This window comes from Camellia sinensis, chromosome 11 (assembly GCF_055761805.1).
Source record: "Camellia sinensis isolate YWXY chromosome 11, ASM5576180v1, whole genome shotgun sequence".
Classification (NCBI taxonomy): Eukaryota; Viridiplantae; Streptophyta; class Magnoliopsida; order Ericales; family Theaceae; genus Camellia; species Camellia sinensis.
The window spans coordinates 152872841-152944929 of record NC_138971.1 but is presented as its reverse complement, the minus strand read 5'-3'; the positions used below and the strand labels follow the sequence as shown (position 1 = coordinate 152944929).

The 72089-nt window shown below is 36.4% G+C and overlaps 1 protein-coding gene across 1 annotated transcript; it reads left to right on the top strand.

Annotated features, from left to right (window-relative positions):
* Nucleotides 1-34728: 34728 nt before the first annotated feature.
* On the top strand, nt 34729-44580 carry AGD8 (ARF-GAP domain 8). The gene is made up of 7 exons (XM_028218711.2): nt 34729-34987; nt 35145-35263; nt 39359-39791; nt 40031-40291; nt 42242-42361; nt 42876-42977; nt 44164-44580. Exons 1-7 carry the CDS (start codon nt 34916-34918, stop codon nt 44269-44271), a joined length of 1215 nt encoding a protein of 404 aa, XP_028074512.2. The 5' UTR covers nt 34729-34915; the 3' UTR covers nt 44272-44580.
* The last annotated feature ends 27509 nt before the right edge of the window (nt 44581-72089 follow it).

Genomic DNA, 72089 nt, shown 5'->3' with positions numbered 1-72089 from the left:
ACACACGAAGAATTGGAGCGGACCGGGCTCCAGGTTGCCTTTTGATCCAAAAAAAACAATTAGACCGAGCAATTTACAAGTTTGCCAAAACCTTAGTAGAAACCGAGGTAGTCAGAGGACTTGGCCGCTCGACCGGGCTAATAACTGGTCTGCTTGAGCGACCGAGCTCCTTGGTTTGCCTTCGCGACCGAAGTGGTCTGGCACTCTTCATGACCGAGCTAAAGTCAAGCTCGTTTTGCTCGACCGCTCTTCCACTTACACTTGCCATCATTTTCCTGCAGAGTCCAAGGGGACCACTGACCAATTACCGAGGCTCTCAAAGACCGAGCAGCCATTAAACACCAGTCTATGCCAAACCACCTCAGCCGAGCTAAACCAACCGGCTATACATGGGGCGCTTCCGCTTCCTTGTTGATATTCCGGATGCCCTGGCCATGTTCCGAGAAGAGTATGGTGTCCTGGCCAACGTCCACCTAGAGCTCGGCGAAATTGAGACAATCCCTTGGGGCAGATTAGACCAGCACTTCCCGGTCAACCCACTGATGACCGAATTCTTGCGCCGCACCGGGCTAGCACCCACTCAAGTCTCAACTAATATTTATCTGTAACAACCCTCATACTGTTTACTGATTAAGGACTGATTGATTACCGATAATCACCGATTACTGTTAAACGAAACGGATAATGACTGATAACTGACTGATAATTGAACTGATTAAAAGTACTGAACTGACTGACTGAAACTGGAAACTGAATTGACTGAGTATATGTTAGTTAATTGCATTCTATCTGTTTGATTGTCTGATTATCTGTTCATGTTTATATGTTTAAACTGCTAATTGAAGGCCTTATCGGCGGCCGAATTAGAAACCGATTGATGTTCCGTGACCCTCATAATTAATGTGATTTTATGGTATATTTATCTGAAAACTGATTAGGTATGATTAAATTAGATTAAAATAAGCCAATTAAAGAGTTTGCCATATTTACCATTTTGCCACTATCTCATATACACACACTTGAGCCTTATACTTGAATCAAAACATATTTTGATCAGCCATTTTTTCTTGCCTCAACCGACCTTAGAGAGAGAGAGACTTGAGGAGTTGGTTTTCATCTTGCATTGCTTGGAACTTGATAGAATTGCTTGGTAATTGAAGTGTATTTGCATATTTGAGCTCCCTCACTCCTAATTCTACAAGACTAAGGTAGGACATCCATCTTCTTGTTGCTGTTCTTGAGTTCATTCTTGCATGATTCATGTTAATTTGTAGAGCTAAGTCATGATTTGGTTCATTAATGATGGATTGAAGATCATTTCTTGCATGCATGTTGGTATTGTTGCATTTTGAGGTTGATTACATGGACATTAGTGCATGCATGCTCATATTGTTGTTATAGACCATGTTTCCAACTGGTTTGAAAAGAAATGAGCTCATTTGATCAAGCTTTGGAGCTTTAATTTGGTTTAAAACTCATACATGACATGTTTGAATGTTGTTCTTGAAAATGGGCTTGAATGTGGTTTTAATTGACTCACCTTTGGGGCTTGAATTCATAAATTGAGCTTTGAAACTTGTTATACATTGAATTTAATGATGTTTTCCAGAATTTGGGCCCAAGAGGTCGAGTTTGGAGTGGTTGAATGCTTGGTTTGAGCTTGGGAGGCAGATCTGGAAATTCCAGATTTGGCTTCCTCGCTCGAGCGAAGGATTCCCCGCTCGAGCGAGCACCTTTGTCCAGGGATCCGCTCGAGCGACCATCGAGCGACGATCGCGCGTAAAATTTCAGCATCCAGTACTTTTACTGTTTTGCAGACCGCTCGAGCGAAGGATTCCTCGCTCGAGCGAAGCCTTTGATTTTGGACTTACGCTCGAGCGTAGAAAGTCTCGCTCGAGCGAGGCTCCTATTTTCAGCAAACTTTGCGAAATGTTTTCTAAGTGTATTTTTGCATCCTCATCCCATCCTAGGCACTCTTAGGCCTAGTTTAAGACATTTAGATGAGGATATCGTTGTAGAACACACCAAGGCAAATTAGGGATTAAGTTATGAGATTTCCCAACTGTGTAGCTTAGTGTGTTCAACCTGTGAACTGTGTAAGGTTGGCAACTGGGGAGACACGCTCTAGCATACTGTAGCCCAGAACTCTGTGAGTAACAATTGTGTAAAGATATGTTCAACTGATATTTTTTTGAATACTGAACTGAACTGTTTACTGAACTGGTATTACTGAATGAATGTATGTCCTTTATTTCTGAACTGTACTGTGGCATCCTTAGTACTTACTGTTTACTGTTACTGTTACTGCGACAGAATTCTCTGTCGGTTCCCTCATGGAGCCACTACTGTTTACTGACTGATGGCCATCATTACTGTTCGGTCTTTTAAGACCTACTGTTACTGTTATGCTAATGGATGTACCACATATGACTGTTTACTGTACTGAACAACTGAAATACTGATTGAATTGAACTGTTTTCATTATTGTAAGGACATTCATTCTAAACCCCTTTACGCTTTATGTTATTCACTGGGCTTTAGCTCACTGCTCATATATATATGTAGGTGTACAGGCACCAGATCGGAGCTAGGAGCGTCAGGGTAACTCCAGTTTTGTCAAGCCAGCCTTTGTGCCTCACTCTGAGGTTCCGAGTTGGGGGTGTCTTGTTTGTTTTTCCCCCTTCTGTACTGTGTTACTGTTCTGTACAGACCGAGTGTTACTGCACTGTTATCTAGGGTCGAGTCCCTAGTTTGAATTATTGTAAATATTGTGTATACTGTTCTGTACTGTTTATGTATAAATGTATGAAAAATCTTTTTGGCATACAGACTGTCGCAGCTCAATGGACACTACTTATTTACTGTATTGGCTTCCGCCAGGCCCTGTACTCTGTTTTACTGTATTACTGTTCTGCAGGCCTTCGGTAATCTCGGATTACTGGCCGGTTACGGTGCTAAACCCATAGGGCCGGGTTTGGGTCGTGACATTATCGAATAATCAACGGGGTCTACGAGGCTTGGGCACACGGGCGACAACTAGGAACCAACTTAGGTTTAGCCGAGATAGGAACCAACTTAGGTTTAGCCGAGATACTCCGTCAATACACCGGCTAGGAACCAACTTAGGTTTAGCCGAGATACTCCGTCAATACACCCTTGGGCACACGGGCGACAGCCTCGCCTATTACTTAAAAATTCGACCGGGCAAAGAAAAAATAGTAACCGGTACCCCAGACAAGGACTTACACGACGACGACTTTTTCTGGGTGTCTGGCAACTATGAAACGGCCGACGTACCAGGTTGGTTTATTAGCAAGAACTTCGGCAAGACATGTAAGCCGTGCTAACTGCTCGGTCAATTTATCTTTCATCACTATTCTGTACTTGACACTTTTCTTCTTTCCTTTGTAGCGATCCAAGCCTTGCAAGAACTACTACTACCCCAACGAAGCAGCCATCAGGACTGTGCTTCGTTATCGCAACCGGGATTGTAACGAGCTCCTCGGCTACACTCCAACATACCGGTATTTAGCTTCGCGCCGGAGTAAAGTCACTGACTTTCTCCACGCTCCATCTCCGCCGCCAGATCCCACTTTGCCAGACGTCCCCTTCATTCGTTTAACCGAAGCAGAAGAAATGGCCAAGAGGAGCCGCATTAAGAACTTGATCACTGCCACCTCGTCCGAGATCCCGAGCATTCCAGCCCGCTCTCCGACTACCGGTCAATCTAGCGGGACCATGGCTGCGTTGGCTTCTCTCACCGCTGGGCAAGCCAGCAGAGACTCTCGCCGGGCTGGCAAAAGGCCTCGTGCAAACCCTTCTGTCGAGCTAGTAACCGAGCTCAACACTGAGCAGCCTGCCGTCACCGTTGACCCAATGTCGGCATGGAGGCCCTAGCTCAAACACCAGGGCAAGGAGATCCCGACAACAACTTCCGTTAAGGGCGACAAAGAGCATCTTCTCGCCTTTGACCTCACCAAGGCCCTTATCCTACCAAGCGACGTGGTCGGTAACGACCATGTTCCAGACACCCGGTTGGTGAAGTCGTCGGTCAAATCCATAACTAGGGTAAGAATCTCAAACTTGTGCTCAAAATTTCACCAAGTGTTTGTTCAGTTTTCTTTCTGATCAATCTCTCTTCTTGCAGGCCATCCAGAAGCAGCACTTGGTCATGGAGCGCATTCACCGACTTCGGCAAAAGGCAACTGACTTTGCCAGCCAAGTTCAAAGCCTCCAAGCCGAGCTCGAGAGAGCCCAGTCTTCATTGCAAATGGCGAACTCCGACAACTCTTGGTTGCTCGGCCAGCTTGGCTCTACCGAGAAAGAGAGAGACACGTTCCGGACCGAGCTAGATGCGCTGAAACAATCACAGGAAGAGGATCTGAAAGGTGCAAACAACGTCGATTTCCTTGATGCCGAGGAGAGTTACACAAAGCAGGTCCGTGCCACCCAAGACATTTTCTTCAAGGTTGAGTGGAAGTATGCTTGTGAACATCTCGGCCAGGGACCGGGGACAGACGTGTTCGCCACTCCTCCAGCCGTCTCCCTACCGAGCTATCTCGTGCCCTACGCCAACGACGTCTTCGCCGCGTTGCAGGCTAAGGCCGAAGAAGAAGGCGACGAGGAAACCGAGGAAAATGCGGAGGGGGAAAATCACACAGTTCAGCCCGGCCAAACGGCGACTAGTGTCCAAGACCAAACACCAACGGTCAACCTGGAGGCAGCCGAGGACGAGTTCACTGACCTTTCCTCCCTAGCTTAGTTTTCTGTCTTCTTTCTTCCTTTTTGGTTTACACATGTAACCGGGCTATCCGCCCCTCCTCTTGTAATTACTTTTCACATCAATGAAAAAGCTCCGTTTTCTTCAAGTGTTTGCACGTTCTTTACGCTAGATAACGTCAGTTGTCAAAATACCTCGGCAAGACTAACCACTTTATCTAACTTATCTAACCGATCACGGTTTCCAGCATAAAGTTGAGTAAATCATCAACCGCGTTAAAACATCTCGGTTAAAATCATATTTTTGAACAAATCATCAATGAAATTAACCGAAGTAAAACATCTCGATTTTGAATTGCAAATTTGAGCAAAACATCAACTTATTCAACCGGAGTTAACATCTCGGTTGAGAGTCTCAGAGTTGAGCAAAGCATCAACTCATTCAACCGGAGTTAATATCTTGGTTGAGAATCTAAAAGTTGAGCAAAATATCAACTCAGTCAACCAAAGTTAACATCTCGGTTGAGAGTCTCAGAGTTGAGCAAAACATCAACTCATTCAACCAGAGTTAACATCTCGATTAAGAATCTAAAAGTTAAGCAAAACATCAACTCATTCAACCGGAGTTAACATCTCGGTTGAGAATCTAAAAGTTGAGCAAAATATCAACTCATTCAACCGGAGTAAAACATCTCGGTTTTAATTTCAAAGTTGAGTAAATCATCAGCTCATTCAACCAGAGTGAAACATCTCGGTTGAGAATCTCAAAGTTGAGCAAATCATCAACTCATTCAACCGGAGTAAAACATCTCGGTTTTAATTTCAAAGTTGAACAAAACATCAACATGTCTAACCGGAATAAAACATCTCGGTTTGAGTCTCAAAGTTGAGCAAAACACCAACTCATTCAACCGGAATAAGTATCTCGATTGAGAATCTCAAAATTAAAAAGCAACAATCAGAATGCTAAGGCAAAAATGAGATGCTTCTATATATTGACAAAAAGAATATTACATTCTGAAGTGTAAGGCAAAAAATTTCTTTGCACAAAAAAGAAAACAAAAGCTAAAAATAGTACAGCTTGAGGTTGGCCGTATTCCATGGCTGGGGTATTCCTCTGCCTTCCAGGTCCTCCAAGTGGTATGCCCCCTTGCCCGCCAGACCGATTATCTTGTAGGGTCCTTCCCAGTTTGCCCCTAGTTTGCCTTCACCTGGCACCAGGGTATTGCCCATGACCTTCCTCAAGACCCAGTCACCTACTTTGAACGGTCTGGGGTGCACCGTTTTGTTGTATTTTCTTGAGAGCTCTTATTGGAAGTGGCCGCATGGATGAGAGCCTTTTCCCGGCGTTCTTCCACGACCAATTCTAGGGCAATGGCTTCGGCGTTCAGCTCGGGCTCAAAACTTTCACTTCTGAGGGTGGGCATTCCAACTTCCAAAGGTATGACCGCCTCCATGCCATATGCCAATGCAAAAGGTATTTCCCTAGTAGATCGCCGCGGGGTTGTTCGGTATGCCCAAAGGACGTTGGGGAGTTCCTCGGCTGATTTTCTTTTGGCTTTCTCAAGCCTCTTCTTCAACCCATCAAGGATGGTCTTCTTTGATGCTTCGGCTTGACCATTAGACTGTGCGTAAGCCGGGGTAGAGTTGTAGAATTCAATTTTCAAGTCTTCACAAAATCCTCTGAATAGGTGACCGTCAAATTGGGTGCCGTTATCAAATATTAGAATTTTTGGGACGCCAAACCGCGTTACCACATTCTGCCAGACAAACCGCTTGACGTCTTTCTCCTTGATTGTTGCCAAAGGCTCTGCTTCAACCCATTTGGTGAAGTAGTCTGTGGCCGCGATGAAGACCTTTCAATTGCCTGGTCCAGTTGGGAGTGGCCCCACTATATCGTGCCCCCACATCGCAAAGGGCCAAGCGCTGGTGAGGGGAAGAAGTTCTCTGGCTGGTTGGTGAATTTGGTGGGCAAACTTCTGGCACTTCTCACACTTGCGAACATACTTCTGTGTGTCGGCTTGCATGCACGGCCACCAATAGCCTTGCGAAATAGCTCGATAGGCCAAAGATCTGCCCCTATGTGACTACCACAGATGCCTTCATGAATTTCGTACAAGAAGGCGTCCACGCTGCTCGGGTGCACACACTTTAGATAAGGACCGGTAAAAGACTTCTTGTATAAAACGCTTGACGGAGAGAGCCAAAACCGCTCTGACTTCACCCGGACTTTATGTACTTCCTTCTTCTCGGCTGGAAGGGTCCGGTCTCTGAGAAAGAGGATAATAGGATTCATCCATGAAAGACCTAGCTCGGTGCAGAGTACTTCTGTCTGTCTGGTTTCCTTAATGCTGGGCCGCGGAAGGAATTCAATCAGGAAAGGGTTGGGAGATATGCTATCAACCATGGAAGCAAGGCCGGCCAATTCATCTGCTCGGCCGTTTTCTTCTCGGCCAATCTGTTGGACCCTTATTGCCTGGAATCACTTGATGTGGTCTCTGACCAGAGCCTGGTACTTCATCATTCTGTCATTCTTTACTTCGTAAATCCCAGAAACTTGGTTAACCACAAGCTGGGAATCACTGTAAACCATTAGCTCGGATGCGTGCATCTGAAGCGCGCTCTTGAGCCCAGTCAAAAGCGCTTCGTACTCAGCCTCGTTGTTTGAGGCAAGGAATCCGAGGGTGATAGAATATTCGATAGTCAGCCCGTTTGACGAAATCAGAACTATACCTAGCTCGGCACCGTGACGGTTCGAGGCTCCATCAACAAAAGTTTCCACATTTCGCCAACAAAGAGCTTCTAACAGTTTGCGGGGTCCTGAGAGGCTTGAAGGTTAATGGGATCACGGTTGTTCGGCTGTTCGGCTTTAATGAGCGGTACCACTCCAGCCCCCCTCGACGATTCGGCGCCGAACTCAGCAAATTGATTCATAATGCCTAAGTCCGTAGGCGAATCGCCGGGTTACAGTATTATGCCGACTGCAGGCTCTGTGCTGAGCGGTTCCAATTCTTTCCTTCTTGGTGATGCAGTACCGGACGAAGCAGGTTGGTCGGTGATACCCAAATCCGTCGTCGTATCGCCGGGCTGTGGTATTGTACTAACTGAAGGTTCATCGGCAAGGAACGCAAGTTCCGCGTCGCTGTCATCGCCTAGCTGTGTTATTGCGGTCTGGCTTGCATTCACCTCCTCATTTGCCGCGGCAATATCCACCGGGCATACCGGATGAGTTCCGGTGAGAATTCAGTAACGAAGTCGGCCAATGTCTGAGCTTTTATGGCAGTTCGTGGCTGGAATTTGACGTCGAATTATCCCAATTCAACCGCCCACTTGAGGATTCGACCAGAGAAGTCCGCTCGTTCGAACAAAGCTTTGAGGGAGAACTCAGTCAAAACGATGATTGTATGGGCATGGAAGTAGTGCGCCAATTTCCTCTAGGCCATCATCAATGCTAATGCAAGTTTTTCCAGCGGCAAGTGTCTCGACTCAGCCAGTAGCAAGGTTTTGCTGACGTAGAAGATAGGGAGATGCTTGATTCCTTTTGACCGGACAAGCACTGCACTGACCGTATGCTGTGAAACGGCCAGATAAAGGTAGAGCTCTTCGCCGGGCTTCGGTGTTACCAATAGTGGCGCTGAAGACAGATACTCCTTGAGCGCGGCCAAAACCCGGTCACACTCTTCATCCCAAGAAAACTTTGATTTCAAAGCTTGAAAGAAAGAGCAGCAACGATCTGATAACCGGCTTATGAATCGGTTAAGGGCGGCGGCCATGCCGGCCAGATGCTGCACGTCCTTAGCCAAGCTAGGCTGCTTTAACTCTTGTATGGTTCGGATTTGTGCGGGGTCTGCCTCGATGCCTCGGTTTGTGACTAGGAAGCCCAAGAATTTTTCGGATCCCACGCCAAAGGCACATTTAGACGCATTCAAGCATAGCTTGTGTTGTTTGAGAATGGTAAACATCTCGGCCAAGTCAGACAAGTGGTCTGCTTGATGCCGGCTCTTAACCACCATATCATCAATATAAGCCTTCATTGTCCGACCTAGCAGAGGAGCGAACATCTTGGTCACCATCCTTTGGAAAGTTACCCCAGCGTTCTTCAAACCAAAAGGCATGACTCGATAGCAGAAGAGTCCCCTCGGTGTAGTAAATAAGGTGATCTTGCGGTCGGGGCCATGCATGGCAATCTGATGATAACTGCGATAGGCATCCAAGAAACTGAGCCTGTTATGTCCAGCCGTTAAGTTCATGAGCTGGTATATTCTAGGCAGTGGAAAGCTGTCTTTAGGGCAAGCTCGGTTGACGGTCTTATAGTCGACACAAACTCGCCACTTTCCATTATTCTTTGGTACAATAACTGTGATTGAAATCCACCGAGGGTAGTGCACTTCCTAAATAGCTCATGCCTTAAGCAAGTTCTTCACTTCCTCTGCAACTACCTCGGCGTGATGCAGCGCCGATCTCCTTGTTCACTGAATGACCGGCTTGGCTCCGGGGAAGACGTTTAGGTGATGGCAAATAAAACTCGGATCGAGGCCGGGCATGTCATAAGGCGACCATGCGAAGACTTCGATATTGGCCATCAAAAACTCAACCATCTCGGTCCTTTCTTGTGTGGTAAGGCTTGAGTCAAGCAAGGAGAACCTGTCCGAACTCTCTGTATCAATTCGCATTTCGACCAATTCTTCGACGGCTTTCTCCTCGGCCCTAATGCCCACATCGTCAAGGACTCCTCGGTCTTCCGGTCCCTCTATCATTTAGACGAAGCCTTTGGCAGCTCGACTCCCGTTGACTGTCACGAAGCATTGCTTCGACATGACTTGATCGCCCCAAATCTCCTCAATTGCCCCCGTAGCCGAGGGAAATCTCATCACTTGATGGAAGGTCAACGCTACGGCTTGCATAGCGTGAAGCCATCCCCTTCCAAGGATCAGGTTATAAGTAGATGACACCTGTAACACCCAGAACTCCACTTGCTTGACCACGGATCCCGCTTTGACCGGCAAGATAATTTTTCCCAAAGGCCACTCAGGTTGTGAGTTGAAACCAACCGGTGGCAAAGTTACCAGAGCCAAGTCTGTATCCTGGAGCTTGAGCTGTTTGAATGCGTCGTAATACATGATCTTGATCGAGCTTCCCTAATCAATCAAGATGCGCTTGACATCGAATTCTTCGACGTGGAGTGTGACCACTAAGGCATCGTTGTGCGGCGTTTGAATGTGCTCTAGGTCCCTTGTAGAGAAACTGATCACGTTTTTTTCTTCGGTCTTGCCCCTTTTGATCGCGGGCTGGACCGACAAAACTTCCCTCATATGCTCCGCTTTCTTGATCATACCTCGGAGTTCACATACACGCGCCGGTTCCACAATGCCGTGGATAACATTAACAATGCCCTGAGGGGGTGCCTCCAAGTCATCCGGTCCACGCGGATCAACCGGGGCTTGATTTGCCTTCACGCCCCCGTCAATGTAAAGGTCCAGGTGTTCGGCTGCGACTAGCTCCTCCAAGTGTTGCCTCAAAGGCAAACAGTCCTCTGTCCGGTGGCCGCGCTCCCGGTGAAATATGCAACAGTACCGCGAATTGAAACCTTTCTGTCCGTTGCCCAACTTAGCAGGAAACCGGATATAATCCTCGTCACGGATTTCCCTAAGTATGCGATAAATTGGAATCTTAAAAATCATGGTAATGCCTGTCCTGGCCTTCAACCTTCTGTTTGCATTAGCGACGTCATCCCGGGGGTAGTCATCTCGGTCATTTCGACGACCCCTATCCCGATTTTTGCGATTTGAGCCACGGTCTGATTCCTCTGCACGATCATTTGAACGGTTTGCTACCTGTCCGACCGCGTGTACCTTGCCAGCCGACCTTTTGTCTGTTACTACCGATGTTGCCTTCGCGATAGATGCTGCCGCATCATCTTTTACTCGGATGTGCTCATTGATACGCTACATTAGCTGGCCCATAGATGTCGGCTGGTGCATCGTAAGCGAGTCCCGCAGTCTATGTCCGACCGGGAGACCACGCTTGTACTGCGTGATTGCAAGGTTGACTGGGCAATCCAAGATCTCGTTGAAGGTTTCCTAGTATCTGGAGTTGTATGCCTTGAGCGTGTCGCTCGGCTCCATTTTGACACTGAGAAGGTGGTCAACTTCCTTCGGCGTCTTAGTGTTGGTTTTGAAGCGCGTCACAAAGGCTTCCGCCAACTGATGCCACCATTCTATGCTCCCTTCCGGCAGCCTCTCAAACCATTTCAAGCCTAGTTCGCCCAAGCTTGACAGGAAGATAAGGCACATAAGGGCATCATTTCGCCTATGTCTGGCCATGACCTGTCGGAAGTGGCTTACATGCATATAAGGATCGGTTTTCCCGTCGTAGAACGTGAACTTTGGTTGGTGGAACCCTGTCGGAAGTGGTGTTGTTTCTATCTCCAGGGAGAAAGGAGTGGCGCTCAGCCTCGCCAAGTCTGTGTCTAAAAAAAGAGGCACAGCTAGGCAGGGTAGAGGCATTCCGACCTCTTCACTGGCGTGAACCCCATAGGATAGCCGCTGGAACGCCGGCACCCTCTGAGCCTCCCGCCGGCGAGCTCGCTCCTTCAGGACTACCCGCAAATCCTCTGAACGAGTGGACTAGGAATACCTCGACGTCGTCGCCGAACGTGAGGGTCGATAGGTGCTGTCTTGCGTGTTGGACTTCGCTACGTGCGCGTCGGAATCTCCAACCTTGTAACTTCTGGTGATTGAGATGGACGGAGTACGCCGCTAGCTCTGACTGCCTGAACGGCGGGGTTGGGTGCGCTCACTGTGGTCTCCTACTCCAGCTACACCCTTCCCTTTGACAAGCCGCTTAAGATCCTCCATCTCTGCCGCCATTCGCCGGATGACGGCGTCTTGGTCCCTTAGCTTGTGTTCCAGTCGTCTGGCATGCGATTCTCTCCGCCGCCGATGACCATCTGGACTCCGTGAATGACCGAAGCTTCTCCCACGCTTATCCCGCGCGTCTCTTGAGTGTCCCCCTGGAAAAGTCTCCAGGTCCGCCATGGGAAGGATGGCGGGATGTCCTTCTCTCCGTCTGCCTGACTCCGGGGTAACTCCGTTGATGGCAGACAATGGAATCACGTCGTTGTTCGCCATGGACGGTGATCAGATGAGCCTGGAAGACAAGATTTTGTCTGTCAAGTTCCCACTGACGGCGTCAATTGTACGGGGAGCAAATATTCTGGTAAGCCCGTACTCCTTTCTTCCAAGCTCCTACCTATCCGATCGACTTGCGAGCACGACGGCGATGAGCTACCCGGCAGCGTGTGGCCGGAATACCCCTCCGACGATCAAGTTAGAAACACACAGGGATAGAGAGAGAGAGATGATTGGGTGTTTAGTGTAAATCTCACCAAATGTTCATCTGCCTCAGCGTGGGGGGCACAGACTCACTTATATACCTTCTGCGCCCCAAATCTACTCCCATTAGTCTCTCGACACGTGGTGCTGCTATCTCATCTGTTAGCACAAATCTAGCTGAACATCACCTAACTGCCAGCCCACACCACTGGGAGCTCAGCAGCCGGGCTGCAGCATCCCAGCTGTCAATGGCCGTATTGCGCAGCTAGCCAAAGTGCTCCGCTCGCCAAGCTCAATGACGACCGAGCTCGGTTACATTCCGGCTTAGCCGAGCTTGGGATAAGTCATGTTGGTTAGTTGTCGACCTTCCTGCCGAGCTAACGCATGAACCGTGGAACCCAGTGAGGCAGCGAACATCTCGGCCAAACCTCACTTGATCGCTAGTACGACATCAATTATGCAACTATGCCATTACCGAGCAACTAATCCACTATTTTTGGTCCTATCTTAGTCTTTTTCGAAATAGGAACTTCTACCTTTGCCAAACACCCCCACACCTTTAAGTATTTGTAGGAAGGTGGTCGACCTTTCCGCAATTCATAAGGAGTGCTGTTAGTTTTCTTGTGGGGTATTCTGTTTAGAACATAATTGGCAAACAATATTGTTTCCCTCTACAAGTTCTGCGGTAATCCGGAACTTAGTAACATGACATTCATCATTTTTTTAAGGGTTCTATCATTCTTTTTAGCAAATTCATTTTGCTGTGGAGAATAGGGTGCTGTAGTTTGGTGAATAATGTCATGTTGTGTACAAAATTCATTTTAATGTGCATCATATTCACTACCCCAATCACTTTTAACCATTTTAATGGTTTTACCAAGTTGATTTTCAACTTCAGTTTTGTAGAATTTAAACACTTTCAAGGCTTCATATTTACTTCTAAGTAAATATTCATAACAATATCTTATGTAATTATCGATAAATGTTGTGAAATACTTTTTGCCTCCTCTAGTTTGAACAAATTTAAGATCACATACATCAGTATGAATTAATTCTAGAGGTTCAGTTTTTCTTTCAACCGATTTAAATGGAGCCTTAGTTAGTTTCGCTTCTATACAAATCTCAAATTTGTGATTAGAAGCAATTTCAAACTTTGGTATATAATCCAAACCAATTAGTCTACGCAAAGCATCAAAATTTATATATCCTAATCTACCATGCCATAAATTTGACTCAAGAATATAAGCAAATGATGTGTTATTCTTATTAATAGAAAGTTTTGGTACAACTGTCGTTACATTTAACTTAAATAGACCATCGCTCATGTATCCCTTACCAACATACATATCACTCTTTGTTAATACAAATTTATCAGACTAAAAAACAAGCCTAAAACCATTTTTACTTAACAAAGAACCAAAGACTAGATTCTTTCAGATGTCTGGTACATGCAGTACGTTGTAGAGGGTCAATTCTTTCCCCGATGTCATCTTCAAGACTACTTTCCCTTGTCCAGCCACAACAGAAGTAGATGAATTTCCCATGAACAGTTGCTCACCATTTGCAGCCTCATTATAGGTAGTGAACATCTTCTTGTCTGTGCAAATGTGTCGAGCTGCCCCAGTATTAACCCATCATTCCTTGGGATTTCCAACCAAATTAGCCTCAGACACCACAGTAGAGAGAATGATATCATTTACCCCGTGTAATCAAGTTCTGTCACATTGGCTTGATTGGTAGTCTTCTTGCTTGTACTTCCACAATCCTTCTTAAGGCGGCTGCAATCAGAGGCTTGATGTCTTGTTTTGCCACAGTTATAACATTTACCTTTGAAGTTTTTATTGCCATTGTTATCGCCTTGTTTAGGACCATCTCTAGCAAACTTCCTCTTTTTATTATGTGGTTTGGACACATGTTCAACCACATTAGCTTTGGACTCAATGAGATTGTTACAATTCCTCTTTTCAGCCTTACGGTCATCTTTCTCAATTTTTAGTTTTACAATCAATTCATCCATGGTCATCTCCTTGCATTTATGTTTTAAACAATTTTTAAAATCTTTCCAAGCCGGTGGTAATTTTTCCACTAACACAACGACTTGGAAAGACTCGCTCAGAGACATACCCTTAGCATGAATATCAGGTAAAATTAATTGAAAATTTTGAACTTGAGAAATTACCGTTTGGGAGTCTACCATAACGAAGTCCAAAAATTTATCAACAACAAATTTCTTTGTGTTGGCATCCTCCAAAGAATCATCCATCTTGCAAAATTGCTTGTATTTTTTCTCTAAAGAATCCCACAATTCTTTTGATGTTTTTAGAGGGCTATAAACATTATACAACATGTTGTTAAGGTCATTGAGGATGTAGTTTCTGCACGGAAAATTAGAATGTTTCCAAGCGTCTACAGCAGCAACAACTTGCCGATCACTTTCATCATCTTTCAGTACTGGAGCCTCTTCACAGAGAAACTGGGTCAGATTTAGAGTTGTAAGATAGAACAACATTTTTTGCTACCATCTCTTAAACTTGGTGCCATTAAATTTTTCTGATTTTTCTTCATGATTTATTGGAACTTGAACATGGTTTTGGATAAGAACCGAAGTCGTTGTAACAATCAGATTGTGAGTACTATTTTCAGCAGCCATAATATCTAATTATAAAAATTAGAAAAATCAAAAAACAAATTAATTTTCTAGTTACTCAAACCAGAAATTAAATTATAACACAAAATAATTTTATATTTCTAGTTACTAAAACCAGGAAAATAAAATACTACACAATAATTTTTTGTAATACTACTACACAAATTAATATTCTGAAATTGTTAATGACACCAGTATATTACTACTAGTTGTCAAAGAAAATAAATAGTATATTACTATTATTTGTATTTTCCAACCAGAATATTACTTTGTGAAAGTACAGAAAAATAAATACAATGAAGACACCAAAATTACTCTGTCTTAAGATTGTTGGACAATCTTCATTGTATTATGAATAAATTCTATTTGTGTACTCAACAACAAACAGAACACAAAAGAAATAAAGGAAATGAGAGAGATTGTTTGATTACAAAAATCAAACCAAAATATAAAATAAATAAATAAAAACATACTTGTTACAAACACAAAATTAAAATCTGAAACAGAAAAATAATAAAACAGAAAAATAAATTAATCACTTACCTTATTAATTTGTCGAATAAATTTTTGATCAAGTCCAGTGTTTAATACTATATCCTTAAGACAGATTCGTTCTCTCCATGGTACTTTCAGATTGCGGATGTCTATCTCTCAAGATAAAATGATCAACAACGAATAATAGCAGCACTACAAATTATTCGCACAACAAACACACTTTGTGTATACACTCTTTCTTACAGAAAATTAATGCAGCAAAATGCAAAGATTAATGGCGGCAGAGAAGAACAAAAATTGAATTGAGAATCTAAATGAAGGACTTGTCAATTTATAGGTGCAATGGTGCCTTTTAGATTTGAATTCAACAAGTATAGTATCTGTTCGGTTTGAATTAAACAGATACAAATCTGTTTGAATTTAAATTAAACAGGTAGGGGTTTTGAACTAAATCTGTTTGGACAGATATAAAATCTGTACAGAAACGTGCAAGCCAAAACTGAATTTTCTAACCAAAATTTGAATTCAAACGGTCAAAATTTATTTTTCCAAAATGAAAAAATAAATTCAAATATTTTTGGCCCAAAAAGAATTAGTATTGGGCTGGACAAACCCAACCCAACCTCACACCATGCACCCGAACCGAAGCCCAGCCCAGCCCGCCCGACTGACCGGACGGACAGACGGTAGTGGAGCGTGCGTGCGTGTGTGTCTGTTTTGGGTCCAGTGGGTCTAGCCCACTTTGCCCATAACCTCACACTTTCACAAGCTTGGAGTGCCCCTTGGGGCCCTCTCCAAGTTGCAAACTCAAGCCTTATACACCCACAAAAGTTTGCCCACCAAACTAATGTGGGACAAACCTTTAGTTCAAACCTTTAAGGAAACTTCAGCAATATATCATTTCCATGGAGCTCTGTTTGGCTTTAATTTTTCATTCACCTAATAATGGTTTTGAGCAACCAAATATATTATGTGAATCACAACGCGGCATACAACGCATTACCATTTACACTCCCCAACTTTGGCACATGGGTCCCACCTAAAAATTAGACTAGAGTTGAGGAAAAATCTAAGTTTTCCAAAACCATTTCTAACAGCTTGTAGACTTTGCTGGACGGAATTGAGGAACCAGGAGGAGGTTGCATATAAACTTCGTCAGTAAGATCACCATTCAAAAAAGCGTTCTTAACATCCATCTGACAAAGACTCTAATAGCGAGCAGTAGCAACGGCAAGAAGGCTGGGAACTGAAGTAAGACGGGCAACATGAGCAAAAGTTTCCTCATAATCAATCCCGTATTATTGAGTAAACCCCCGGGCAACAAGACGAGTTTTGTAACGCTCAATGGAACCATCAGAATAAGTTTTGATCTTGTAAACCCACTTGCAACTAGCAACACTCTTTCTAGATGAAAGGTAAACTATATCCTAGTTATGAGTATTATCTAAAGCTTGCAGTTCATCAGTCATAGCTTGCTGCCAAAGAGGGTTAAAACAAGCCTCTCGATAGGAAGTAGGTTCATAAAAAAAAAAGCAATGAAACCAACAATGAAATTATGAAGAAGGACAGAAGGTTGTGTTACCTGAGTGGAGTGGCGAACTGGTACCTCTGGTGCAAAAGTGGAATCAAGAGATGCATAAGGCTCACTAGGTGACGGAGCCAGAACAGGATCAGGATTAGAGAGTGGAGCAGGAAGTGCAGCAGAATCCTCAAGATGGGTCAAAGTCATCACATCAGAAGTAGTGTCTGTATTAAGCTCATCAAATAGAAGAGAAGGATCTGTAAAAAATGATGTAGTGGGAAGGGTGGATAAATGCAACTTAGATATAGAGGAAAACAAACCGTGTTCCCAGAATACCACATGATGAGAGACACAGAGACGATGAGAAAGAAGATCCCAACAACGATAACCTTTATGTTCAATCCCATATCCCAAGAAACATCATAAATGAGCGCGAGGTTCTAATTTGGTATGCTCATGTGGTTGAAGAAGAATAAAACAAACACATCCAAACACACGAAGACCAGTATAGGTAGGAGGTGTACCATACAGACACTCATATGGGATTTGATTATTGATGGTAAGGAAGGGACACGGTTGATAGTATAGACGGCTATGAGAGCAGTTTTCCCCCCAAAAACGTTCAGGATAAGAAGAAGAAATTAAAAGAGCACGGACAGTGCCTAAGATATGACGATGTTTTCGCTTAGCATGACCATTTTGTTGGGAGGTATCGAGACAACAATAGTGGGAAAGTGTACCATTTTGACGAAGGAAGCTCAAAAAATGAGTTTCTTTGTATTCTTGGGCATTATCAGCACAAAAAATGTTGATGGTGGAAGAAAACTGAGTTTTGACCATTTGTGAAAAATAATAGTGTATTTGATGTAACTTAGAGCGAGATCATTAAAAAATATGACAAAGTATTTAGATCCCCCCATAGTGGTATTTGGTAAAGGCCCCCAAACATCAAAGTGTATGAGATCAAAAGGTGCATAAGACATAGATGTACTAATGAAAGATGTGCGAAGGGTAACTGCAGGAGATTGATATCAACTATATGTTGTTGGAGGTCCAGAATAACCACCTGAAGAAAGTTCATTATGTGACTGGCGATGAGCAGTAGTGGAGGCAAAAGAGGCCATGAAATGATCAAATAATGGGTTACAAAGAAAATCCAGTAAAATCGGAGCAGAACTGAGTAAAAAATAGGTTACCAATGGATCCAGAAGGATAGAAAACCCTAAGGCTAATGTCAGCATTGACAAAGATGATGTTAGCACTGTGTCAGCAGTGAAAGGCACGGATAACACGCGCTGAAGTTAGTGAATCACGTGGAAGAAGAGGTGCTGACATCAGCAGGTTGATGCCAGCAGAAACAGAAAGAAGCGGCGCACAACTGGAGCCGGGCGGAAGCCGATGATGAATTGGCTGAAACGAAACCGTGAATGGCTCCATACGGCTAAGTAAAGCCGAGTGAGGAGGAGCAGCACGTGAAGACGCGTGACGGGAGTGGCGATGACGATATTCATGCGCCGCCTTTTGTGTAGCGTGTGAGAGCGCATATAGCACTGAATGGAGATGAATCTGATACTGTTGGATTCGTCTTGTGAACATGAAGATCCTGGAGTAGTCAAATAATGGTGGTTTGATGATGACGGTGGCAGGGGACAGCGTGTTGATGCTGATGAAAAAGAGCTGACAAGGCTAGAAAAGAATTCTAGACTCTAATATCATGTTGTGAGATTAAGGAGAGAAGAGGAAATGAGAAACTCTTATATATAATAACAACTATGAATAATGAATGAGTACAAGACTCTTTATATAGAAGAATAAAAACCTAAGGAAGGTTATGGTAATATATATAGAATATAATATAGGAAAATGTTACAATGTGCACCTTCAAAAAGGTGCATATGGTATGCCTTTCATAACTTTTTCATAAAGTTTCATAACTTAAACCTAAAATGTCATAACTTTTTCAATACAAAAGTCATAACTTTTTTTTACTGAAAAATATCATAACAAAATCTCAAAGTGTCATAAGAAAAATCACAAAATGTCATAATATTAACATTCTTAACTTTATGGTGCACATCATAAATTCACTATTTGTAACTTTATTATAAAATGTCATAACACACATCATAAACAATCATAATATTTATTATAAAAAATCATCACTTTTTTACAATGTGCACCATTTAAAAGCGTGCACGTTGTAAATTTCTCCTATAATATATTCTAATAGTATGGACCCAAAAAGATGCAATCAGAATTCGTTACACGAAGCAAATTTTATTTGATTTGATTTTTGAAAATTATTTTTTAGGTTTTAATATTTTGTTTCCATATTTATTTATTTTTGTAATTACACCTAATTTAGATGTTCATAAATAAATAGTAAATTTTTATGAACAAAATTTTTTAAATTCACTAAAAGTAAAAAATATACCGATATGTATTATTTTTTCTTAAGTTCTTTCACAAATATTTTATTTTAAGTATATTAAAAAAAATTAAAAATAATTAAAATGTTTAAAAAATATTTAAAACAAAAATAATTTAAATACTTTTTAAAAACCAAACCAATGTGACTACTATTATGTAGGAACCACATCTCCTCGGACAAAAATTTGAGCACTCAACACCATTGGACTCAACAATTAATACATATATTTTTTGTGGATTAGATAGAGAGTTTGATTTTTTTTACACATTTTTTAAGCATGTGTATAATACATATATTTTGATAAGTTTAAAGTTGTGAACTATCATTTTGGATTGAACTAATAATATTTTTATGTATTATTTACACTTGCAAATGAACCGGAATATTCATGAACTAATTTGGTTCGGCTCATTAAAAGCTCGGCTCGGCGAATCTAAACTCGAATATTAGACTCGCTTAGTAAACGAGTGGAGCCGAACGCAGGAAAGCTCGACTCGTTTATCTTTATTTAAATTATATAATAAATATATTATTTATTTATTCAATAATATATATATATATATATATAATAGCATAAATACATTATTTATGTATTAAATAATATAAATAATATATTTTATTTAAATATCTTCATTTAAATAATATAAATTATAATTTTTTAAAAAAGTCTTGTCAAATTTAAGTCTAATTAATTATCGAGCTGAGTTCAAACCCAATAAATAAACTCAATACACAAACAACCGGATTAGAACTCTAAACAAATTCATTTTCCTCATATAGACAGACATAGGTCCCATTTGGTAGAGCTGTGGGATAACAATTATAGATTATGACTTAACAGATTATAGATTATAGCTTTAAACATAAACTGTTAACATGTTTGGTGCAATTGTGGGATTATGAATTTAATCAGCAGAGTAGTGTTTGGTTGAATAAGTTATAAAATAGCTTTTTGCTATGTAATGTCCTATTTGCCCTTCCCCCTGACCCCCTCTCTCTGATTGGCTAGTTTTTGCTTCTTCTTTTTTTTTTTTTTTTTTTTTTTTTTTTCTCCTCCAATCACCATCCACAACGCGTGTGTGGGGGTGGTGGGGTGGTGATTAGAGGGGGTCTCAATCACTTCTCTTTTTCTTTTTCTTTTCTTTTCTTTTCTTTTCTCTTCTTTCTTTTTTATTTTTTCTTCTCTTTTTTTCTTCTCTTATTTGTTATTTTATTCTCTTCTTTCCTTATTTCTTTTTTTCTTTCTTTCTTTTCTTCTCTTAATTTTTTTTCTTTTTCTTTTTCTTCATTTTATTTTATTTTCTTTAGTTTATGGTTTATTTTTTCAAATTAGAAGTGGTGTATGCATGGTGAAATTGATCATGATAAAATTTTGAAAAATGCTGAAATACCAATTAAAATTTCCAAATTATATTCATTTTAGTTTATAAATACATGAATATTAATTGATATTTTTTTAATTTATTAAAAATTGTTCCAAACACCAATTAATATTTTTTTAAATTTATTATTACAAAATTGTTACAAAATATACAAATTTATTAATAATTTTTAATTTAATTTATTATCAATTAATGGCTTAATTAGTATCAATTAATACTAAAATTATTAATTAATATCAATTAATATAAAATTTATTTCATTAATGGCTTAAAATGTTTTTTTATTATTATTTTTTTTTTTATTAGAAAAACACTGAAAATCCTAACTCCAGCAACCCCTTATTCTCTTCTCATCCCTCGCTGTCGTTCCATACAGACACGGAACAACGTCGGAGAGAGAGAGAGAGAGAGCTTTGATTCACTAGAAAAGGGAGCTTCACCGAGATCACTTCTCCATTAATCGCGATGGGGGATATGGGACGACGACGAAGGCGCAGTGGCAATATGGCGGCGCTAAGGTTTAAGATCGCGACGGCAAAAGGTCGATCGCGATGTCATGGAAGGGTTTCAAATCGATCGTAGACACAAACAACAGCGGAGAGAGAGAGAGAGAGAGAGAGAGAGAGAGAGCTAGTTCTGGTTCACTTCACCGGAAATCGCCTCTCAAGCTTTCTCTCTCTAAAGAAGTGAATAGTATTTGGTTATGGGTTTATATATTGGTTTTTTGGTAATAGTTGAAGTTGATGAGGGGCATTTAAGTAATTTTGCCCCTCCCTTCCCAGCTTGCTGCTTAAGCTAAATCTGTTAAGCACCCCCACAGCCACTTCAAGAAAAAGCTTATTTTTCACTTACAAAAAGTTATAATCTGCATTATTAAGCTCCACCAAACACAATAAAACCGTTTAAATTAAACTATAAACTGAAAAAAACCTCTACCAAACAGGCACATAGTGCACATAATGAATCACAGCCCTAACAGTGCACGACACTCTAATGATAATGTTGCCGAAGCTAATAATACCATTGGTCTACTCCCCATTTTTTTTTTATTAAAATGAATATTTTTAGGCTTTGTTTGGGAAGTTAATATTTTAGTCAGAAAAACAAAAAATTATAATAAAAAATAATTTATTCTTTTTGTTTTTTATACATCTTTTATAAAAAGTCAAAAAATCACTAAAAAAATTAATTTTCAAACAAACCCTTAATATATATATATATATATATATTTGTAAAAGGCACAAAAAAATATTTTTCAACTTCTCTTTTTTTCACTTTAAATTAGAGTGAACTGTTTTTAAAAAAAATATTTAGTGCTTCTTAGATTTTTATTTTGCTTTTTAAAGAAAATAGAACAAGTATCTAAAATTAAATTGCGTGGAACGTTACTAGTTTAAGATTAGCAAATAACCTCTCTTAGTTTTTACATGACTCGATTAATAATGGTGAAAGAACATATTAATACTCTTTTATTTTAAATTTAAAATAGAAAAGGAAGGTTTCTGATTTGACAAAATTATAATAATTGTAGTCTCATTAACCTTTCGTGTGCATGGAAAAAGTGCATTAAAAGTGTAATTATTTTGATATTTTTTCATTATTTTAACGATATCATACCTTTTAAGGATTACAAACTGTTTTATTTATTTATTTTAGTAATACAATATAATTTTATATTTTAAAATATGCATCTCCATTTTGTTTCATAAATGAGAGGAATGAAATCCATCAAAATAAGTTCAGATTTAAGTATAGAGTCCAACTCTTTTTCTTTTTCTTTTTTTGTTATAGAGGGTATTCTGAGCCAATTTACGCACACCAGACTAAGTCCCTACAGCCGAACAAACCTTCTGAAACAGGACTTATGCTCTGCGGTCCGTGATCCCAAGATATGCATTTGTTGACTAGAGGATTGAAACTTGAAACCTGAAAACGAGCAAACTTTCAGACCACGGTTGTCACACACTAGGTCAACCATCTGTGGTTATATAGAGTCCAACTCAATTAACCCATTCTCCCTTTTGGGACAAACAACTCATAATATTCCATTTTTGAATAAATAAATAAAACCACTCAATAGCTAAAGATTGGATGATAATAACTTTTTTAATAGTTTTATTTTTTTTCATTTTTAGTTTTTTTTTCATTGTTAACTTTTTAATTTTATAATATATACTTAATTAGTCAAAAAATAATTAATAAAATCGAAACCAAAAAGAGGTTACCTTAGGGTCAGATTGAACAACCATTTTGGTTTGATTGGAGATCAGCCTCAACCCATCTGGACAAGAATCTATGGCCTTTTATGGTTCTTCTTCCATTGTTTGTGTTTGAATTTTGGCATTTTATGTCCTTCCGCCTACCCTAAATTTCTTTTTAAATTGGTGAAATTGAGTTTTAGTGGAGTAATGGGAAAATAATTTTATTTTCATGATAATTAAAGTTTTCTCTATGTATGTTTCAAATCATTCCTATTATTAGTACAAGTTTTTTGTGGGTCAAACTTGCATAAAACAAATTTCAATTGTAATATAATTATTTTAAAATTATTCTACTTATTTATAATTTTTTCCAAAATATTAATCTAAAAAGTTTTTGGGGAACACGATTGATGTGTATTGGGTGAAACGTATAGAAGCACGTGACTCAAAAATAAAATAAAATAAAATAAAATATTTGGGAGAAAATTGACGTGCGAAGTCACAAATCAATGTGGGACAAATGACGGTGGGGTGAATAAATATTGTGATAAGGTGTGATGAGTGACAAATCAATGCAAGATGCAATGTATTTTCTGCCTTCACCATCGTGTGTACAAAGAGGGCATTCAAGAAGATGCAATGTATTTTCTGCCTTCACCCTTTTGAGTACAAAGAGGGCATTCAAGTGTGCCTACAATTGTCACTTTCCAAGTTATCATGACTCTATTTGGGATGAGAATTGAGTTAAAATAATTTATTAAAAAATAAAATATTATATTTAATCTATAATTATTTTATTTTTTTCTCTCAATTATTAAATTAACTAAAAAATAATAATTATCTTTCTAAATATAACTTTTTAACGAAGTAAATATAGTCAAAAAAATCAAATGATAAACTAAAATAATTAACTTCGTGGTACAAAAGTTAAGAATTTTATGTCTCATAATTTATTTATATATTTTTTTTTCAAAACAAACAAAAAAATGAGATTATCTAAAAATTTAGAATTACAGTAGTTTGAGTGAAGATAGTAGAGAGATTTGATATACAAAATTTTGGCCCCGTTTGGGATAAAGATTGGGATTAAAATAATCATATAAGATAAAATAGGCTATTTTGGTCAAATAAAATAAAATGTCACATTTAACCTATAATCATTTTATTTTTTCTTTTACAAAAGTAAAAAAAATTAAAAAATTTATCCCAAATAAAACTTTTTAACCTTAAATTAAAATAATCAAAAAAAAATTTAAAAAGTGAAAAGAACCAACCTACATCTCAAACAAATCCTTTGTATCGTATTAAGATTCTCTCTCTTGAGAAAAGACAAGAACATAAAAGAAAAAAGAAAGATAATTTCCTTTGTAAGGGAACCATATCTTTTTTATGTGGAAGTTTGTGGAACCCCCTTTTCAACTCGACAATGATATCGTAATGTCGTCAAATGCGTTATTAATGTATTAATTTAATAGTAACTTTTGTGGTGCAATGATTTATAATTTATTCTTTCTTAAAATGCGTCTTACACAAGAATCAAATAACCAAATTCAGTAGGGAGAAATTTAACCAAATGAATACCCCGATGACTCAAGTAAAAATAACATTAAAAAAGATAAAAATAAAATAAAAAAAGAAAGTAGTCCAATGGCTAAATTAACTTCTTCTTTTTTTCCTTATTAGAGAAAATTGACTTAATAGTGTAATGTAAGATATATTTTCACATACATCCCCATGGTTGCACTTCCTTTATTTGTAGAGGTGAGATAGTTTATGATAATCATTCTTTCTCTTTTCTAGGTCACGCTTGGGCACGTGGGGATTGTCCTCGATAGTCTCACTTGGACATGAAAGCCTTCACAAATATTTGAAGCCTTCATCAACATTCTGATTTTGTCATGCACGAATTGTGTGGTTGCCTTCTTTAGGTTAGTTAGTCCACCTTCTAACAGGAGTCTGCCACGTTAATATGACAATTGGGTAGTAGCATGTCTATCCTTCGACTTAATCGACAACCTAACCTATTCATTGCCTCATTAGTTGCTCAAAGGTTGCCCAGCCTGGTTGACTTTTCGATAGCATATTCCTTCCGTCTCAAAATAATAATTTTTTAAAAAAATTTTAACTTTTTTTATAATATAATTATTGTATTTTACAAATATGAATTTTCTAAATTTTTTCTTTTGATAGTACATTTTTTTTGAAAATATCAATTGTCATGATTGTACTTTTTATGTTATTAATAAATTTAAAAGAATGGCAAAATAATAAATTCATATTATTTTATTCTTTAATTTTTTAAAAGAAACTAATATTTTGAGACAATGAAAAATAAAATAAGAGATTAATATTTTGAGACGGAGGAAGTATTTGATTATTCTCATCATCATACTTATGTATGTATATATATATATATATATTTAAAATGTATTGATGGCAATATCTAAAATTATTAGCATAATAGCCTTACAAGCTATTATTAATTTCATATACAGCGTAAGAAACAAACATTAAGGCAAAATGTATGATTCACTTCTAGAAAGGATAAGCAAAAGAAGATGAAAGTTCAAGCAACCAAGATGAGCCAACGTTTTTTATTTTTATTTTTAAAATTTTAAAGAAAGGAAAAGAACTTAATGAAAATAAGCCATCAATTTGATTCGAATAGTCTATGGTATGATGTTGTGAATTTGGGTATAATTCTTTCTTTTGTGTTCCAATGTTTAGAAACTCGGATCGGATCGGCCGGTTGAACCAGTGACGGGACCTTATTTCGGTTCGAAAAGTCCTCTAAACCTAACTATAGCTCAAAACCGGTGTAAAATGAAAGAACCGGAAGAACCATTAGTAGAACCTTTAGTTCAACTGTCAAACCCAGCGACCTGGACTAAGTTTTAAGAATCGGCCGGTTTTCTTGATCTTTCTTTTCTCTTCTCTGCTACTCTGTTTCTGTCTGTTTTGCTTCCCTTTTTTGCTGTTATGCTATGGTTCTTAATCTACTTATGCTTATTTTTATAGTCATTATCATGTCCAAACAAAACAAGAAGCATTGAGGCAAATAAAAGTCAATAATAGAATAGTATAATAGTACTAAATATTTTTAAAAATTCATAAATATTTTTTTATAGTAAATTTCTAATTTCATAGCTATTAGTTAATGGTTTGGTAAACTAATTTTTTGATTATATATTCTGGCACTCATCTTGCAAAAATAAATATATGTATACTCATCTTGCAAATATTTTAAAAGTTCTATTATTTTGTTGAATTTAATTTTTTTTTCATTTTTATACTTATATTTTTAAATATATTTATGATGTAATTATGACGTCACGGTTCGACCAAACGGTTAAACCGGTAACCGTCCACCTGGTCCCTTTTCCAGTTCGCTCACCGGTCCGGTTTTCAAAACAGTGTTGTGTTCTCTTAGGGGTTGTTTGGCAACCTATTTATTTAGCATACTTGTTATCTCTTTTTTTTTTTTTTTTTTTGGATCACATCAACGCTCTATTTTTTTTATATGTATTTTGTAAAAAGTCAAAAAATTATTAAAAAGGCCTATTCCCTATAAGTAATGCATTATTAGATAAAAACAAATGTCAAGTTGTGTTCATTTAAAATTTAATAACTTTTCCTTTCCCAAAAACAAAAACATGGAGTACTGCCACTACAAAAGGATATCACAAACCAAGAACTATGATTTATACATTTTTAAAAAGTTTAAAAATATAATTTATAAATAAATTATTAAATATAGTTAAGTTGGGTGTGGCCAGGGAGCAAAGTAAGTACCCACATGAGTAAAATAACTCGTCGCACCACCAAACCTTCATTGGGAAAAAACTAGACCGATTCAAGGAAGGGCAGACCAAAATTGACCATAATGTGAGAAGGTAAAATATAAATTGTTTTGAGCAGAAATTCGAGATTTGAAATTTGGGGGTATTTTAGTTAAGAAATAGATCTCATTGACAAAATTCAAAAGTTTAAAGCTAATCCTATAGGGAGAATTTAAAGAATATTAATCTTTTGAGTTAAAAAAATTTAGAAAAAGAAAAGAATAAATCAATCATTTTTAAATAGAGACAACATTATTCCCTTGACAATTAGACCTATGGGCAGTCCAAAAAAAAAATATTTAGACCTATGGGCGAGTTCACAAACATTAGACCTATGGGCCAGTGCTTTTTCTATGTTGCTCTTATGGGCCTTTACTGTATGGGCTTCTTTAGATTCAAATTCAATGATTATTATAATTTATAAATCTCTGTTTGAGAAATTGAAGAGAAAGTAGTTGGGTTCCAATTCACTCATGACTATCCTATGAGTGAATGATAGTTGTAGCCCAAGAAGCACTTTAGTACTACTGAAATTAGATATTGGGCTCGAGTTAATGGAGTAGTGCCGCTGACTTAACTTTAGTAATTTACTAATATCTTATGATTATTTGAGATGACTTAAATAAGTATATTTTTTATCTTTTTATAAAAAGATGTGCAGATAAATAGAGAGGTGATGTGATGAAAAAAAATAAAAAGATAAATTATTTGAAGTATGCCAAACTTGGCCTTACAATGAGAACAAAAAAAAAAGAAAAAAGAACGACAATATTTTGAATAAAAAAGTGATCCAACGAGAAAGTACCCCTTGTTGTTGGGTCTTTCAACAATTTATCTTTGGGCCCAAATGGTTGTCCTAATCACTCATTGGCTAAAACATAGCCCGGCCTAACCCACAAGACAATCTAGAAAGTGTTCCAATTGGTAAATTTTATTTTATTTTTAAATAGATATATACAAAATATTTTACAAATTGATAAATTTTATATTCTTTTCTTATGGTAAATTACAAACACACCCTTTGAGATTTGCTTAAATTACAAATTACCCCTATAATTTTAGAAATTACATTATGTCTCTTAAGGTTTTTAATTTCATAACAAATAGGTCATTTTATTAAATAAAATATCAAGTTAATTAACAATTTTTAATAATTTTAAAATTTTATTTCAATTAATAATTCAGATAATTTTATTATTGTATAGGTGAATAATTAGAAATTTCACTTTTTCAATTAATTCTGTTAAATAAAAAATTCTGACAGGGAGGTATTTGTAATTTTTCAAATCACAGGGGGCAATTCGTATTTTAAGCAAAGCTCGGAGAGTGTATTTGTAATTTACCCTTTTTCTTACTAACAGTGTAATAACAAATTTTTTTTAAAAAAATATGGCTATTATAATAAATGTCACATCAATAAGTAAAAAAAATTGTAGTAAAAGTTATTAGTTTGTATAATATTACTCATTCTATTTGGTTTTGAATTTTTAAAATTATTATTTTTTTAGTGAGTTTTTTATTATTTTAATCATTTTGTATACCTTTTAGATACAGTATAAAATTTTTAATTTTTTTAAATTCACTAAATACTAAAAAATATAACAATTCATAAATGTTACAAATTTCTGAAATATGACTTGTGAATTCAACTATGATGTGGTATTAGGTCATAAGCGTTTGTCTTTTAAACTAATCAATAATAGACATGAACTAGTAATTCAAATTATTGTGAATGTTTTACATTTTGTTTGTTTGATCGATTAATATTTTTCAAAAAAATATTTTTTGCTACATTTTCTTATATTTAGTGCAACAAAAATTAAAATAAATAAAAAATAAACTTATTTAAGCAGAAACTATTTTTTCACTTTTAAGTGAAAAGTGTATTCTCGAATAAAATTTTGCTTATGCCATTGTACTCTCATTGCTACCATCATTTTCACCACCATATTACCATTTACATCACTACTATACTACCACCACCTCTTCCTTGTCACTGCCACCCAACCATAAGTAAATACAATTATTAATACATTAGTTTATTTAAAGGAGACAATCAAATATTTTTTTTTTATTTTTTTTTTATTACTATATATATATTTTTAGAAAATTATTGAAAAAAAAAAAACAGAAATAAATGATAACACCAAGGACGTCATGTGTTTTTCATTATGCTCTAGGCTAGTTTGGCAATAGGCTATTTCAGCTTTAAAAAAAAAACGTCATCATCAAATTAATTTTTTTCTTTACTTTTTTGTAATACATTTTTTTAAGAGTTATGTTAATAATTTCAAATAAATTATCAATTTTTTTTATCAAATCTCTCACATGGGTGTGAGACCCACACCCATGTGAGAGTGTGTGGATCTCATACTCATGTGAGAGGTTTGGTGGAAAATTTGATCATTTATTTGGGGTTCATAGCATTTTCTTTTTTTTAATGATTCTACTTACAGCACTAGTTTACCTCTTTACACCCTCCATCTCATTATACCACTAAAAAAAATGTGATTCTCATTAACCCCCATTATGCTACCAATACTAACCCTAAACTAAAAACTCTTCAAAACCCGTTCAGTTTTTTTTCTTTACACCGATAGCTTTAGATAATACAATGCCAAAAAAATTGAATTACTCTAGTGCTATGTTACCAGACAAACTAATTTTTTGTTTCAACCATTTGTTGCCATTCGATTGGATAATTTTACTTTACTTTACTTTAACAAGAAATTAGTTGAAACCCATTTGTGAAGTGATTTCGGTGATACATTAATATACAAATTAGAATACTCCAGTGTCATATTGCTGAACTAAAATAAATTTGTTCAGCCACTTGTCACTTTATGTGCGTTGTAGATTGTCTTTATTGTTGTCGCATTAAAGGCATCCATTCGTTTTAATGTAACTAGCCTATCACCCGTGCTATGCACGAGATAATTATAGATATTTATATTTTTTTAATTTTTTTTAATATATAAATTATGTTTTTAAAGATTTTTTATAAAAAAAATTTAACAACCTTATCACTAATCATAATGTACAGGAGAAATTAAAAAAGCTATTGCAATAACTATGCACGAGTGGTATCTATAATTATTTGTATGAGAGAATTTTAAATGATAATCAGAGATTGTGACCAAATCAATAAATGCAGTTATGTGGATTGGAAAAAGTTAATAAATGCTGTTCAGGGGATTTTGGCCAAATCAATAAATGCTGAGGCTTTTTTTTTTAAAATCAAAAATTTAGAAAATTAAGATTGAGAGATTGGAGCTCCCACAAGGTTTGGGGTTTAGAAACCCCATTTTCCTTAATATAGTTACAATTATCTGTATATGTGAATTGCGATTTTTAATTTTTTTTTTTTTTTTTTTAATGTCTTCTCTTTTTCCTTTTTTTATATGATATTAAAGTTTAATATTTTGATAATAATCATATGTGTTGGACTTTTCAAGGAATTAAATATTTTTTTTATTATATTATATTAAAGTTTAATATTTTGATAATAATCATATGTGTTGGACTTTTCAAGAAATTGTTTTTATACTTGTTCTTATGATACATTAAAGTGTTATTATGAGGGATAATAATCATATGTGTTAGGACTTTTCATTGAATTCATATGTGTTGGATTTTAAAGAATTTTTTTTATACTTGTTCTTAATGTATTAAAGTGTTATTATGAGAGTAAGACTCGGGAGTTGGGAGAAGTTAATAAATGTTAAGGTTTTTTTTAAAAAAAAATTAAAATATCAAAAAATTTAAATTGAGAAATTGGAACTCCCATAAGACTTGGGATTAAAAACTCAATTTTGCTTAATATATAATATAGATACTCTGTGACATGTCAACTAATAAGGATTTTCATCCTTAAATAATCTATTAGCAAATGAGTACCCTTCAAGATGTTCAGCAGCCGAATGATTATATTTGCAATGGTGCAATGAATAGAAGTATAATCCTTCCAAGCAAACAAATATGAAATATAAAAAATAAAATAAAAAAAATGAAACTGAAAATGCACAGTAATGAATAATTGAATAAATTAAAAACGTTTAACATTGGGTTATCGAAAATGTAGGCTCCGTTTGGTAAGTCTCTCAAATTATAGTTTCACCAATTGATTTGAGTGTGGTGTTTATTTTGAGCTTTCAAATCATAATTCTGCACTCATTTTTCAAAACTCAATTCAAAACATAATTATTACTTTTCAAAATTCATAACCAAATACATAATTTAAAACTCTTTTCAAAACTCAATTCAAATCAATATTTTTATTTTTTAAATATTTAAATATTTTAAAAATATTTTAATTTTGTTAAAATTTTAAATATTTTAATATTTAAATATGTTACGATTTTTAAAATTTTTAAAATATTTTAAAATATTTTAATTTTTAAATATTACGATTTTAATTTTTTAGATTTTAAAATATTTTATAAAAATAAATTCAAACTCTATTTTATAAAAATATTTTTAAATATTTTAATTTTTTTTTGTTATGTATTTGGTTACGATTTGAGTGTAGAGTTGTGAAAGTAGTATGGAGTTTTGAGTTATGTGTTTGATTATGAGTTTTAAATATAATTTCTTAATTGAGTTTTGTTTTATGTGTTTGGTTACGATTTGAGTGTAGAGTTGTTTTTAAATTTAAAATATTTAATTTTTTTGAATATTTAAATTATTTAAATTTCTATGATTTAAAATTTTTGAATATTTATTTTAATTTTTTACTTATTAATTTTTTTCGATTATTTATATTATTTAAATATTTATGATTTAAATTTTTTGAATATTTATTTTGAAAAAAAATTATTTCCTTTGTAGTATTTTCAATTAAAAAATTGATTAATGTTATTTTCTGTTAATAATAAATTTTTTAAATTAAATCTTAAAAAGAGTTTGGTTATGAGTGTTGATCAGAATTTTCAATAGCGTGAAAGTAGTATGTTTTGTTATGAGTTATAACAATTTGAATTAAGTTTTGAAAACTCTTTCCAAAACTCATAACCAAACAAATTTTCTTACTTTACATGTCAAATCAAACTTTCAAAACTCAATTCAAAACTCTATTCAAAAATCATAACCAAACAAATTTTCTACATTCAAATCATAATTTCAAAACACAACTCATATTCTCAAATCATAGTTAGAAAGTTTTAACAAACGGAGCCATATATTTTATTTAGCAGTAGATTGCCGAACATATATTCTTTGTTCGGCAATCTGATTATGAAATATTTTAATTTGTTCGGTTTTGACACGTTGAACAAAAGCCGAAGAATTCTCTCAAAAAACGAAACGAAAACCTAAATAACAAATAAAAAAATATACAATTTCACCTCTTCTTCTTCTTTTTTTTTATTTTATTTTTTTTTTATGGTTCTTCACTACCATTTTTTCATCTATTAATTTATTCTATGATTAAAATACTATAATTCACACTTTTTGAAAAGAGATATGTAGCTGAGAAGAAAAACTACGAAGAAAAGAAAAATAGTAGGGATTGAAGAGCAATGAATATAAGGAGATAATAAAATATATTTAATTTTAATATTTTGTCCTTAAACAAAAATTAAAAAAGAAAAACATGTCACATAAAGCCTCCGTTTGGGAAGATGGATTTGGGATTTTTTTTGAGCTAAAATAACCACACAAAAAAAAAAAAAGATTTTTAACTTAATAAGACAAAATATTACATACAACTCATAATCATTCATTACATTATTTCTCTCACAAAAAAATCAAAAACCCTTTCAAAACTAGACTTTTTAATCTCAAATTAAAATAATCAAAAAATTAAAAAGCCCATCCACCCTCCAAACCAACTCATAAGATATAAGGAGATAAACTAGTGTAAAATCAAAAAATTAATTATGACGTTCTCAAAACAACCCTCTCTGAGTAACTGTTCCGTTAACAGTTTGTAGACGTAAGTACGTTACTGCAATTGAAATGCATCACCTCACCATCTATCCTACAGCGACAGGGACATTTACGTCATTATAACCACAAAGACACTAACGCCTTAACAGCAGAGAAATTAAAGAGTCGTTGTCAGTTGACATTAGTCCAAATCATAAGGGTATTTTCGGAATTAGATGCATTAACAAAAAATTTTACAAGGAAAATCACTATTGGTCCTATAATTTTAACAAAAATAGTTGGGACCCCGGGATCCATGACTCCAAAGTGATGTGAAATTTTTGTTTTATTTTATTTTGTTTTGTTTTTTCTTTTCTTTATTCGACCAATCAAAGATGAGTAAAGAATGTGAAAGTTGTATTTTTTTAAGAGTACGTGGCATTCTAATTTTAAAGGGGTTTTGCTTTGATTTATTGTTCTAATTTTTTGTCAGTTCAAATCTCATTTTTTTAATTTTACACTTTGGTCTTATAATTTTAAAGAGGTTTTACTTTGATCTATTGTTCTAATTTTTTGTCAGTTCAAACCTCGTATGTTTAATTTTGTTTCAACATGATCACTTTGTCAACTGTCATTAATAATTTTTTATAGAAAAATGGCTTGTTTGGTTTGTTTTTGGGAGAGTTGTTTTTGAAAAAAAATTTGGGGAGTGAGTTTAGAAATTTTTTTGGTTTGTTTGGTTGTATATTTTGGGAGAGTTATTTTTTTGGGGAGTTTGGGATGATTTGATATTTTAGGAGAATTTAAGTAGATGTGTGTGAGAGAAAAGATGATTGAGAAGGAGAGAGGAGAGAGAAAAAGTGATTGATTGATGTGTAAGAGAGAGAAAATGATTTTGAATTTTTTTTAAGAAAAACTCAAACCAAACAATTTTTTAAATTTTTTTTTCTAAAACTCATCTCCCAAATGTAAACCAAACATACCCAATATATACAAAGAGTTTTACTATAAACCTCTAATAAACTATAAATTAACGTGATGTTTGATAATTATTTTTTAATAGCTTATTTATTTATTTTAAATCTTAAAAAAAAAGTTTGTTAATTGTTATTTATTTGTTTATCTTTTATTTTTGATATAAAGAAATTTTTGTAGATTTTTTCAAACTTTTACTTTTTGTAAGAAATTGTTATATTATCATTATAGTGTTTTACAGTCTTTCTTAACAGGAAAATATCTCGTAACTCAAATTTTGTGGCTCAAAAGTGGTTCAAATGGTCAAAATGACGTCGTTTTGGCCATTTTTATGTTGTTCGGTACTCAAAACGACGTCGTTTTGGCCATTTGAGCCACTTTTGAGCCACAAAACTTGAGCTACGTAGCATTGTCGTTCTTAACATAACCAAATGGATAGATAAAATATCTAAAAGTATTGAAAGTAAAATTATTTTTACATAAATTTGTAGAGATTTTGAATTTTTTTGGGTACGACTTAGTTTTTTTGACTTATTAAGAAAAGATGTACAGAAAAATAGAGAAGTGATACAATTCAAATAAGATAATAAACTAATAAAGTACTTATTTTTTGTATACTCAAAACAAACCTAGTCAAACCAAACATACATTTTACTTCAGTTTATTTAGGTGAAAAGTAATTTATTTGGAATTGTCAAGCATAACTTAAATTTCCAATTGCTCACAAAGAGAGACTAGAAAATTAGTGTGTATTTTATTAGAGATTTCTAACATTTTTATCATATAAAATTAGAAGCAAAATAAAATTAAAAAGAATAAACTATCAATAAATTTTAATAGTTAGATTAAATTTCCATCAAGTTCTGTTGAAAACAAGTCATAGTAAAATCATTGTTAAAAATAATTTTTTTAACAATTTTTTATATATGTCTCTAAAAATTGATAATTATTGACTTTTTTTTTTCACGATTTTGATAAATTGTCGTTAAAACTTATAATCAGTAACTTTTTTGTAATGATTTTTTTAAACTGTCGCTAAAACTTATAATTAGGGACATTTTTGTGATAAATTTGTCAAATTGTTGTTGAAAATTAACAATTAAAAACGTTTTTTAATAGTATTTGATAAAGAATGTCACTAATTCTTACATAATCTATTGGACAATAAGTCGTCTATCTATTAGGACCTATACATAAATCCTTTTTAAAAAAATTATAGCAACTGACAAAAGGACCAAATTGAAATACAATGGAAAAAATAAAGTTTAAATTAAAGAAATTAAAATTAGGAGGACCAAAACAAAACTTTTTTCAAACCGGAGGACTAACGGTGCAATTTATCCAATATAAGCTTTCGAAACAATTTTGCGGTTTTACGTATATTTCTCTACTCAGCCTCTGCGTGTGTATGCGTTGTTGTTCCCAGAGGAGGTCCGTGTTTGGTTCGAAAAACCTCCTCTTTCCTCCTCTCGGAACTCACTCTCTCTCCTCTTTCTCTCTCTACCATGGCCACCGCCGATGCCTTCTCCGACAAGAACACCGTCTTCAGAAAGCTCAGAGCTAAGTCCGACAACAAGGTATATGGTCATCCAATTTTCTCAAATTTATTCGAAATTTGTGTGATTTTTGGGTCGATTTTGATTGGTGATGTGTAGATCTGATTCAGATCTGGAATTTCATAACTAGATCTTGGTTTTGATTTGGTTTTTCGTTTTGATTTGGGGATTTTTTCAGATGTGTTTTGATTGCAATGCAAAGAATCCAACTTGGGCCTCTGTTACGTACGGGATCTTCTTGTGCATCGATTGTTCGGCTGTTCATCGCAGTCTCGGTGTTCACATCAGCTTTGTTAGGTGATTTCGAAATGCAATTTATGGTTTTCTCGTTAATTTTGCCCTACTTTTGTTTACTTTAATACAAAAATGATTGGAATGTTGCATTTATCTGTTTGGGTTTTGGGTCTAGAGACATGAAAGTTGAAGCTTTCTTGTTGGACTGGGATCACCTATTAGGATAAGAACCATGGATGGAACAGAGGGCTTCGTGATTTATTTTTCAATCTAGATAGAGACAACAAGGTAGATACAACTAATGGGGACTCTGGATTTGGTGGTCACAAGCATTTGGTGATTCCTTCTTTTGTAAGAGGTTTAGGCTGTTAGCTAGATAATACATGAAAGCGGAAAAAAGAAAGAAAAAAATAATTTTTTATGTGTTTGTTTAGTTAGAGAGTCGTAGAAACTAGAAAGTAAAGAAAACTAAAATTTCCTGTACAACTCAAATTAGCTTGTTAGTTAGGCTAACAATTTCTTGCAAAATATAGAAAGAAATTTATTTTTTTTAGACAAATCTTGAGACAGTTTATTTTGTTCTCATTTTTGCTCAAATTTCTCTCCACAACTCCCTGCACAACAGTGAATATATTTTTTTTTCATCATTTTCTTATAAAATTTTTCATCTATTTAAATGCATGCAAGAAAATAAATTTTCATTTATTTTGCCTTTCTTTCACTTCACTTTATACTATTTTCATTTTTTATCATCCGTTTCTTTCTAAACAAATAGAGCCTTAGGTTTTACTTGTGGGTTGGCTTCTTAATCTCTATTTGTACCCAATTCTTGAGATCAGGAAAACCTGGCCTTGGGCTTGTTAATTTCATGTGCCAGGTACCATAACTAGTTGAGGGATGTTTCTGGAAAAAGATTTTTAGTTTTCTTTTGACGTGCGTGACAAGAGAAACTTTAAGATATATTATAAATATAGAACATAAGCAAGAAAGCTGGGGGTGGTCATTGCCAAGGGGGAGATGGATGAGATGAGGTGGAGCCTTTCAAAGATGGGGAAATTTGAGGATCAAAGATGGGTAATTATGCCAAACTTATGGGGCTCAATGTTTTTTTTCTCCAAACCTTAAGGGAGGTTATTGTAAAATTACCCTAGAAATTAATATTGCATGTCATACATTTGTTACAAAATTTTTAGTTATATATATGTTAGCCCCCTAAGGTTAAAATCTTGCATCCGTTGCCTAGGAACCCTTTCACTTGGGATCACTCGAGGACTTGTTTTTTGGAGACTAGAACCTATGAAGTATAGACACTCCAAAATCAGTGCCGTGGCGGTATCCAACACGGGGATACGGGGACATGCTAGGGACACCTACGGGACACACCAAATGGCATGTCCCGTTAATTTAATGATTTTTTTGTAAGGGACACAGTAGGGACATGGCGTTGACACGCGTGTCCATATGGAGACACGACATGGAACACGGAAGGGCTTTTTTTTTTTTTTTTTTTTAATTTTTTGCCTCTCTTATTTAGTGCTTTTGTGAAAAATATTGTTGGATGTTGAATGTTTTCCCCTTCTCGTCTTAGTTCTTGTTATCGTTTATTATGACTTTTTTGTAAATTTTTTTGTGAATGGATGATCTATTAATTTGTTTAAATGTAATGGTTATGTTTATTCAATTAATGTTACTATGTTAGTGTTTGTTAATTTTAATTTAGGATGAATGTAATATGAATCTATGTAACACAAAAATATATAAAATAAATAAAATAAAATTCGCCGTGTCCCCCACCGTGTCCCCATTTTTTGGAAATTTCCGTGCCCGTGTTCGTTTCTGTATCCGTGTCCGTGTCTGTATCCGTGCCCGTGTCCGTACTTCATAGACTAGAACTGAGGGATTGTCAAAGTTACATGGCATACCACCCCAAGTGGTTCCACCTTGACCAGTATTAGAGAAAGATACACTTTGACAAAGACATGTGACACTCGAAGAACATATCATCCGTAACACTAGAGCCCCCTTCTTGATGTTACTCTTGAGGTGTCATATCTAACTCAACGGTTCCCATGATATAGATCTTAAGATTTGATCATAGGACAAAGAGGTAGTTGAGATACCTCCATCTTGTTGAACTTAGGAGGATGAGCTACTTGTCCAGAGGTGAATTGATTGATCTCCATGGTTTTTGGCCATCATATGTAAGGGACCTCCATTATCAGTTGTCCCCAACCATCTCCTTCATCTGCGGCAAACACCAACTCCATTGTTGTTTTCTCTCACTCAGGTGCCTGCTTAAGCTCCCTTCTCCGCCACCTTCGTTGCTCTTCTATCATCTTTAGTGGCTGCCATCTTTTCAAAAGGTCCTACCATGACACCTCACCCCCAACCACCCTTTCCACAACACCTCACCCCAAATGTGGTGGCTTATCTGTAATTCTTATTCAGGACCACATCAAAAAGCTTGTCCAATTTGAACAATCTTATGTATGATAGCAAACAAGTTCCCTGTATCTACCCTACTTCTATTTGTGTTTTTCATTGGCAATGCTTCAATTCAGCCCCCCTTTGCAAAACCAGTTCTTTGTTAGCAATAATAAATGATTTTACTTTAACTACATTTCTTTGGCACCATTTGGTGCTACTTATCGTAGCTAAAAGTTGATAATCAGAAATCAAAAGCTAAAAGCATATTTCTCCCAATTTTTTAAATAATAAACTTGTTTCAACTATTTTTGCATCATAAGCTGTATGCAAAAATTGCACCAGACACTTGGGTATTCCCAAAATTAAAAAAAAAAAAAAAAAGTTGTAAGCAATCCCAATAAGCTGCCCCAAACACCCCTATCTGGTGAACTGATGCATTATTAATTTTCTCCACTTATTTTGTTTTAAAACTTTTATAGTTCCCACTGTGCCGAGTAGGATCCATCTCACTGTAGGTGCAGGAATGCCCTATATGTTATCTGATCTGAAGGAGTACATAAGGATAAAATGTTTTTGCAAGGTCACCAAATATGAGAGAGAGTTACTCTTTTTAAGGAGCATGATTTTGAAGAGGGTTTATTAATTTTTTAGGGAGATGCAAAGAGTCTCTCTCTCTTCCAATGGAAATTTGGTGTTTGTGGGCCCTTTGAAACTGCCTCTGGTTATTTCAATTTATGCTTGAGATTTTTCGCAGTTCTAGCTTCTCAAGATGTCTCGAGATAAGTATCATCCCTATTTTCTGCAAGCACAACTGAGTGACCTACCTGACTGTGTCTTTATAATCTTTTGCTTCCTTAATTTTAATTGATTATCGTTTGTATGACTGAGAATCAGAGTTTATGTAATATCTTTCATTCCTGGAATGAGCAAATTAAATTAAATCAAAGTTTAACTAGAATTTTTAGCCCAATTATTTTACCCTTCTCCTTTTGAAGTTTGCTTTGGGGCTTGCATTGTTGTTTTTCTTTTTACACCAAGCTACTAAAGTTTTGAACATATTTTCGTCTTTAATGCATTTTACCGGTTTTTATAATCCTCAGCTTGGATGTAATACATGAAAGCAACCCTGCTCGTTTAGATGATGCCAAGAACCCTGTCCCAATTTGTAGATCTCTTATGTTTTCTACAATGGCCCCGTTTGGTAGAGCTGTGGGAAAGTGATTATAGCTTATACCTTAACAACTTATAGCTTATAGTTGTGAACATAAGCTGATTTTTGACTTATAAATTAAGCTTCTCCTCCCCCACTCAAAGAATAAGTCGATTTTTGACTTACAAAAAGCTATAAGCTGTATTGTTAAGTTGAACCAAACATATCAAAATAGTTTAAATTAAGCTAAAAGCTGAAATAAGCTGGAAATAAGCCCCTACCAAACAGGGCCAGTGTAGTCAATAAATGGATTTTGGTCTTACCCATGTAATATAGCTTAATCTATAAGGCAGCCTTCTTATTGTTGAATAATAGATTTCATGTGGATGTTGGTATTGATGCATCTTGCCATATTCATTGAGTTTTTAATTGGTAAAAGTATAAGTTGATTTGTGTCCTTGTGTTTTTGTATGGATGCTGCTGTTTGAAACACCTCTCTTTGTACATTTATCCATTATCAGGGTCTTTTTCTTTTATGAAAGTATTCCTGGTTAATCAAAAGATTTGGTTTATTATTGCAGGTCTACTAATTTAGACTCATGGACTCCGGAGCAGTTGAAGATGATGAGCTTTGGGGGAAACAACCGTGCTCAGGTTTTCTTCAAGCAGCACGGATGGACTGATGGAGGCAAGATTGAGGCCAAGTATACCTCAAGAGCTGCTGAACTATATAGACAACTACTTACCAAAGAAGTTGCTAAAAGTTCTGCAGAAGAGGTAGGTTTACCGTCGTCGCCAGCTGCTTCTCAGTCTGCACAAGTCTCTAATGGTTTTCCTGACATCAAGATCAGTGAATCTCCAAAAGTAGTTTCCTCTGAAAAGAAAGAATCCTCTGATATCCCAGCTTCACCTAAAGTTTCTCATACAATTGTTACCACTTCTGTTAAGAAGTCTCTTGGTGCAAAGAAAACTGGAAAGACTGGGGGACTTGGTGCTCGAAAGCTTACTGCTAAGGTGAAGCCTTGCCTTTTCTCTGTAGGCATATTGGTTTAGCAGAAGATATTATATTATGAATTGAGTAGTTTTAAGTCGTTGGTTTACTGGTTACTCAGAAAATATTATGTTATAATGAATTGAGGAGTAGTAAGTCATTATTTTGAAATGCTATTTATGAAGTTCAGTGTTTGTTGCTTAATGTTGCATAGTTAGTATTAAGTTCCTTTGTTTAAACCAAACATTTCTATCCAATGCAGGCGAGTGAGAGTCTCTATGATCAGAAGCCTGAAGAACCACCTGTGCAAGTTTCCACCTCTACTAATAGCACCCCAACTGCTGGTTCATCTTTAACATCACGTTTTGAGTATGTAGATAATTTCCAATCTGATTCAGTGAGTTCTGGAGGCACACATGTGATTAGCCATGTAGCCCCGCCAAAAGCATCGAGTTTCTTTGCAGATTTTGGAATGGACAGTGGGTTTTCAAAGAAAACTGGCTCCAATTCATCCAAAGTTCAAGTAAGCCATATAATTTATGACTTTGTTTTTAAGTGACAGAAGAACTAGATTAATGTGATTATTCCAATACACAGAAGCATTTAAGGGCCTCTCTATACCAATTTTTGCTGGTTAACCGAGTTGGGTGGGCTCTCTGTGAGGATGGACACTTTGACTCGGTTGAAGTTTCCTTTCCAAGGCACTGCAATTTTTGGGCATTAACATGTTATGGGTGACCCCAAGAAGTTCTGGATGATCCTTTTTCTGTCTTGGACTTGGTTGATCCATTTTTCTTTTTATATTATTTTCTTATATTTTTTTCCTGTATTTGGAATCTTCATCATAGTTTAAGTAGCAAATCCAAAGGTGATAAGAAACTAATCTTTGTTATAGTTAACAAACTAAGGTTGGCAAAAATCAAATATTGTTGCCATTAGCTTATTGGAGTAGGTGATAATTTCAAATCTTCCGCATTGTAAACCATCAGTGGGTGTCACCATGGTGTTTTTTTAGTAGGGAAAGGTGAATTATTGTCTTTTGCCTGGTTTATTAGTTTGTTCTTTTGTCACTTTTATTTTTCTCTTCCAACTTATTTGGAGGCCATAGGGCTTGAAGAAGTATTTCAGTCAATTAACCATTTTCTAGTAAGATTTTACTGGCTTTCTTATTGAGGAATGAAAATCAAGGAGGCAACATGGTTGATGCCTATTCTAGGGATTTCTAGACATATCACTAAAATTTTATTATTTTTATTTTTTTCGGCGAATTTGGATAGAATCTATTGCTTCCTAATTTAATTAATTTTTTCTTTAAAATCTTGTTAGTGTGCTTTTACTCTTTCATTGCCTAGCTTTTTCTCTGGTGTCAAAAGTACAATTTGTCGCTCACTCATCATTTACTAAAACTTGACACAAGAATGTAGAAATGCATGTTTTCCCATTCTATTGAGCAAGATTTCATTTTTCACTAGTCACCCTCTCTACAAACTATCTATCTAAATATTTTTTTAAGACACAATTATTTACTTATTATTCACCCTTGATCCTGATTACAAGAAGCTACTTTTTCTGGCACTCAGGTATTTTGAAAGGAGGAAGAAGCTCTAGCTGTTATATCATTGATTTGATGGTGATACATGCATTCCCCTTGTTTCATTTATTCGATTGGGGAGCTTTAATGAATCTTAATATTTTGACGTCTTGGTTGACATCACATGTTTAATTATGTGCTCCTCATGGGGTTTAATTTCATGGAGCTAAAACGTAGCAATCTCTATCTTTTCTCTAATAGTCACATTTTACTTCTGTGCCACATAACTAGTGTGAATGTTGATTTGTGATATCAGTTTCGCTTGAAGGGTGAAGGTTGTATGAAGGGTGTGGCCCAAAGTTGTATTTGTCTAATATTGATGAGACTGTATTGTGTTTTGTGTTCTCCTAAAACTTCAGTATTGCTTACGAAATGTCTTTCTGTGTTTCTTTCCAGTCAATTTGGTGAATTTCTTGTCGTAGTGAGTCATAGGAACTATGAAGTTACTAGTCTATGCCTACAAGGCTACAGGCATTTGGTAGCTCATGTTTTAAGATGCTTTCTTCATGGTAATGCATGCCGAGAAATAGTGGAACCCACAAGCTAACACCAGCTAAGAGCATTGGCCATAATTCTGATCCTTTATAGTGAATGCTGATAAAGTAGTCCTTTTAGAACCATTCTGAAAATTGATTGATCAGCTTTGAACTTTTTATTCATGAGCTAGAGGGTCCTTGGTATTTAATGCTTTTTTTTTTTTGTCTCGTGATATCCTATTGTCTTCTTTTTTCTTTGTTTCTTCACTCCAAGTTGGAATATGATAAGGAGGACTTGTATTTGTGACACAACTCACTTGTTTTGGTCCAATTTGGTTTTGGCAGTTGGTTTGCACTTGCAATGTATGTGTTTCTATATTTATTGTTTGCATGTTATAATTGTCAGATTGAGGAAACCGATGAAGCGAGGAAGAAGTTCTCTAATGCAAAATCTATTTCGTCAGCCCAATATTTTGGGGATCCAAACAAAGCTACTGATGGTCAAGTTTCCTTGCAGAAGTTCTCTGTATGTGCTCTTACTTACCATTACACTTGGATAAGCATAAACCATAACCGTTTCCTTGCAGAATTTTATTTTATTTTATTTTACTCCTTGAAGAGCTGCATGCTTCAAAGCTTTACTGTTTGGGTTGCACAAGTGTGCTTACCAATCCTTCAATTTACTTGTCAAATATATATATATATATATATATGTATCTGCCACATTTTATCTCTAGCTAACTTGAACCAATACTTTTTATGGTTACCCAAATGAAATTTGGTGGACAGGCACATTTTAAATTAGTGAAGGACCACTTCTTTCTTTTTTATTCTCTTTTTAACTTTTGTTTTATTATTTTTTCTGTGAAATGATGATTGTAGCTAATAGGGTAGACATGATCTAGGAACTAACTATTAAATTTTCAATTCAATTACAATGTCTCCCTGACTAGCACTCTGTGAAGTGGATAGATTTATAGATTGAATTTGTTACACATCCAACTCATTGGATGTTATTTCTCCGTTTCTCGATTTTTTAGGGTTCAACAGCCATCTCTAGTGCCGATCTCTTTGGTGACAATATGGATAATTCTGCACTTGATCTCACTGCAAGCGACCTCCTTAATCGACTATCCTTCCAGGTTTGCCTTACATCTTTTTCATATTCCTTGCTGTGGACCATGTAGACGGAAAAATAGACAGTTATATTGTTATGGGATGTTGCCTTACTGGGGGGTTCTGCCCACAGATGACACCACTTGGACACAACACAGACAAACCTTCATGCTAGACTTTAAAAAAATGCAAGACCCGATATGCCTGGATCATGTTAAAATTTTTATATTTTAAAAATTTATGTCATGCATATGAATGAAAAATACATAACACTAATTACATTAAAAATCTATATAAGTTACAGCTTAAACATCAAGTATCATATAACAACTAAATTCTAAAGAATGCAGAACATTGTATTACATAATGTTTTCATCTTATACATTAATGTGTATTAATTGAGCGTTGTTTTTTATTTATTTATTCATCGTATACATGTTTCAAAACATATTCAAAGTGCATAAGTTATGTTTTGAAGAATGCAAAACATTGTTATTATGAAATAGTTCATTACATAGAATATGTTCAAAGGGTTGAAGAAGTGTTGCTAAAGTGTTCGCAAGGTGTCTGATATTATGAATTTTATTTTTTAAATTAAGATACATTGAAGAATTGTATAACGATGACCTCTAGAAGCAACAGTAGGAAGATTGTTAGGATCACCGCAGTGGAGATGCTAAGGGGAGGGGAAGACCTACGTTGACATAGGATGTAGTAGTAAAAAATTATATGAATTTATTGGATTTAAATAAGCATATAGCACTTGATAGAGTTAAATGGAGAAAAATTATTTATGTAGCTAACCGCACTTGATTGGGACACAATGTTTAGTTTGGTTACACATTGAAGTAGCGTCAAACACAGCTTTTAGGAGTGTCCGAATAATGTCGGTGTCGGACACGGATGTTGGATATGACACACTTCCTTTATAGAAGTGTCCGTGCTTCTTTGAGGTTCTGGCATGTAGAGTTTGCTCAAGTTAGTATATGTGTTCTCTGCTAATGTGGATATGAATGAAGGGGTTGTCCTCGTATGATTTTCTTGTAATATTTTGGTCTTTGGCCCCCATTGTAACCAAGGAAGAAAAAAAATTGAAGACTTCTAAGAAAATTACATGGTCGTTTTTAATGTTTATTTTGTATTATTCTGTTGTTAATATTTTTATATCTTTACTGTATCAATACTATATCTCAATTTGGTTATTAATTGCAGGCGCAACAAGATATCTCCTCTCTTAAAAATATAGCGGGAGAGACTGGGAAGAAACTTAGTTCCCTGGCATCCACTCTAATGACAGATCTTCAGGACAGAATCCTCTGATGAATTGCCGTGTGTTTTGTGGTCAAAATTATCTCTCAAGAGTCTGTTACAATAGCAACCGATACTATATATCTTCTAGTTGATGTAAAAAAGAGCTTATGAAATTCTTTGAAAAGACAAAAATAAGATTTTAAAAATTCGGCCATAAGCTGGTGTTATTTTTATTTTGTAGCCAGGAATTGTTTTACTACTTGTTTTTTGTATGCTCTTGTTTTTTAATTTAAGGAATGCCAATGTTTGTTGATTCGGCCTTGTGGACCATTTTGTGAGGATGCAGTGAAGATTTGGAAGCATTGGATTGTTTTTTTTATATCCATTTTTTGTGGCGTGACTTTTGTTTTTTGGGTGAGATTTATAGAGGAATTTATGTAGAGAAAAGAAAAAGGGAAAAATGAATGAAATAGTATATGGTTGTTATGGTTACTTGGAGAAGAAAAATGGAAATCCACTAAGTCAAAATTATTTTCTGTAATGATTAAACTGAATTTTTGAACTGTAGTTAACAACGAAACTTAAAATATTTCTGTTTGGGAAGTGGGTTGACTTTTTGACTTTTTGGTTTTTTTTGGCTATTTTAGTTTCGGGTTAAAAAGCCTGGTTTGGGAAGGGTTTTCTGGCTTTTTTGACTGTTTGATGTTTTGGTGTGGTGTCTTCCTGTCAAATTACCAACCTGTCATTTTTGCCTTTTTTTTTTAATTTTTTATTTTGGGTTTGGATTTGGCATATTTTGCTTTTTTTTTTTTTTAATTTTTTTTTTTTAAATTTGGGTTTAGATTTGGTGAGTTTTGCTTCTTTTTTTTTTTTTTTTTTTTTCCGGTTTGAATTTGGCATATTTTGGTTATTTTTTTTATTATTTTTTTTATGTTGGGTTTCGATTTGGTGTATTTTGCTTAATTTTTTTTTTTGTTTTTTTTTTTCGGTTTGGAGTTGCCATGTTTTTGCTTAATTTTTTATTTTTTATTTTTTATGTTGGGTTTCGATCCGGTGAATTTTGCTTTAATTTTTTAATTTTTTTTTCTTTTGGATTTGGATTTGGCATATTTTGATTTAATTTTTTTTTTCTTTTAATTTTTTTATTTTGGGTTTGGATTTTTCATATTTTGCTTATCTTTTTTTTTTCTATTATTTTTTTTTTTTTTTAATTTTGGGTTTGGATTTGGCATGTCATGCTTAAATTTTTCGAATTTTTTTAAATTTTTTTTGTTTTTTGTCTTTTTTTTTTTTAATTTTTTTTATATTAATTAGTTCTTGTTCTTTATTTTTATTGGTATACAATAACTTTTTTTTTTTTTTTATGTGTTTCATTTATTTGTAAATTACGTCGCGAATTGTAATTTATGTTTTCTTGGTTTTTTTTTAAATGTTTTTGAATGTGGCGTAATTTTGTCGTTATTTTTTCAAAATTTATGATTTTGTCATTGTCTTATTCACTCACATTAATTTGTTTTTATATTTAAAAAATGGATTTTTTCTCGTTTTATTTATTTATAAATGACGTGGCAAATGGTAATTTCTGGTTTTTTTCCTTTTTTTTTTTTCCTTTTTTTTTGGATGACGCCTATGTTTGTGGTTCTTCTTTTTTTAATTTACGTTTCTGTAATTTTTTTAAATTTGTATATAGTAATTTGTTTTTATATTTGACAAATGTGTTTTCATCTGTTTTATTTATTTGTAAATTACGTGGCAAATGCTAATTTCGGTTGGTTTTTTTGTTTGGAAAAACGTTTTTTTTTCAATTAGTCAAAATACAGTGGAAACTCATATATTGCCGTGGCACATGACAAAAAATGAGGGTCTGTTTTGGTTTTCTTGTTTTCAACTTCTGTTTTTATGTTTTTAATTGAAGTCGCACATGACCATTTCTGTATTAGTTTTCTTTTTTATTTTTTGTTATTTGTTTCACCTTTTTTTGTTTTTCGAAAAGAAAATATCTACCTTGGATTTTGGTTTTTCAAAGTTAGGCATAGCACCAATTGGAAGGGGTTACATTCCCGTGGAAACTCATACATATTGTACATGATATATTTTTTTGAATTTAGTCTATTCCACGTGTGTCATTAGTAATGTTACAACCATACGAAAATTAATTCGACTATTATATATTTCCTAACATTCCGTTATTACGCATATAACATAATTTGTCGCGTATGTGAAGGCGCACCAATGCCATATGGGGGTCCTCATCCCCAACCATTAAACCATCCTCGTCATGTTCAACTTCTGGTATGGCATTTACTATTGTCATAGCCTTTTCCTGATCACAGATTGGGTGCACAGTTGTTGGGTTACCTGTGTTTCGCCGTATATAATTATGTAATGCCATTGATGCACCTACTAATTGAACTTGCATATTTGCAAAGTCATACCGAGGCATGTCTCGAATAAACCCCCATTGATTTTTCCAGGCACCCACACTACGTAAGGACGAGTGCACTTTGTTAAATAATTCCCTTGGCGTGTTTGCCGTCCTATTCCGTGCAATACGTCGGAATTCTTGTTGGTGGTAGCGGTGGCCTTTGAATGGTGCTAAGTAACCTATCCGGTTTGGATAGCAGAATCGACAAGATAATATTTGCCTGCAGACATGACAACAATGACACAAAAACCAAACATTGTGCTTCATTTTCAAGTAACGCTATTTCCGAAAAAAAATGTATAGCCCCATAAATCTATTTCATGGCCATGTGTTACCTTCGTCAGGATGTGGGAATGGTACATTGTCATTCGTTAGTATCTCGTTGAATATGCGACTATCATGCATACTTCCTTCCCATCCGCACGAAATGAATATGAAACACATGTCAAAATCCACTGCGGCCATGATATTTTGCATGTGACAGTATTTCCTACCAAAATATGTTGCCGCATCTGGCCCCGTAACCCATGCACTTACATGTGTTCCGTCTATTGCGCCAATGCAGTCCTGCAAACAACCCACTTCGTTTGTTGCTTAAATAGGTAACAAGTGTTTGGTTTTTCCCATACGTCACCTCCAGTTAATAATAAAAACAAAATAATTGACACTCTTTATTTATATGTCAATAATGGTTTTCAGTAATACCTTGAATGGTAGGTATTTCCGTCTAGACCACACGTATGGATGCATACGATGCTGACTGTATGTGGAGCGGCAATGAACTACAATGAACGCTTTCATAGAAGTTAATACATTATGCACGTGCCGAGACATAGTCTCCCCCGAATGTTGGAACTGTTCTTGAGGTACACATTCGTCGTGGCCATATACTGGAAGTTGCAGTAGAGGTGAACGACGCCATGCTACGCTTTAAATTTCAATTAAATTTACATGAATCAACATGAAGACATACAAAGACTAACGCAATTTTATATTTGATTCCATGAACGAACTAGATTGTTTGTAAAAGTATTGTGCATCTTGAATTTAGGTATATTGGTAATATATTTTCGAATATATTTTTTAATGTATTTGTGAATATATTGTTAATATATTTTGTAATAATTTATTTTTTTAATATATGTTTAATAAAAATTTTACTGACATATAATTTGTTAAATCTAAATTTTTAATATACATTTTAATATATTTTTAACATCTTTTTAATAAACCCAATTTTTTAATATAGTTGTAATCGAATACATTTAATATAATTTTAATATATTTTTAATAACTTTTTAATATATTTACCTTCTTTCCCAAATTTAGTTTGTAATATATTTTTTAGTGAAATATGTTATTCACAAATGAGAATTGAGCATTGAGTATTGAGTACAAAATATATTAAAATTAATAAATCTATTTTGTAATATATTTTGAATATATTTTTACTCAAATAAGTGTTTGAAAACTAAATTTTTGTTATATTTTTGAAAATATTTTTGAGTAAATTTTCTTTAAGATAATTTTAAAATTTTTTGAATATATTTTGAATATATTTTTTAATAATTACATTTTGTCCTATATGTTCAATAAAATTTTTACACTCTTTACTTTTTAAATCAAAATTTGTAATATATATTTTAATATATTTTTAATATCTTTGTAATATATTTTTAATATATTTGTTAATAAACCATATTTTCTAATATATTTGTAATATAATTTTTATATATTTTGGATAAAATTTGTTGTTAATATATATAGATAATATATCTACCTTCCTTCCCAAATTTAGTTTGAAATATATTTTTTATCTAATTAATATATTGTTTACAAATGAGAAATGAGCATTTCGTATTGAGTAAAAAATATATTCAAATTAATAAATCTATTTTTTAATATATTTTGAATATATTTTATATGATATTTTGAAAATATTTTTGAAAATATTTTTATTATATTTTTTAATAATTAAATTTTGTCATATATGTTTAATAAAATTTTTACACTCTTTACTTTTTAAATCTAAATTTGTAATATATATTTTAATATATTATTAATATCTTTGTAATATATTTTTAATATATTTGTTAATAAACCCAATTTTCTAATATATTTGTAATATAATTTTTATATATTTTGTAATTTGTTGTTAATATATGTAGATAATATATCTACCTTCCTTCTCAAATTTAGTTCGAAATATATTTTTTATCTAATTAATATATTTTTTACAAATGAGAATTGAGCATTTCGTATTGAGTAAAAAATATATTCAAATTAATAAATCTATTTGTAATATATTTTGAATATATTTTTTTATAATATTTTGAATTTTTTTTTTGAATATATTTTGAATATATTTTTTCATAATTAAATTTTGTCATATATGTTTAATAAAATTTTTACAGTCTTTACTTTTTAAATCTAAATTTGTAATATATATTTTAAAATATTTTTAATATCTTGCTAATATATTTTTAATATATTTGTTAATAAACCCAATTTTCTAATATATTTGTAATATAATTTCTATATATTTTGTAATTTGTTGTTAATATATGTAGATAATATATCTACCTTCCTTCCCAAATTTAGTTCGAAATATATTTGTTATCTAATTAATATATTTTTTACAAATGAGAATTGAGCATTTCGTATTGAGTAAAAAATATATTCAAATTAATAAATCTATTTTGTAATATATTTTGAATATATTTTTTATGATATTTTGAAAATATTTTTGAATATATTTTGAATATATTTTTTCATAATTAAATTTTGTCATATATGTTTAATAAAATTTTTACACTCTTTCGTTTTTAAATCTAAATGTGTAATATATATTTTAAAATATTTTTAATATCTTGCTAATATATTTTTAATATATTTCTTAATAAACCCAATTTTGTAATATATTTGTACTATAAGTTTTATATATTTTGTAATTTGTTGTTAATATATATAGGTAATATATCTACATTCCTTCCCAAATTTAGTTTGAAATATATTTTTTATGTAATTAACATATTTTTGACAAATGGGAATTGAGCATTTCTAAATTAGCAAAAATTCAGGCTTCAGCATTGACTATAAAAAAAATATATAACAAAAATGTTCATGTTTTCCTTCATTTTGTAAATAAAAACAGATATGTAAGATCTGATTTTCCTTCAGTTTGTGATCAATAGATCTGATTTTCATAAATAAGAATAGATATATTTTACATATATATATATATATGTATATGTACATATCTGCCCCAAATGTGTGAGCTATAACCCTAACATTCTATGATAACCGAACAGATTTTTAACATAAGAACAGATCCAAAACCCAGATTTTTCATGGAGACAGATCGGTGCCCCAAATGTGTGTAATGTAAGCGTAATCAACCCAATCACGACCGTAAAGAAATAGATCGGTCATGAACCGATGCCGTTATGAACCCATACTATGCAGATCGGAAGCAGGGAAACGAAATCAGATAGGCCATAACGCATTACCTGCAGATCGGTTTGTATTTGAGAGGGTTGGTTCTTGTTCGCCGCCGCGGATGCGTACTCCAATGCCGATCACCTCTGCGAAGGTCGTTCAGATGTCCTCGTCGCCGCTGGTCTTTCCGAATGGGATAACTCGCTTGTTCTTCTCTTTAGCTTTCGAAAGGGTGTGCGTGTTTTGGATGAGGCGTTGTCCCTCAGATTGAGAGGGTTCTCTTCGGGGCATTTTGGTAAATTTACACCAATAAGGGTTTCAAAATACCCGTGAATTCCATTTTGTCTGGACGTGGCTGAAACAGCCTAATTTGTCGGGACGTGGCTAAATTAGTCCGAGTTTTCCTTCCCAAACGGTGCCTTAAGGGTTTTGTTCCATGTTTTGAAACATGTTGCTCGTGCTCACGTCTTTGTTAGTAATTTTTTTGGTCAAGATGTCATTTGATAAAATTTATTTTCAAATTACTAGCAATATTTCCACAATGTTCTCTTGTATGGATTTTTCATCTTGTGTGTGTTTGGGGCAAAAAGAACTTCATTTCATAAAATTGCGTAATAAAAGATAAATTTGAATTAGTTTGACAAATTTAGTGAGGAGTGGCAAACATGAAAGTTTAATTTTCTCAATGCAGCAGAGTAAAAATGTTAAATTTTAATAAAATTGTTTCAATGGTGCAACTATTCCGTCTATTTGTTTCAGATAAAGCCCAATAAAATGTCATCTGGGGACTATTATAAAAGAACAGAGAAATTTGGCATTTTGTCACATTGTCAAATTTGACAGAAGAAATTGGTAATGCTATATTTTGGCCTCTTTTAATCCACTATGTGAGCTTGGGTATTGGATGAAAGGGAAAGTCTAATATACATTTCTTTAGAAAGGGTGTACTATATGTATTTATAATTATGTTTTTATTTTTATTTTATAGTTATGATTAATTTTTTCTTTAGAACTAATGAATTCTTTAGTTATACCTTATGTTATATTTAGTTATGATATATTTTTTTTTTGTTATGAGTCAAAAAATTAAAGTTATACAATTTTTTTTTAGTTATAAAGTGCATACACCTATAGTGTTTCCCTTGATGAAATTGCTATAATTTAGCAATAACGACCCCTATACCAATTCTATTGAAGTTGCTTTAACAAACTTGTGATGCGACCTAATTTGGGAATAGACCGTTTTAATTGATTAATTGACTTTTTACAAAAGCGTATAAAAAAATAGAAAAAGTGATATGATGAGATATTTTATTTTATTAGTTATTTTAGTCTGAAATGAGCTATTTTAACCCATCCCAAAATACTTAATTGAGTTTAATTATTATCATGAGAAATGTTACAAATCCTGAAATATTAGGGGCTTTTCCCAAACTAAGCCCTTATACTAATTTATTTCTCAAACTAAGCCCACTTTCACGGAATTTTCCAAATTAAGCTGAAGCGTGTTTTGTAAACACGCTTTCAGCATTTTTGTGGTCCAGACAGACAAAATAAACAAAATCATGAAAACGTGTTTAGAAAAAGCGCTTTTAATTAAGGTTTACAAATCGCGCATTTGCTAATTATCGCGTCAATTAATAAAACGTAATTGAAAAACGTACAACATGAAAACGTGTTTTGAAAACACGCTTTCAATAATAAAAAAAAATAATAATTAACCCACATCACACACACTCACATTCACACTCTCTTCTTTCTCTCTCTCTCTCTCTCTCTCTCTCTGACACACACTTATGCCCACATCACTCGCACTCACATTACTCCACTCTCTCTCTTACACACATCTACACACACTTACAATAAATAAATAAAAATAAAAAAATTAATTTTATTCATTATATCTATTTTAATAAAACATATATAATTTTTAATATATATAAATTTTATTTTATAAATTTAAGACCAATATTAAATATATAAATAGTAATGTATAATAGCAAATAAAAGTCAACTATGGCACCGTTTAGGAAGAAGGTTTCCAGGCTTTTTTGGCTATTTTAGCCACAAAAAATAAAATAAGCTATTTTAGTCACAACAAACAAAACATAACATCCAACCCATAATCATTATATTCTTCTCTCACAAAAAAAGTCAAAAAAATCAAAAAGCCAAAAAGCTCTCAAACCAAGCTTTTTAGCCCAGGCTAAAATAGCAAAAAAAGTCAAAAAGCCAAAAAGTCAACCCACTTCTATATAAAATGATAACTTTTTTACTTTAATTCTTAAAATGTATTTTTTTTTATTTATTTTAAGGTTTAAGATTTAAGGTTTAATTCTTAATTTTTTTTTATTTTAGGGTTTAGGGTTTAATTCTTAAAATTTATTTATTTTTATTTTAGGGTTTAGGATTTAAGGTTTAGGGTAAAGTGTAATTTATGATGCCAAAAAACATAGTAAGAACATAAAAAAAGAAGATAAAACTGTGTTAGATATCACACACACTCACACTCTTTTCTCTCTCTCTCTGACACACTTACACCCACATCACTCCACTCTCTCTCTTTCACACACATCCACACACACTTATAATAAATAAATAAAAATAAAAATAATTAATTATATTGATTATATTTATTTTAATAAAACATATATAATTTTTAATATATATAAATTTTATTTTTATAAAATTAATACCAATAAAAAGATATCAATCATATTTTTAAAATGAGACCAATATTAAATATATATAATAATAAATAATAATTACTTTGTTTGGTTTGGTTATATTTTTTAAATTATTAGTCTCATTTTAAAGATAATCAAACCAAATAGAGTGATTGTTATTTTTTATAGACCAATATCAAATATATGTAACCATAATTTATAATAATACATAATAATCAAATTAAACAGAGTGATTTGATTATTATGGCCCACACTTTTCACATGAACTAGCCTAGCGAATTTCCATGACTATGCCATTTTCAAAACTTTATTCCCACTCTGGAGTGGGTGTTTATCTTTATTCTCATTCTTGGGTAAAACGGCTTTTCCAGTGCCCTTTTGTTGAATAAAAAAAGATTAATTTTTTTTGTGCATAAAACCGGCTTTTGAAAAGCCGTTTTGACTTAATTTGTAATTATTTCTTGTTAATTTAAAATGGTTTTGCTAAACCGGTTTTATGCCAAATATTTTTGTTTTTAAATTCTTAATTTTGAAGATAAATATTTATACTGCAAATATATTTCAAATATAAAACGGTTATAAGAAAATCGTTTTACAATACGGCTTTAGCAAAGTCGCTTCTCAAAAAATGTTTGTTTTTTTGGTTTGTCAGTGTTGGTTTTGGTTGAATACACGTTTTTGCCCTGCTCCCCAGTCCTATACACACAGACGAAGCTGAAGAGAGAGGAAGAGAGATGAAGAGAGTGCACAGTGGTGGAAGGCAATCACTTTTTTGGTTATCACTGTTGAACAGATGAATGAGTTCAGAGATCTTGTTTGTTGCCTTAAATATTTGTTGTCGAGAAATATTAAAATAAAGTTTCACATAGCATATATAAAGTATCTAATTTGCTAATTACTACTACGAACAGGGAAACAAAATAAAGGTATGACTATAACACTTATAACACTTCAGAACGACGTAACTAGTTCAAACATAAGTATCTCACAAAAATAATTTGTGGAAACATTCAACATAACACAGTACATAAAATAAAGTGACGAGTACAGTACTTAACAGTTACATAGACAAATATTAGACAAACTTTTCACAAACTCATTGCCGGAAGAGTTATTTTAACACACACAGTTCATAATTATGGATAACAACATATAATTTTGCAGACAGATAGACGCCTAATCCTCGCTCAAATCGGCAATCTCAGAGTCTGAACAATCTTAGAGCTCAGGGTCAGAAAGAAGTGCAAGATCCTCCTTGATAGCCTTAGCATTTGGTGTTGTTCTTTTCTTCTTGGCATCCGACTTAAGTATAGATAGTTTTATATCGTGGGCTAACCTACGACGCATTTGAGAAATCTCACATAGAAGTTGTAGACACCCCATTTTTGACCATCCTCAAGACTTGGACGTCATCGTTTGAACACTCAGTGATTATCCATGTTCGTGTTCATTTTGAGATCCCGAAGGACTCGGCTGCGCGCCTTGCCTTAGGATCTCTCGACTTGACTGTTTTGTGCTTGGTTGTGGACCAAGAACTTGTGGTTCTTGCACCTGAGGGTAGGAAGTGGCTTGTTAGCCATCCCTTAAACCCACCGGCCGTGGCATGAAGCCACCGGCCTTGTTTTCTTTCTACCGACCAATTTTTTGGTCGGTCGGCACAGATATTTGGTCGGTCGGCCATTTATTTGGCCGATTGTCTCTTTTTCTGGCCGATGTCTCCTTTTTGCCTTTTCCAAGTATTGTGCATGCCAGCTGTACCAGCTGGAGTGCACGGACTTGTCCTCCATACACGTGTATGGAAGACTTGCACCCTTTGCACCCCTTTGCACTAAGCTTCTTGGAGAAGCTTAGACCCTTTGTCTTAGCTTCCTCCAGAAGGCTTGCACCCTTTGTCTTAGCTTCCCCAAGAAGCTTGGACCTTTGGTCTAGCTTCTTGAGGAAGCTTGGCCCTTTTGCCTTAGCTTCTCTAAGAAGCTTTGGCCCCTTGTTTGTTCTATAAAAGGAGGCCCCTCATTCCTTTAGAGAGGTTCAGCAAAAACCAGAGATATATAGCATATATACACCATTCTCTCTCTATATATCTCTCTCTTTCTTCATTTGTGTGTGTTAGAGGGCCTAAAAGGGTGTTTTGTTCTTAGTTTTGCACTAAGGCACCTAGTATTACACCATACTTGGGTTATTGGGGTCTTGAGAGTTTGTTCTTGGAGTTTTGAGTTGATTTTGATCAGAAGAAGGGGCCTGAGGTTGCTGTTCTTCAAGGGTGAGCATAGCTACTTTATATTCCCCATTCTTGCACTAGCTTTTAACCCACTTTACATGCTGTTTTGAGCTTTGTGTATAACTGATAAAAACTCTGATTTTTCATGTTTAAGATGTTTCATTAAGGTCACTTTGGTGTTGGGGACCTCCCCCTCTTTGGCCTTGTTTGGCCCTTTTTTGTGCCTTCTTTGTTGAGCCTTTGAAACTTTCGTGTATTGGCCTTTTCACCACTGAAATCCAGAGGATTTTCAGTGGTGAAGAAGTGGTTTTGAGGTCTTGCATAGGGGAGGGACACCCCTCTCCCTTTGTGTCTCATTTGTTTGTGTTTTTGGCTCATAAGGGTAGCATGCATGCCTAGCTTTGTTTGGTCTTATTTCAGAGGTTATTTGGTGTTTTTTTAAACATGTTTTATCTCTGTTCCATGGTGGTTTGTTGACCCCTTGCATGCATAATACACTTGCCTTGCATTCCTCCATTTTGCCTAGAAGTGCATCTTACCTTTGGACTACCATGCATGCATGCTTTGGCTTAACTTCATGAAGCTTTTGGTCATATTTCATCATGCTTGAGGTCTGTTGGGCACTGATTTGGTCATATTTTCCATGTTTGGTATAGCCTCTTTGCATTTTGGCTTGTGAGCCTTGAGTGTGTGAGTCATTAGCTTGCATTGCCTAGGCTATTTCAGTGATTTGGAATCATTTATCATGTCATTTCAGTCCATATTTTGTGCTTACATGCTTGCATTTGTTACCCTTTCAATGCCTTGAAGAGTTGTGGACTTGTGCTCCATGTTTGGGCCTTGGTGTATGCTTCTTTGTTCAAATCATTTAGAGGTCATCTAAGTGGGTTTTGGGGGTTATTTTGGCATATTATAACTCTATTTCTCATCACATAATCCATGCCATGTTTGGTTGGAGTGGGTGTAGAGCAATGCTCCCTTTCGTGGCTTTGAATGCCCTTTGTTTTGGGCCCATTTCTTGGCATGTTTTGATCATGTTCTATGCATGCTTTAGTCTTGTTTTGGAGTGCCTTTGGACTGTTTTAAGCCATTTTGGTCCTTTGGGGTTTGGTTGACATAGCCATGGTTTGGACCCCTTTGTTGGCTTCAAGTTTTGGTCATTACTGCATGCCTTACTTGCATAAAATGGTTGATTTGGCATCATCCTCTATGCATTTTTTAGAGTTTAACATGTTGGTCTAATGTCCATGTTTATCATCTTTTGAGTGTTCTTGAAAGTTACCTTTTGTGCCTTAGTTTTAGGGCCATTGGTGTGCATGTTTGCATGAGCATTTGTCCATCATTTGCATCATCTTTGGCCACTATTTATGGCAAGGCTGAGGTCTGCCCTTTGTGGTTTAAGTCCACCATTGCATGTTTTGACATGTTGCATTACTTTGGTTTCATGTTTGCATTGTCTCATCTTTGCACGTTTGCATGTTGTTTAGCTAGTTGCATTCCATATCCTAGCTTGCATGATAGGTTGCATTGCATTGTATCTTGCATGTTTGGCACATTGCACTTGGCATGTTTGTTACCTTAGCCTCATATTGCATGCTTGAGACATGTTGCATACTTGAGTCACATTGCATACTTGCATTACATTTTGCTTGGTTTGGGGTGTCAAACCAAGCATGAGGAATGAGGGGCGTTCGTATTCAAAGTGACGTAACGCACCTCAATCCTCGGTTGCCGATGTCCTTGATCTCAATATGATAGGGCGTGTAGCACTCATGTGTTTTGTTGCATTCATTCACATTGAAATGCATACTTGACTTCTTGGACCATCACGCATTGAAATGCGCGATTGGTGGTCCGAGGGTCGAGTACCAAACTCCCTTGAGCCCATAGCATGATAGGGAGAGTGGCTATGCACACATTGCTTTGAAAATTCCATACCATGCACTGTCTGTCCTCTGCTGCAGTCAAAACAGGGCTCTGCAGGAAGAAATGGCCGGCCGACCACTTTTGGTGTCGACCGACCATCAGTGTCCAGCCGGTGGTTCAATATTTGGTCGATAAGCCTATTCCCATGGCCGGTGGATTTTAATTGTGGCCGGTGATATTCCACAACACTCAGGGAGTGATTCAGAAGGATTCTGGAAACTTTCATAAATTTCAGAGGAGCAAGGCAGTGTAAACAGAGGCAACAGTGGCATGGTACCGGGTTTCCAGGCGAGGCGAACCGAGCATGCATCATCCCATCATTCCGAGGCGGGGCTGCGGCCACTTTCCTTTTGTATTTAATTTGTTAATTAATTAGAAGCTTTGTAATATTTAATTAGCTAGAGTAGTTAATTATTTGTTTATTTTGTATTATTCTTTTGATCCCTCCGGGCGAGGGCAATTCTATAATAAGTGTGCGTGAGTGTGTGTATGTCTTCCAACCCCATGATTTTCTCCCTTTTATTTACTAGCTTATGATGGTTAGTACTAGGGCATATTTAATTTAGCATACCTTATGCTATGCATGCGTGCATTCATTCATCAGTATTGCATGCACCGGGCTCGGCGCATCATACTAACTGCATTGTATTTCAATTCCAAGTTGAATACGTGTTAGTTGTAGCATCATCATATGCCATCTTAGAATAGCCGAGCCTATTATAGTTGCATCTTGCATGTGTTGCATTAGCTATCTTAACATGAACTAGGATCATGCATATGATTATTAACTAGTTTCTGTTTTGGCTTGGAGTACTCGGTAAGCATATATGTTTTAGCATCCTTGCATGAGTATAAGTGTTAACATAACAGCATGCTTACCATGTGGCTATATGCTTATGTGATATATCTGCCTGAATGCCTGTGGGTGAAGGTTGGATTGTTTGACTTGGAACAACTCGTCGAAATCCATGTTTTAGCCTACTTGCGAGTAGCAAATTTCAAACCGATTTCCAAACAAACGGATATGCGATGCTTTGTTCCAAATTAGGCGATCTAGTCTATACTTGTTTTGTTGTGCGCATCACGTAGTAATTCTAGGCTAATAAACCGGAATAAGAGCACATAATGTTTTCAAAAATCGATATCATGGTTGGTAGAGGCCGATCTTTGATCGGGCGAGCGGGGGTGCTCATAGTTGACCTTCCCCAATCGTACCCAAGTTCCCTAGTGAAGGCAACTTTGGTGATGACGGACACGTGGCCTTAGGCAACGAGTCAGGGTTTCCTTAATTCCCCCAAAATAGATATTTAGGTGGCGACTCTGTATCTGGCAAAGCAGTCCGTGTTTGGCACTTCTTTACAAAAAATCTGTTTTCAAAAACAATTTGCCGGATTTGGACTCTTTGGTTCAGATTTAGAACCATGACAATTTGAGTCCTGAACTGTAGTGAACCAACAAACGAACGAAACGGGATTCCCTCCCGGGACGTTTGGGGGACGTCTACAGTTTCTGACGACTCTGCTGGGGATTTAGAGAACTTGACTCAAACTCATGATATCTTGTTTTGACTACACTTATGTGTTTCTTGCATTGCATTTGCATCGGTGCGCCTAAGACACCGTGTTTACCGTCTGCTATTCCTGAACGGTTTGTTGGAGGCTCGCTTTGAGAAGCGTGCCATAAGGCTGACCGGTTACGAGCTCTACCACGATGGGAACACAAACCCCGGTTGTTACCGGGGCACCCTTTTTGACCATTTGACCTAGTGTATATTCAGAATCCATAGTGACTATTCCAAATTAGGACATGTTGCTTACTCGATTTTAAGTTGGTTGAAACCGCTGTGTGCATAGTGAAACCCTAGTTCTTGACGAAACTAGGACAGGGAAACCCTACCCCAACATAGGGGTGTTTTGGCTCTTACTTGCTTGCTATGTGCTTTTAGAGTGTGTCTCTACAGAGAATGCATGTATCAGTTTGCGAGTCCGGGCATCAAGCCTGTGGGCATCAGTATTTGCGGAATTAGTTTTACCTGAGGGTATCGGTTTACAGGTAGAATTTTGGGCAGAATTCAGTAGAGAGCACAGTCGTTCAGGTATGTGTATACCTGTTCTGGTGAAATCAAGCTGAGATACTGTCTATTTTCTCTTTTGCAAGGTAGTTGTGGAACTATAGCTTCAGAGGGCTCTAATATCCCTCGGGTATATTGGATCCGTATTGATAGACTTTGTCGGGTCAGAGATTCAATTCAAGGGCAATCAGTGTTCCTTTGCCAGAGGCAGGGTAAAAGGGCCAGTCAAGCACAGATCACCAGTTCAGCAGTTACCAGATCAGTGGCCCTTATCCACCCAACCAATAAACAGTCAGGCTGAGGCCTCAGTTTTTATCATAGAGATAGATATACCAGTCAGTCAGCCGGAACAGCAGAACATGGCAGGAATGGAGGAAATGATGCGTCAACTCCAAGAGAGCATGAAAACCATGCAGCAGGATGCTGCCCGTCAAGCAAAATTTGCCAAACAGCAGGCTGAGATCATGGCCCAACAGGCATACTTAATTGCCCGGCTGCAGCAGCAAACAGGAGCATCTGCTTCACATCAGGCTCCTCCCCCACCCAGAGTTCCAACACTCGGGAAGACATCTAATGTTCAGGAAGATACGGACATTCCGACAGGGCCACCTCCGCCCCCGATCCTACCCCAGCTATCTAAAGCACCAATCAACCTGCCGGATTCACCCTTTGAGTTTGAGTTAGACCCTACAGCGCTGAAGGTGAGCAAGCTGGAAAAGATGTTCAAGAAATCTCAGGGAGTAAAGTCCATTCCAGACATTAAGGATGGATGCACCGACTCAGTCGTGACGCTGCCAGATCGGTTTAAGATGCCACAAATTGATCGTTTTGACGGATCTGGGGATCCTATGGTGCATCTATGGTTGTTCTTAGATATACTAAGGCCGATGGGCCTCACCAGGTTACAAAAGCTGTCTTTGTTCAGCCGGACCCTGTCAGGTATAGCGGCCATTTGGTATGCAAAATTGAAAGACGATTTCAAGAGGAATTGGGATGAGATGGCCGAGGCTTTCATCGTTCAATACTCCTATAATACACAGATCGAGATTACAACCCGTGATCTTGAGACGACTAGACAAGAGCCTAAGGAGAGCTTTTCCGACTTTGTGACCCGGTGGAGGGCCGAGGCCTCAATGATGACCATTAGGCCAACTAACAAAGATCAGATTCGGATGGTTGTGCGCAACCTCCAACCCAAGCTCATACAGAAGATGATCATTCTCCCCTTCCCCACCTTTTTAGATTTGCATGAGATGGGAGTACAGATCGAGGATGCTTTGAAACAGGGCCTGATTGACAATGATAGAGAGCAGCCCAGGAGGGCGTTTTCCCGCAGTTCGAATACGACCACCAGTGGTGATGCAGCTGCGAGATCTCTTGAAGTTGGAATGATCACCACCAAAATAGCCACCCCCTTTGTTGGTACATCCAATCCAAACCCCCGAACCTCAGATTATCTACCCTGAGGCAAGAGGATTTTCACCCCGCTTTATATGCCTTTGTCTAAAGCTCTGGGGGTCCTACTTAGGAAAGGACATCTGAAACCGTTAGAACAACGGCCTCTACCCGATCCTCTCCCTCCAAAGCATGACCTGACTAAGTACTGTGCTTTTCATCAACAAATCGGTCATGACACCGATAGTTGCGTCCGTCTCCGCTACGAGATACAAAATTTGATTGACAACAGGGTCATCCCCGCACCAGGTCCTGCAAAGTCTATCGACACTTGATCAGTGAACTTGTGGGGGATAATGTGATGTGATCGAGGGATGAAACACCTGTGGGCGGCGCTCAGTTTACTCCGGATGTGGCGTATGGCACGCATTGTTTTAAGCATTTTGTGAATGCTAGTTTTTGTGCTTTCTAACTCGGGTATTGGGTCAGTCTTGTCGTTTTGTATTAAGTCAGTCTTTTCATTTTAAGTCAGTAGGGTCTGTCTGGTTGTATCGATTCAGTCCTGTTTTACAAAGGTCGGGTGATTCCGGGGGTGTTACCTCAGGCATCACCATTTTGTTTTACGTTTGTCTTTTCGTTTTCTTTTGAGTCTGTTTCTGCCTTGGAGCCAGTAATGCCAACAGATTTGAATGAAACAACAGTAGTTTTCGCACTCTTGTGTTTGCTTCTGTCGTGTGCTAGTTGTGCCGAGATTTGAATGAAATGGCAGAGCACCTCACCTGCTTTACTGCACCTCGAACTCATTGCATTGACCTAAGTTTTTTAAAACTTTTTGAACACTGCGGTGAAAACGAAGAGGAAGGAATTCCTCGGGTTTTGCAAAATTTGATCACTTGAGAGAAAGAGAGGCGTGCTAAGCCCTTAATGAATGAAATCATGTTTGTTAATGTGAGTACTGAGAAGGATCCTAGCTTGATCCAGATTGGTTCTACACTATCTTCAGCACGAGCGATTTGTCGCTTTCTTAAAAGATTTCAAAAAATGTTTTTGCGTAGTCCTACGAAGACCTGTGTGGAATCGCTCTTGAGATTGTGCAGCTTAGGATCGCTCTCAGCCTCGAGACCCAAATCCCCTGCTTTCAAACCTTGAACCTTGATTCAGAATATTCAAAGGTCAATCACAATGCAAGGCCTGTGTGGCCAGATTTGCAGCAGCCTGTGAATCAGGGGCAGGGAAGTCAGATCAAGAAGATTAGATATCGTCAAAAGAAGCTTGCAAAGCTAGATCAGAAGCACCCCTCGAACTAGGGGCAAAAGATGCCAGATTGTGCTCGAAGAGCCGAAGATGGATCATTCCACAAATCAATGAAGATCGGCAAGAATGCCAAACCCCAGAAGGGAGGAAAGAAGAAGACATTACTGAAGGACAATCGAGTTCCTATCCACAACACTAAGGGCAAATTCAGCCCCCCATTGGATGGACTCCTGCATCGTCAGCAAACAACGGCCATTCTCCTGGATTCAGATGACTTCGGGATCTCAAAACCATTTGACATGGACAAAGCTACACTTTTACCCTTGAGAGGCTCGCTAGGCCGAAAACCCGGAAGGGCGACCCAGGCAAAAGTTAGAGCAAGGAAAAGAAAAAAAAAGAGAACAAAAAAAAAAAGAAAAAAAAATGCAAAGAGTGAAAAAAGATGAAAAAGAAAAAAGAAAAAAGAAGAAAAGAAATGAAAAGAAATTGAAAAGAAAAGAAGAATAAAGCTCGCAAGGTTAAAAACCCAGAAAGGGCGGCCTTGGCAAAAGTTAGAGCGCAAAAGGAGAGGTTAATACCTGAGTGTACCTTAACCCGAACTACGTAAGGCTTGATTCCCATGTTTGGGATACGTAGGCAACTTCATTCTGAAGTCCAGCCGCAAACACTTCTACAATTGATTGTGCCCATGTAATGGTTTTTGATCATCTTTGCCTTCTCTGTATCCGAGAGTTCGGTCATGATCGTCACTCTAAGGACTGATTGCAGTGTGCTATGGCGCTATCCAAACAAGGGGCAACTTTCCGTTTCCATTCAATGCGCTGCGGTGCCATTTAAACAAGGGGCAACTTTCCGTTGCTATGCAGCTCTCTTCGAGCAAGGGGCAATTTTCCTCCGGATCCGAGGTTATGCATCTCGAGAGTAGGTTCCGTGCTCGTTGAGCACTGGCTGTTTGCCAAAATGGTTTTTGAGAATTTTTACTGAGGTTGACCATTTTCTCGAAAATTATTCCATTTTTTCCAAAACAGGACCATTTCTTGGACCCAAAAAGGAAAATTTTTAGTGCTAATAACCTAACTTGCATGATTTTAAATCAGAAAATCGAACAAGCATATTAATCTAACTCTCATGTTGGTCAAAATTGTTTTAGTAGAAAACCAAAAACAAAAAAATGGTCAAAATGATGAACTAGGGGCACAGTTGAGTCAGGTGTTCTGTCTTTTCCCCGTTGTCAACATACTTGCCCGAAAGGGCACTATACTTGCCAGAAAGGGCACTCTACCTGTTGGAAAAGGGCACCACTGAAGCTGACCGCAAAAGGGCAGAAAGCTTTCACATCCTCCACGCAACGAGGTATCAAGCCAAGTGCGAAGCACGAACTGGAATGGAGCAAGATATTCCACTCCCTCATCTAGACAGATCTGATCATGTCCAAACTCCCCAGCAGAGCATCGTCAACCGATGTCAGCTGCAGATTTGCTACACACCCAGTTGTAGCACAGCCTCTATGTGGAAGAAACTCACTGTTGTGAACAGGAAGAAGAATCTAGCGGAATGCTAGGGGCAAGACCTCGCAACTTTCTATTTATCCATCAACCACCCAGGGAAGGGATTGAAAATGAGAGATTGAAGAATAGAGAGATGTGCGATGAGAGAAAAAGTAAGAAAAGGGTTTTGAGAGAAAAGCTGAGCCTGAGGGTCGAGTGATGTGAGAATCACAAATGAGAAAGGGTGGGAAACAATACCTGGAGAAACTGGCTCCTCGTGAACTAAGAAGTCTCTTGCCATTGGTAATACACAACTGAGTGTTGTGTATGTGTATTTTTGTTTGTCTCGATTCTTGTTTTGAGTCGTTTGAGTGTCAATAGATGTGTTTAGGTTGTTTTACCTTGTTTTTTCTTTGTTAAGTGGTGTTTAGGTTGTTTACCTTTTCTTTTTCTTTGTTGAGTCATTTTGACTGTGGTCAGTTGTGGGCTCAATACCCGGTCAAGAACTCATTTCTCGACTTCAATCAAATCGTTTTGTGCTCGGAGTGCTGTGCCATTCTCCACATTTGTGCAAAACAAGATTTGTTCTTTCATAAAACTGCAAGGTTCAACCCAGGTCATGTGAGAACAGTGAAAACAAGGACCTATTTGAAGCTATATGGGTTCCAGACTACAAAGCAAAAGAAAAGAGGGAAAACCGAAGCATCTGAGTGTGTTTCACCTTCAGCAAATTCCGTGATTGTACTCCAGATGTACCTCTTCAGGCCTTGTCAGTACTCCGAAGAATGAGTGTGCCTCTACTCTAAGCTTAAGCCTGCTTCAAGTCAGAATGGCAATTAAAGCAGCAGCAGATGTTATCTCTCGCCAATATAAACAGGGTGTCCCCTTTTCAAGCGGAGTGTGTTACAAACCCCTCCGAGAGGTAAATCGGAGGTCGCGTTTGGATTTGGTCTTGTTAAGGCTTGTATTTCCTTATTCAGCATTTTGTTTCAAACATGCTTTTGAAGTTGCACATTCGTCGCATCGTTATGCACACCATTTCTCGCATTGTTACGCACACCATTCGTTGCATTGTTATGCACATCTATCTAGCATTGTTATGCTCGTTACTTGCATTTTTATGCACATTTATCTTGCATTGTCATGCACCTCTTTACTTGCGTTGTCATACTTCACTTGCATTGTTATGCATCCATTCTCTTGCATTGTTATGCACCTTTTCACTTGCATTGTTGTTCTTTCTTCTCGCACGTGCGACGGGTTAGACCTCCTTTGGTTTAGAGCATTTGGAACACGTTCCAATGCTTATATCTTTCTGAAACACCGGGATACGTCCCTATGTTTCCCCCTCTCTCTGAAACACCGAGATACGTCCCTATGTTTCTTCTCCCTTTCCGAAACACCGGGATATGTCCCTATGTTTCTCCCTCTTTGGTTAAGAGCATTCGGAATACGTCCCAATGCTTGAACTATTCTGAAACACTGGGATACGTCCCTATGTTTCTCCCTCTTTGGTTAAGAGCATTCGGAATACGTTCCAATGCTTGAACCATTTCGAAACACCGGGATATGTCCCTATGTTTCTTCCCCTTTGGTTAAGAGCATTTGGAATACGTTCCAATGCTTATACCTTTCCGAAACACCGAGATACGTCCCTATGTTTCTCCCCCTTTGGTTAAGAGCATTTGGAATACGTTCCAATGCTTATACCTTTCCGAAACACCGAGATATGTCCCTATGTTTCTCCCTCTTTGGTTAAGGGCATTTGGAATACGTTTCAATGCTTATACCTTTCCGAAACACCGGGGTATGTCCCTATGTTTCTCCCTCTTTGGCTAAGAGCATTTGGAATACGTTCCTATGTTTGAACCATTCCGAAACACCGGGATATGTCCCTATGTTTCTCCCTGTCCCCTTTCCTCACACGATTTCAGCGTGCTTGGAATTCATCTTAGGTTGCATTGTCATGCACACCTCTTCACTTGCGTTGTTACGTGCATTCCGCTTGCATTGTTATGCACTTTCCTTTTCAAAACACCGGGATATGTCCCTATGTTTCCCCCCATTTTTTTTAGAGCATTTGGAACATGTTTGAATGCTTGTGCCACTCTTTTTCCTTTTGCGTGCAACACGACAGAATCTTGTTTGAGACCTCGGGTGTCCCCAATGGTCGCTCTTAGTCTTTCCTGCATGGCGCATGGTTGAGATTGTATGACTCTCTTACATCCTTTCTACATTGTAATGTAGTTTGGTTTTCGCTTGCTTAAAACTGTCACATGTCATGCTTCGTTACAGCTTTCTTTGCATGATCATAGGTTATGCTCGGCTTTGTGCATTGTCTTGCATCTTGCCCCTACCTTCGGGCGCATATCTTTGTCTGTTGCTTGCATGCTTTGTCTAAGTCTTCGGCCTCGTCAAAAATGGGTCGTCTCTGGGCTTTGACATTCACTCCCGTCATTGTTATGACTTTCGAGTTCTGTCAAAGAGGGGCAACTGTAGACACCCCATTTTTGACCGTCCTCAAGACTTGGATGTCATCGTTTGAACACTCGGTGATCATCCATGTTTGTGTTCATTTTGAGATCCCGAAGGACTCGGCTGCGTGCCTTGCCTTAGGATCTCTCGACTTGACTGTTTTGTGCTTGGTTGTGGACCAAGAACTTGTGGTTCTTGCACCTGAGGGTAGGAAGTGGCTTGTTAGCCATCCCTTAAACCCACCGGCCGTGGCATGAAGCCACCGGCCTTGTTTTCTTTTTACCGACCAATTTTTTAGTCGGTCGGCACAGATATTTGGTCAGTCGGCCATTTATTTGGCCGATTGTCTATTTTTCTGGCCGGTGCCTCCTTTTTGCCTTTTTAGGCATTGTGCATGCTAGCTGTGCTAGCTGGAGTGCACGGACTTGTCCTCCATACACGTGTATGGAAGACTTGCACCCTTTGCACCCCTTTGCTCTAAGCTTCTTGGAGAAGCTTAGACCTTTTGTCTTAGCTTCCTCCAGAAGGCTTGCACCCTTTGTCTTAGCTTCCCCAAGAAGCTTGGGCCTTTGGTCTAGCTTCTTGAGGAAGCTTGGCCCTTTTGCCTTAGCTTCTCTAAGAAGCTTTGGCCCCTTATTTGTTCTATAAAAGGAGGCCCTTCCTTCCTTTAAAGAGGTTCAGCAAAAACCAGAGATATATAGCATATATACACCACTCTCTCTCTCTCTATATCTCTCTCTCTCTTTATTTGTGTGTGTTAGAGGGCCTAAAAGAGTGTTTTGTTCTTAGTTTTGCACTAAGGCACCTAGTATTACACCATACTTGGGTTATTGGGGTCTTGAGAGTTTGTTCTTGGAGTTTTGAGTTGATTTTGTTCAGAAGAAGGGGCCTGAGGTTGCTGTTCTTCAAGTGTTCTTCAAGGGTGAGCATAGCTACTTTATATTCCTCATTCTTGCACTAGCTTTTAACCCACTTTGCATGCTTTTTTGAGCTTTGTGTATAACTGATAAAAACTATAATTTTTCATGCTTAAGATGTTTCATTAAGGTCACTTTGGTGTTGGGGGTCGACCTCTCCCTCTTTGGCCTTGTTTGGCCTTTTTTTGTGCCATCTTTGTTAAGCCTTTGAAACTTTCGTGTATTAGCCTTTTCACCACTGAAATCCAGAGGATTTTCAGTGGTGAAGAAGAGGTTTTGAGGTCTTGCATAGGGGAGGGACACCCCTCTCCTTTTGTGTCTCATTTGTTTGTGTTTTTGGCTCATAAGGGTAGCATGCATACCTAGCTTTGTTTGGTCTTATTTCAGAGGTTATTTGGTGTTTTTTTAAACATGTTTTACCTCTGTTCCATGGTGGTTTGTTGACCCCTTGCATGCATAATACACTTGCCTTGCATTCCTCCATTTTGCCTAGAAGTGCATCTTACCTTTGGACTACCATGCATGCATACTTTGGCTTAACTTCATGAAGCTTTTGGTCATATTTCATCATGCTTGAGGTCTGTTGGGTACTGATTTGATCATATTTTCCATGTTTGGTATAGCCTCTTTGCATTTTGGCTTGTGAGCCTTGAGTGTGTGAGTCATTAGCTTGCATTACCTAGGCTATTTCAGTGATTTGGAATCATTTATCATGTCATTTCAGTCCATATTTTGTGCTTACATGCTTGCATTTGTTACACTTTCAATGCCTTGAAGAGTTGTGGACTTGTGCTCCATGTTTGGGCCTTGGTGTATGCTTCTTTGTTCAAATCATTTAGAGGTCATCTAAGTGGGTTTTGGGGGTTATTTTGGCATATTATAACTCTATTTTTCATCACATAATCCATGCTATGTTTGGTTGGGGTGGGTGTAGAGAAATGCTCCCTTTCGTGGCTTTGAATGCCCTTTGTTTTGGGCCCATTTCTTGGCATGTTTTGATCATGTTCTATTCATGCTTTAGTCTTGTTTTGGAGTGCCTTTGGACTATTGTAAGCCATTTTGGTCCTTTGGGGTTTGGTTAACATAGCCATGGTTTGAACCCCTTTGTTGGCTTCGAGTTTTGGTCATTACTGCATGCCTTACTTGCATAACATGGTTGTTTTGGAGTGCATTTTTTAGAGTTTAACATGTTGGTCTAATGTCCATGTTTATCATCTTTTGAGTGTTCTTGAAAGTTACCTTTTGTGCCTTAGTTTTAGGCCCATTGGTGTGCATGTTTGCATTAGCATTTGTCCATCATTTGCATCATCTTTGGCCACTATTTATGGCAAGGCTGAGGTCTGCCCTTTGCGGTTTAAATCCACCATTGCATGTTTTGACATGTTGCATTACTTTGGTTTCATGCTTGCATTGTCTCATCTTTGCACGTTTGCATGTTGTTTAGCTAGTTGCATTCCATATCCTAGCTTGCATGATAGGTTACATTGCATTGTATCTTGCATGTTTGGCACATTGCACTTGGCATGTTTGTTACCTTAGCCTCATATTGCATGCTTGAGACATGTTGCATACTTGAGTCACATTGCATACTTGCATTACATTTTGCTTGGTTTGGGGTGTCAAACCAAGCATGAGGAATGAGGGGCGTTCGTATTCAAAGTGACGTAACGCGCCTCAATCCTCGGTTATCGATGTCCTTGATCTCAACATGATAGGGCGTGTAGCACTTATGTGTTTTGTTACATTCATTCACATTGAAATGCATACTTGACTTCTTGGACCATCACGCATTGAAATGCACGATTGGTGGTCCGAGGGTCGAGTACCAAACTCCCTTGAGCCCATAGCATGATAGGGAGAGTGGCCATGTGCACATTGCTTTGAACATTCCATTCCATGCACTGTCTGTCCTCTGCTGCTTTCAAAACAGGGCTCTGCAGGAAGAAATGGCCGGCCGACCACTTTTGGTGTCGACCGACCATCAGTGTCCAGCCGGTGGTTCAATATTTGGTCAATAAGCCTATTCCCATGGCCGGTGGATTTTAATTGTGGCCGGTGATATTCCACAACACTCAGGGAGTGATTCAGAAGGATTCTGGAAACTTTCATAAATTTCAGAGGAGCAAGGCAGTGTAAACAGAGGCAACAGTGGCATGGTACTGGGTTTCCAAGCGAGGCGAACCGAGCATGCATCATCCCATCATTCCGAGGCGGGGCTGTGGTCACTTTCCTTCTGTATTTAATTTGTTAATTAATTAGAAGCTTTGTAATATTTAATTAGCTAGAGTAGTTAATTATTTGTTTAATTTGTATTATTCTTTTGATCCCTTCGGGCGAGGGCAATTCTGTAATAAGTGTACGTGAGTGTGTGTATGTCTTCCAACCCCACGACTTTCTCCCTTTTATTTACTAGCTTATGATGGTTAGTACTAGGGCATATTTAATTTAGCGTACCTTATGCTATGCATGCGTGCATTCATTCATCAGTATTGCATGCACCGGGCTCGGCGCATCATACTAACTGCATTGTATTTAAATTCCAAGTTGAATACGTGTTAGTTGTAGCATCATCATATGCCATCTTAGAATAGTCGAGCCTATTGTAGTTGCATCTTGCATGTCTTACATTAGCCATCTTAACATGAACTAGGATCATGCATATGATTATTAACTAGTTTCTGTTTTGGCTTGGAGTACTCGGTAAACATTTATGTTTTAGTATCCTTGCATGAGTGTAAGTGTTAACATAACAGCATGCTTACCATGTGGCTATATGCTTATGTGATATATTTGCCTGAATGCCTGTGGGTGAAGGTTGGATTGTTTGAGTTGGAACAACTCATCGAAATCCATGTTTTAGCCTACTTGCGAGTAGCAAATTTCAAACCGATTTCCAAACAAACGGATATGCGATGCTTTGTTCCAAATTAGGCGATCTAGTCTATACTTGTTTTGCTGTGCGCATCACGTAGTAATTCTAGGCTAATAAACCGGAATAAGAGTACATAATGTTTTCAAAAATCGATATCATGGTTAGTACAGGCCGATCTTTGATCGGGCGAGCGGGGGTGCTCATAGCTGACCTTCTCCAATCATAGCCAAGTTCCCGAGCGGAGGCAACTTTGGCGATGACGGACACGTGACCTTAGGCAACGAGTCAGGGTTTCCTAAATTCCCCCCAAAATAAATATTTAGGTGGTGACTCTGTATCTGGCAAAGCAGTCCATGTTTGGCACTTCTTTACAAAAAATCTATTTTCAAAAACGATTTGCCGGATTTGGACTCTTTGGTTCAGATTTAGAACCGAGACAATTTGAGTCCTGAACTGTAGTGAACCCATAAACGAACGAAACGGGATTCCCTCCCGGGACGTTCGGGGGACGTCTACAGAAGTCTTTCACATAGTCGATCAACATTATCTGGATCTTCCTTTTGGATCTCAACTGAATGTGCTTTCGGCACCTTTAGTCGATTTTCTCGACATAATCTTTCCATTTGCACTCGCTTTATACATAGTGCGGGCCACTTCAGAAGTATAGCGTTTGCTAAACCATATCCTCTTTGATTATCAGATGGATCCTCCACGAAACCACATGGATCTTGATAGTACTTGGGCATGACAAAATGTTGCTTCTCAAACCTATCATGATGAGCACAAGAGGCATCTAACAAAGCAAATGGTGTTTCATCTTCAGCATCGCCACTTTCCCTTCCCGTTCCTCTTCCTCGGCATGAACTCTCACCTCTTTCGAAGTTCCTACTCCTTGCGAGTCCCCTTCCCCTTCATCTTCCTCGTCGTGAACTCTCACCTCTACGATTTCTACCTCCTGCCATGAATCTATACTCCATTTGATTTATTCTCAATAAATGAACGATAGTTTCCTTGGGCGAACTGAGTGGAAAGGTTGTGCATTTACCATCACTCCTTCAGCCCTTTATATAGTTGTTTGTCAACACTACTGCCACGTGGTCGTATTAATGTGACTTAGATGAGTTCTGAAATGTGAGGAAAAACAAAGCATCTAAGTCGCACTGCACAAAGTCACATGCCATTAAAAGCCCACATATACCAACACATCTTTATGAGTTGTCATTGTAAGGAATAAACAATCAATGCTAAACACGCTCCACACAATCAGTACTTCAATCATCACTCGAAAGTGACTATTCACTTTTTCAAAAAAGACCAATCATTCGTACGCTGTTTACTGTGGCCATGTGAACTTGGCCATTTCATTGAGTCCTTTAATTTATTACGTCTGTTAAAGTGACTGCATCACTGAGAAATGTTGGACGTATTACTGTGACGACTTTGACGAGACTATTCACTGTATGAAAAAACAAGAAGTCGTACCATAGCTACTGTGCCCATGTGAACTTCAGCAATTCATAACGGGATGAGGGGGTGTCAGAACAAAACAACAAAACAATTAGACCATTTGTGTTTAAAAAGTCACCCTATGCAGCTTCAAATAGATTGATAAATCTTGAAGAGAAAATATTATAGAGTTGGAATGTATTGAAGATTAATTTGTAGTAGAGTACTTATAGATGGGTTTTTGGATGTATAGAACTTGAAAGTGTTATAGATAAAAGCTATCCTAGTATCCAGACAAGAACAACACCGACTTAAATCAACATATAGTTAACTAAAAATTTGAGAGAAATCATTAAAAAGTAGCTCAAAGAGATTTTAAGAGTAGTTAATGCAACAACAATTCGAGAAAATCAAGGAAGTGAAACAAGTTAAAAGATATCTGCTGAACCGAAGAATCCAAACCCCATCATGTACATCTAAATAAGCTCACAATACTTATAAAAGATAGATAAATTAAATTGAAATTAAATTGGTTAAATTTCTCCAATTAAATTAAATATGTAAGGTGAAAAGTGAAATTAAATATATTTTCAAGGCAAAATAAATTGAATTAAATTTGTAAGCGGAAAAGTGAAATTAAATTTCTAAGCAGATTTGAACTTTGCTTAAAACCTTCAGATATGCACTGAGTAGTCAATAAAAGTCAAAGTGACAACTCTTATAAAGTTGATGCATAGTTGTTCAGATTATAAAGGTTGACGTGACAATTCTTTTACAATAATTTTAAACATACAGCTACCATGTGAACCTCCTGAAGTATGACAAGTCATTGTCGGCATGTGAGTTTAGAGTTTATAAGACATGAATACTTGCGTCCATCTCCATTTTGAATTTGGGAATGTTGCAATAATTGTGCATATGTGGTATAAATATCGTATCATACCACAACAAAAGTTTTATAGATATATCGAGAGATTTCATCATGAGATATACGGTGGTTGATCTATATTCAGCAATGGGTCGCCATTGGGTTGCAGATGGAGATGAATGTCAATACCCATTAAATCCAAATTTGCGTTACTCACATGCCGCCGTCAATACCATGAGAGCTGAGTGGGAATTTCGCATAACTCGAGTAAGCATTCTTGTTGAGTTATGTCGTGAAGTTAATATTAAATTTTCTCGACAGTTAGCCATGCATATGCCAATTGACACTCCACAGTTGTTGCAAAGGGCATTACATCGTATCCGCCACGAAATTAATCACATGACCCAA

Coding starts and splice junctions, on each gene's coding strand:
- AGD8 (XM_028218711.2), top strand. CDS start 34,916: ATGGCCACCGCCGATGCCTTCTCCGACAAGAACACCGTCTTCAGAAAG. Junction 34,988..35,144: donor GAGCTAAGTCCGACAACAAG/GTATATGGTCAT, acceptor GGATTTTTTCAG/ATGTGTTTTGATTGCAATGC. Junction 39,792..40,030: donor CTCGAAAGCTTACTGCTAAG/GTGAAGCCTTGC, acceptor TATCCAATGCAG/GCGAGTGAGAGTCTCTATGA.